General features: G+C 37.6%; 2 protein-coding genes and 1 long non-coding RNA gene across 7 annotated transcripts; 1 reads left to right on the top strand and 2 right to left on the bottom strand.

Moving 5' to 3' along the window:
• Positions 1-43997: 43997 nt before the first annotated feature.
• On the top strand, positions 43998-47432 carry LOC104216005 (homeobox-leucine zipper protein HAT3). Of its 2 annotated transcripts, XR_708365.2 has the most exons (5): positions 43998-44574; positions 45050-45360; positions 45634-45713; positions 46394-46850; positions 47339-47432. XR_708365.2 is itself a non-coding variant. In XM_009765962.2 (4 exons), the coding sequence occupies exons 1-4, from the start codon at positions 44427-44429 to the stop codon at positions 46734-46736; spliced, it is 882 nt and encodes a 293-aa protein (XP_009764264.1). In that variant the 5' UTR covers positions 43998-44426; the 3' UTR covers positions 46737-47137. The 2 variants fall into 2 exon arrangements, 1 of the variants encoding a protein (XP_009764264.1); XM_009765962.2 differs by lacking the exon at positions 47339-47432 and having other exon boundaries at positions 46394-47137.
• Positions 47433-49225: 1793 nt separating this feature from the next.
• Positions 49226-54272, bottom strand: LOC104216004 (actin-related protein 2/3 complex subunit 5A). Its single transcript, XM_009765961.2, has 4 exons — positions 54007-54272; positions 53826-53898; positions 53625-53725; positions 49226-49604 (listed from the first exon to the last, which is right to left on the bottom strand). Exons 1-4 carry the CDS (start codon positions 54093-54095, stop codon positions 49469-49471), a joined length of 399 nt encoding a protein of 132 aa, XP_009764263.1. The 5' UTR covers positions 54096-54272; the 3' UTR covers positions 49226-49468.
• Positions 54273-57361: 3089 nt separating this feature from the next.
• LOC104216003 (uncharacterized) lies at positions 57362-60679 on the bottom strand. Of its 4 annotated transcripts, none has more exons than XR_708362.2 (5): positions 60398-60605; positions 59939-60042; positions 59733-59842; positions 58149-58321; positions 57362-57754 (listed from the first exon to the last, which is right to left on the bottom strand). It is a non-coding gene; the product is annotated as an uncharacterized lncRNA (long non-coding RNA). The 4 variants fall into 4 exon arrangements; XR_708360.2 differs by having other exon boundaries at positions 59939-60003; positions 60398-60603; XR_011404914.1 differs by having other exon boundaries at positions 58145-58321; positions 59939-60679.
• Between the last annotated feature and the right edge of the window lie 5521 nt (positions 60680-66200).

Here is a 66200-nt window from a genome sequence, read left to right as displayed (position 1 = left end):
AAAAAAAGTAAAAAAAGATAAAAAATTTGCTGGGGGGCAGTGGGGTGGGGGTGAGGGTAGCAGCTGGGTGCGCTGCATTTTTAACCGGGAGAAAAGTTTTTGTGTTAAAGTGGAACAAAAGAAATGAGGTTGGAGGGCCAAAATGAAACAAAGTTGAGTTAAAGTACCAAAATGAAAAATTAGACCAAATTGAATGTTTTATATATGTATTTGGCTAAAAAAAATAGTATGGGGGTGAGGGGGAGGGGGAAGGGGCCTCCATCACATGGATATATATATAACCAAATAGAGCTTGTATTTAATAAAGTTATTTTTCAAAGATAAAAAGGAGCAATGATTTGATGGTTGATGAAACAATGACACCCCCCAATTATTTGATAGGAATCCATTGGCCCACCAAACCACATCATTGCTAGAAACTGTTTGCTTCTTCTCTTTTTCTTTTTGTTTAATTGACGTCTCACATTTAAATTTACCTAGTACATACGTAGTGTTTGTATAAATAAATAAAAAATCCAAGACATGCTCCTTTTTATTTGTAACTTGTAGAACTAAAATTGTTGATTTGAATCAATTAACAGCGAAAATAACGTTATATAGTCGCTCTTAAAATAATAGCCGAAAAATATATAAATATATATTTTTGCAGCTATCGATGATAAATAATTTGTACCGTAAGCTAAAGGTGATCTTTGTCCAATAAATAATATCTTCCTAATCATAACTTTTACTTTAATTTCTAAAACCGGATTACACGGTCGAATATGTGTTAGAAACCATACTTATTCAAAATTGAAGTGTCATGTTATAGGATTTTTAAAGAGGTTTATATATAATGATCTGAAACTACGTCACGCATTATTTTAATAAGATCACCTCTGATTATTTTTGTGAAAGCATCTGCAATAGAAATCGTGTAGCAATATCCAGTTGAATTGACAAATTTAAGTTTTGGTAGAAGGGCCACAAAATAAAAATGAAGATATGATAGCATAATCTTGTAGCTTGTGTCGGGGCTCCATTTGGAATAAATGTATTGGAGGTTAAAAAATGACATTATTGTGGCATGGAATCCCAGCTTATATATGTTATTAATTACTCTTCAATGTCGACATATTTATTTTGCTTTTGTGCAAATTGTTTGACCAAAAAGTATTAAGCTTTTTATTAAACTAATTAATGAGAAAATAGAGGGTGAATCGTAGTTAAACATAATAAATTTAAGATCTAAGATTGAAGGGGATCAATGGGATGGGATCGTGTTCAAGAGCAATAAATACCAAGCATATGCTTAATGATTGTCAATGAATATAGTAATAAAAGCATGCAATAAATGTAGATAATGACAATAGATGTAATACGAAGGAATTTATCATCCAAATATTAGATGACTTGGGTGATTCTTCTTCCTGACAACAACGAGGAATAATGAAAGGTATTGATGGATAAGGAATCTATGGATCTTGTAAACAAAGAGGGAACAACGTATGTTTGAACAAGGTAGTCAGTGAACAAGACAAACTTTTGTATATTCTTTATAGTCAACCCTTTATAATGTGCTCTTATCCAAAAGGTGAAGATCCCCTTTTTGTTCTTTATCTCTCCCTATTTATAAGGGATATCCCTAAGAAACCCTAAAAAGTACAACACAAGGAATATCCAATGGAATATTCCTTATGTCTATTGCTAAACATATCCTGTCGTTGCTTCCTTGATCCATCTACTTGACCTCAGCAATAATCCTTCTTAAGACGACTCCTCGTCGTTGTGCCGTGGTCGACTCTGTCCACGACCCTGTTTATTTGCAGTTATCAAGCCGCCCAAATTTAGACCAATACAGTTAGTCCCTCCGCTTGTTGAGGTCGTGATCTTACACGTCCTCGATAAATGAATCCGGTTTGCATTCGTTTAGAAGAAATTTGATCGTGTGATTGAGTCGAATCGGTAGAGGTTGAAAAAACAGCATGGCCAGCGGAGCTACGATTGGCATGGCTAACATGGGGTGACGTCATGGCCATGCGCGTCATCATTACGCGGCTTCCCAATGCAGTGTCTATGACTTTGTCGCTTCGATTTTGGTGCCATTGACGGTCCTTTGCATCTATTCTGGTGTCACCCAACCCTATAAATAGATTGGGGGGTTTTATTTTCGAATATTTTCATCATTTCTCATTTCACATGTGCATTTTTCTTCTTTGATCTTCTTCTCCGATCTCCGCTTTCAATTCCTTGCAGCCTCTTCCATTTCAGTCCCCGACTTCTTACCCAATTAATATCTTCTTCTTCAGATTTTGTTGCATACGTTTCGCTACGGAAATATGTCAAAATCCCCCCATATTCTTGATGAAGTCTCCGATGCCACTCCTTTATCGGTGGCCCTTCCTCCCAGCGGTGAGGAATTCATGATTGAATAGGAGGAAAGCTTCCCCACCGTGGAGGAGGTAGTCCCTAAGAACCCTTTGGCCATATATGACTTCCTAAAGGAACCTGCTCCTGCTCCTACGCAGAAGCTTTCTGAGATAGGACCGCCTCAAATAGCCGACCTCCGGTCTAAATATCACATTCTTCCTCACGTCAAAATTTTTTCGGCCGGGGATGATATCATAGAGGTTCACCGACCCGTACATTGTGCTTTCTACGTATACCCATTCTTAATTGGTTATTCCATTCATCTCCCCCCATTAGTTGAGGAGTTTTGCCGATTTTACAATGTTTGTCCGGCGTAGCTCTCCCCTTATTTGTACAAAGTTTTTCTGATGCTGGCGAAATACGCGGAGTTGGCCGGCTGTAAGGTCAACGTTCGCCACCTGTTACATCTATTTTTGCCCAGTTTTTATAGAGGTATATTGATACACCTGCGGCATCGTGGGATCAAAAGGTTGGTGGCCGGGATGGATGATAAGACGAACTGGTGGTTCTGGCATAAGTACTTATTCATCAAGACCGAGCACCTGGTGGCGAATCTGTCTGGGTTTTCCGAGCAATGGAACTATAATCGTAAGTATCTTGTCGTATGCTCGTTATTTTCTTTCATTTTTTCACTTTCGACTCACTCGCGACTTTCTTTTTTTCAGCTGAGAGGCGTTCACCTTCTCCCGTCTTCGATATTGAAGATTGGGTGGCTCGCGTGTTAACCCACACCGTGGGAATTCGCGATTGGGCATCCTTTCACAAGTGTTTTGGACCCAAGGCCTCATCCAGTAAGTGTTATTTCTACCTCAATTTATTGCTGTTAACTATCGCTTTTTTATGCGGCCTCCCTTTGGTGCCAAGTCAACGAGTTTCCAAAAAAGGCGAAGGCTCCAGTACCTGTATTTCGCCAAGCTATTGCGTCGGCTGGAATGCAATTTGCCTTAGCTGAGTCTGCTCGGGGAGGTTGGACTTATGTTCCGCCAATGAGGGACTCTGCCCCTCAAACTATTGTCGTGCGGGATGAGATCTCTTTTCAGCCTATCTTTCACCTTGTAGATGAGCCATCTAATGGCGATGAGACATCATCGAGGAAAATGCAAAGTGTGGAAATCGGGAAGGCCATTGTCGCTAACGTTGAGCTAGAAAAATTCATTGCTTTGGAAGCGGAATCTGCGCTTACACCAGACGTTGAGGCCGTTTCTACGGCATGTGTTGTCATAGAGAAGAGACCCTTTGGGGTTGAGGGGGTTCGTAGTAGCGGAGAGCTTACACGGGCTATAGAAGACGGCTCATCATCGACGGTCGGGGGAAGTAGAGTTATCCCTGCGGGGGACGATGACTCTGGCTTAGATATCGACCCTGAGGAGCTACGGACCTTCCTAGAGAGGACTACTCATGTGGAGATAAGGACGGAGGGTCCTAATTGACATATAGTCATTCCTTTGGACTACGACCTTTTGTCCAACTCAGAACAGACGGTGCCGGCCTTTGCTCCACTGTGGGCGGCTTCTGAGAACACGATGCTACAGGCGATGAACGATTTTTATGTTAGGATTTGTTTTGTATGTGTAATATGCTTGCACTGACTCTTCTCTTTTTTGTATGTCAGACTCTTATTATGGGGATTGAGCATGACCGGCGGGAGGAGCGAAGGACGGTCATTTTTAAGAAGGTGACCTCTAAGTACAAGGAGTACCGTACCAAGCACCGAACGTTGGCCGACTTTCTCAGTCAGGATGGCGAGTTTCAGTTGCTTCATGATGGGCTTAAATAGAAGGATGATAAGCTGACGAAGAAAGATGAAGAGTTGAGGGAGAGGGACGATGAGCTTATGAGGACCATTAGTAGGTGCAACAAAATTGAGGCAGCGTTAAAGGCCAAGGAGGAAGAGTTCGAGGTGATTAAGGGGTGATGGCTGAGAACGCCAACCTTCAGGCATAGGTGGCATCCTTAAAGGTTGAACTCGGCCAGAGGGAGGCAAGGGCTGTCGATCTGAAGGATGAGCTGGGTGCCAAGGTCAAAGAATTAGGTCGGGCCGAGAAAGGAAGGATGGCCGCTATGGCTGAGGCAGCGGCCCTAGATGACACTCTCCGTGTCTGCATGTCTGAGTGGACTAATGAGGCGGAGACGTCAGCGCTCATGGTGGTGAGGTTGGAAGAGCAGATTATATGTTTGTAGGCGGAGCTATCTGAATTGATTGAGCAAGTCATTGCCCTGAGGGCCGAGAAGATACAGCAACAGGCACAACCGTCTACATCTCGTACTCCTATCGATCCCGGCATGTCGTGGGAGTTGTATGAAATATGGGTCCATGCTGAGGCTCAACTTGATGTGTACAAATCTTTGCTGGTTGCCGGAAAGGTCTCCGAGGCGGAGCTTGAGGGCGTCTATATCAAGGTACGTACCGCTCGTGAAGCTTGTGGTTACGACCCTGGTAGACTCGGCGGGGATGATGATGACGATGCCGCGGATGGGCTTGCCTCCAATCCTTGGTATGATGACGAGTATGCTCGTAGGGAAGATGTGGTGTGAAGTTTTTGTACATAGTTTTTCCTTTTGGCTTCACTATTTTTGTGAGGGCATTCTCGAGCCCCTTTGTAAAAAGTTGTAATTTGACAATTTAAATGGAACGATTGCCTTTTTGCTATGTATTTCTGGATTCTCGCTCTTTTTTTTTGTGTGTTCTATGTGTGGGAGTCCCTGACTTTTCAGGTGTTTGCATTTAGTGTTTTGGCACAGTTGAACGTAAAGAAAAAGTAATTCGAGCGTGGTCGAATGTAAAGTATAAAATGACTTGGTGGAGTTGTGTAATGATGTTGCTTTGTTTATTTCATTCATTGGAGAATTCCAAATGTTTCTGCTTGTTTCATTCATACATTGGAGAAGTTTTAGTCTACCTAGTCCCTTCATCGTTCGGCCTGGTGAAGTAGTCGATATGCGGGGTGATGAATTATACTTGAACTTCGAGACGTCCCCTTCGTCGCCTTATTAAAAACCTCCCCGATAAAAACCAATTGGGACAAAACCTGGGTGAGGGAAAAAGAATACGACTTGGAAGTCGTCCATTCTTAGAAGTTGAAGTATTTGAGGTGGGAAACGTTCCAATTGTTTGGTAGTAGCTTTCCATCCATTGTTTCTAGTTGGAATGATCCTTTGTTTGTTGCTGCCGTGATTTTGTATGGCCCGTCCTAATTGGTTCCTAGTTTACCTTCTTTTGGGTATTTGCTCGCCTGTGTTTTGGCCTTGATTACATAGTCTTCGACTTTGAGTGGCCGTACTTTGGCCTTTTTGTTGTAGTTCCGTTCTGCTTGCTGTTTTTGAGCTATAACTCTTATGTAAGCCATGTCTCTTCGCTCCTCGACTATGTCGAGGTCTTGTTTCCTGTTCTCGTCATTTCTTGGTCCTCTTTCATTGGAGTATCTCAAACTAGGTTCCCCGACCTCGACTGGTATCATGGCGTCTGTGCCATATACTAGTGAATATAGCGTTTCTCCTGTGCTTGTTTTTGGCATGGTGCAGTATGCCCACAACACTTCTGGTAGCAATTCTGGCCAAAGTCCCTTGGCGTCCTCAAGCTTTTTCTTCAAGATTTTTAGTATTTTTTTATTGGAGGATTCGGCCTGGTCGTTACCGGTAAGGTGATATGGCATGGAGAGTATTCACTTGATGTACCCTTTTTCGAAGAATTCAGCGGTCTTCTTTCCGGTGAATTGGGGTCCGTTGTCATAGTTGATTTCTTTGGGGATGCTGAATTGGCATATGATGTTTCTCCATATGAATGTGATAACTTCTTGTTCGTTTACTTGGGTGAATGCACCTGCTTCTACCTACTTAGAAAAATAGTCAGTTAAAACCAAAAGAAATCGTATATTACCTCGTCCTGCTGGAAAGGGTCCAATAATGTCCATTCCCCATTTGATGAACGGCCATGGTGATGTGATCGAGTGAAGGTGCTCGCCCGCTTGGTGCATCATAGGAGCATATTTATGGCATTGCTCATATTTCTTGACGTAGTCGGCGACTTCCTTCTTCATGGTCAGCCAATAATAACCTGCTCGTATGAGGCATCTGATGAGGGCTCGATTGCCGGTACGAGCACTGCAATGGCCTTAGTGTTCTTCCTCAAAGACGTGTCTTGTTTGGTTTGGTTCTAGGCATTTTGCCAAGGGGCCTCCAAATGTTCTTTTGTATAGATTGTGGTTTACGATACTGTACTTGGCCGCCTGCATTTGAAGCTTTTTGGCTTCCTTTTTGTCTGATGGGAGTATTCCCTCCTGCAAATATGTTTTAATACGGTTGCGCCAGTCCCAAGTAAAATTTACACAGTGTACCTCAAGTTGGTCTATTGATGAGTGGATGAGGGTGACCATGTTTTCTTTTGTAATGTTCTTGGCGAGGCCATCTGCCTCGATGTTTTGTGCACGAGGTATCTGGTGGAGTCGACATTCGTCGAATTCTGGCAGTAGTTTGTGAATTTCTGCCCGGTACTTTTGTAGTCCTGCTCTTTAATTTGGAAAGTCTCTGTGACTTAGTTGACAACGAGTTGTGAGTCGCATATGAGGACGACTCGTCGTGCTCCTTATTTGAGAGAAAGTTTTAGTCCTGCAATTACGGCCTCGTACTCGGCCTCATTGTTAGTCATATCGGGGCACCGTATGGAATAGCGGATGACTTCGCCTTTTGGGACCTTGAGTATAAGTCCTAGTCTAGATCCTGATGCGTTGGAAGTGCCATCAGTGTATAGGACCCATAGGTCGGGTAGCCTGGGAGAGGTACGAGAAGTTTACTACTCGACCTCGGGCATTATTTTGGCACTGAAATCGGTGACAAAGTCGGCGAGTACCTGCGATTTTATCGTTGTTCGCAGCTGATATGTTATATCGTGCTCGCTCAATTATATGGCCTACTTGGACAATCTTCCCAACATTTCGGGTTTATGTAGGATGCTCCTTAGGGGGAAGGTCGTCACCACCATATAGGGTGGCATTGAAAATAGGGTCTAAGCTTTTGTGAAGCTATGACCAATGCTAAGGCCAATTTTTCGAGGTGGGGGTACCTTGTTTCGGCGTCGGCCGGGGTTTTGTTAATGTGATAGATTGGAGATTGCGTACCTTTGTTTTTACGGACCAATATTGCGCTTACTGCGACATCTAATACTGCCAAGTATATCAGGAGGCGCTCGTCGCGTTCTGCTTTGGTGAGTAGAGAGGGCGAGGACAAGTATGCCTTTAGTTCTCTTAAGGCCTCAATGCATTCTGAATTCCATTGGAGCCCGTCGTCCTTTTAAGCACGTTGAAGAATTTGTGGCATCTGTCGAAGGATCGTGAGAAGTACCTCGACAGGGTGGCTATACGACCTGTCACTTTTTGCACCTGTTTCTTGCTGGTCAATACTTCAGGTATTCCCTCGATGGCCTTAATTTGGTCAGGTTTGACCTTGTTGCCTCTTTATGATACTAGAAAACTGAGGAACTTGCCCGAAATTATATCGAAGGCACATTTTTCGAGGTGCAACTTCACATTGTATCGCTTTGGTATACCGAAGGCTTCTTTCAGGTGGTCGACGTTGTCTTCCTTCCTTTTTGATTTGACCAACATGTCATCTATGTAAACTTCCATGGTTTTGCCGAGTTGGTCCTTAAACATATTGGTGACCAGCCTTTGATAAGTCGCCCCTGCGTTCTTCAACCCAAATGGCGTGATACTATAACAGTACGTTCCCTGATGGGTGATGAAAGTAGTCTTTTCCTGGTCTTCCTCCTCCATGAGGATTTGGTTGTAACCTGAGTAGGCGTCCAAGAAGCTCAACAACTCGTGCCCTGCCGTTGCGTCAGTAAGTTGATCAATATGAGGCAACAGAAAGGAGTCCTTCGGGCTGGCCTTGTTTAGGTCTGTGAAATCCATGCACATCCGTCACTTTCTATTTTTATTTTTCACCATGACTACGTTGGCGACCCATTGGGGGTATTTCGATTCTCGGATGGAGCCGTTAGCTAGTAGTTTATCCACCTCATCACTGACGACATCGTTGATTGCGGTATTGAATTTTCTTTTTATTTGATCATACTGGGGGGTAGAATTGATCGACATTCAACTTGTGCATAGCAACGTCTTTCAGGATACCTGGCATATCTGCGTGGGAGAAAGCAAATAATTAGCGTTGTCAATTAAAAATTTATGAAATCTACCTAGTTCTAAAAGTTTATGGCCGATGTAAGCTTTTTTGCTATTGTCGTTATTGTCTAGTTGGACGGGATCGGGGTCTTCTACCGTTGACCCTATGGATTCCACCACGTCGGGGTCTTTGATGACGTCTTTTTGTTCGTCGAGTTCGGCCCCCGACTTTGTTAATTGCTACGCTTCTGAGTCTGTTCCCTTTAACTGTTAAGTGTATGTACAATCTTGGGCGATGAAGTAGTATTCTTGGGTTGTGCACTATTCGCCTCAGATGTTGAATATACCCCATGGGGTAGGGAACTTGATTGCTTGACATAGGCTGGACGGGATGGCTCTTATGACATGTATCCATGGTCGCCATATGATGGTGTTGTAAGCTGTGTCCTAGTTCATGACATGAAATGTTGTTTCTAGGTTGACGCCCCCGGCCAGAACGTGTAGAGTTATCTCCCCTGAGGTTTTTTTAACTGCATTGTTAAAATCTGTTAGTGTTATGCAGCGTGGTACTATTTTGTCCTCGAGTCTCATTTGTGTGAGAACTCAAGGGTGAATAATACATGCGCCACTTCCGTCGTCTACCATTATTCTTTTTACATCAGTATCTGAAATACGTAAAGTAATGACAAGAGCATCAAATTGAGGAAAATTCAAACAGTGGGTATCTGACTTATCGAAGATGTTACTGTCTTAGAGGTCATCATATCGTTTGTGGGTGAACGACCGCTTCAGTTTATGTGTGATGGTAAACTTCACATGGTTGATTGCTGTTTCATCACCCCCGCTGATGATTATTTGGATAGTGCGGGCAGGGGAGGGTGGCTTTGGAGGGCCTTGGTGTTGTTCTCATCTGCGACCGAAGTTGGCTCTCCCTCGGTCACTCATTAACTCCCTTAGGTGTCCCTGGTGAAGCATGTTCACCACTTCTTGCCATAGGGCTATGCAGTTTTCGGTTTTGTGGCCCCGTTCCTAATGAAACTCATAGAGGATGTTAGATTTTATGGTACTTGGGTCGGATTTCATCTTTTGTGGCCATTTTACCTTCGAACCGAGCTTCTCCCATGCATACACTATTTCTGAAGGGGAAGCACAAAAATTGTGAGCGGATAAGAGTAGGGGCATACCTCTTTTGTTTCGCTAAGTCCCTGTATGTGGCCTAGATGGCCTTTCTGCATGGCGAGGAGAGAGCGGGATAACTGTTCTGATGTATGGTTGGTGCATGTCCCAATTGGGGCGTGGGCCTGAATGGTCTCTTCGACCATCATTACAACGATCTTTCCTCGTCTCCGCTTGGACTGACGTTAGCCATTTGGTTGGACCGTTGAGGTCATACTCGTCTGCTCTCACCTCGGCGCAGTAAGCGTTGTGAATTTCTTCCCAAGTGGTGGGAGGGTATTTCATGAGTCTGTTCAACAACTTTCTGGTCGCCCTTGACCCATTCCTATTCAACCCATTTTGGAAAGCTGCCACCGCCATCCCTTTTGATATATTCGGCAAGCTCATTCTCACTCCATTGAACCGAGCGAGGAAGTCCCCGAGTCCCTCGCTTGGTGATTGCCTGACAGCAAATATATCATTCACCCTTGCTTCCGCTTTCGTAGCCCCGGCGTGGGCGGTGACAAACTTGTCGGTTATTTCTTCGAACGTTGTTATTGAACGTGCCAGTAGTTATGAGTACCACGTCAAGACTCCCCATGTCAGGGTTTTGCCGAACTTTTTTAGCAACACTGATGCTACCTGCTCTTTCGAGAGGTTGTTGCCTTTTACTGCTGTGAAGTAATGAATGATATGATCTTCGGGGTCTGTTGTGCCGTCGTATATCTTCAAATACGGTAGCATTTTAAAAGTCTTTGGTATGGCATGTGGGTCTGCCTTCTCGCTTTAGGGTTGTTCGACCAACCGACCGACGTCTTGTTTTGGTAGCAGTTTTGGGGCGCCAGGTATCTCATTAACCCTTTCTTGATGTTCCCTCATCGGGTTGCAGAGTGCTTTATTCTCGTTCTCCATTTATTCCTTTTTTTAGAATGGCCGCAAATGCATCATTACCTACATGAATAGCGGTGTGAGTGTTACCTGTTGGGGGAGCGGGTTATTCGCCGATGGTCGCTGTGGTATCCGCTTGCGTGACGTTTCTATTCGCCCTTTGAACGGGTTTGTCGAGTATGTTATTTAGAGTACTTGTCAGTCACTCCTCCAATAATTTTTTCACTGCTGGTGGCGCTTCCTTAGCTGTGGACGTGGAGGCACCCCTTTCGCGTGAAGCGGTTACACTTCCATAAGGGGGAGATGTATCACTCTGCATGGGTGTAGCACTCGACGTCACATTCTCCTCGTCTTCTCTGTTATCCTCGTTGATAGTGTTCAAGAGGTTAGTTGTGACACCCACTAATGCTTTCTGTCTTTTGTCTCCTTTTCCTGCCATTGTTAGTTCGTGCAAACGAGAAAAAGATGGCTATCTTTTTTTATGATCTAGAAGAAACTAAATTTAACTAAAAACTCCACACAAATGGTGCTAAATTGTTTGACCAAAAAGTGTTAAGCTTTTTGTTAAACTAATTAATGAGGAAATAGAGGGTGGATCCTAGTTAAACATAATAAATTCTAGATCTAAGATTGAAGGGGATCAGTGAGATGAGACCGTGTTCAAGAGCAATAAATACCAAGCATATGTTCAATGATTGTTAATGAATATAGTAATAGAAGCATGCAATAAATGTAGATAATGACAATAAATGTAATAAGGAAGAATTTATCACCCAAATATTAGATGACTTGGGTGATTCTTCTTCCTGACAGCAACGTGGAATAATGGAAGGTATTGATGGATAAGGAATCTTTGGATCCTGTAAACAAAGAGTGAACAACATATGTTTGAACTAGGTAGTCAGTGAACAAGACAAACTTTTGTATATTCTTTATAGTCAACCCTTTATAATGTGCTCTTATCCAAAGTGAAGATCCCCTTTTTGTTCTTTATCTCTTCTTATTTATAAGGGATATCCCTAAAAAAACCCTAAAAATTACAGCACAAGGAATATCCAATGGAATAGTCCTTATGTCTATTGCTAAACTTATCCTACCGTTGCTTCCTTGATCCATCTACTTGACCTCGGTAATAATCCTTCTTAAGACGACTCCTCGTCATTGTGTCGTGGTCGACTCTGTCCACGACCCTATTTATTTGCAGTTATCAAGCCACCCAAATTTAGACCAATACACAAATAAGGCCGCGTTAGTCCATTGAAAAATCTTTTTTTTTTCAGAGAAAGATTTTAAAAATATAATTGTCAATAGAATCTTGCAAGTTTTTGGAGACTTTTTGAAAATGAGTTTTTCAAAAAGACCACTTTTTTCAGAAATTTCTGAAAAACATTTTCCTCGCTCACAAAACTATAATATTTTTTTCAAGTGAAATGTAAGTCCAAACATCATTTCAAATTTCAAATACCATTTATCAATTTAAGTCCAAATATTACTTTTTTAAAAAGTTACAATTTTTTTGTCCAAACGCCTACTAAAATTACTGAGAATGTGCACTCTCTATTCATGACGCCTATATTAGTCATTTGCAATGCCTTATCCATATAGTACATATATTTTTTATGTTATTAATGTAACTAGTTTTTAGAGTACAGGCATTGCCCGTGTACCTTGTGTTAATTAGTACAATTTTTTTAAAACTTACATAATTTTTAAATTGAAGATTGTGTTTGAGTTATTATAAAACAAAGTTAAAGAAAAAAGTATATTTTTTTAAAATAATGATAATTGTATCCTATTTATCTAATTACCAATAAAGGAAAAAACACTACCCTGCGTATTTTCCTATAAATATGCGGTATTATGAGTGTGATTTTACTTTTAGGACTCCTATATTATATATATATATATATATATATATATATATATATATATATATATGTATATATATTGCTATACGTTTTGTATATATTACTTATTTTAATCATATAAATATTAAGTGTCACTTAATAACTATTTGTCGTTTCAATATTATATGTTTATTCCAATTGAAGTATTTACGTTAGTGTCTAATTTTATATATTTATTCTAATGAAGTGGTAGAATCCAAATAGAATCTAAAGTTTTAAATATTAGGAATTCAAATAAGAAAGGCTTCAATAAACAAAATTTAGTTCATTTTTAAGTCATACGAATTAGGAAAATAATTAAATAATTATTTTGTCTAGAATAGAATTTGATGTTAAGTTAGTGGATATTGTAATTGTTAAGAGTTTATAGTGTTAATAGGTAACATTTCATCATTGTGAAAAAAATTTATTTGACTAACTGCTACACAACAGAATGTCTAACCAAAACATCAATGTTGATTTTCTAGAACCCTTTATACCCTCCTCTTTAGGAATATCCACCAAAATGCTCTTGTATACGGCGAATTCAGAGGGCTTAATTTTTTGCTACCAAGTCATTTCGGAAGAATACCTCGAGATCCTGAGGACGTGGAGTTGCGACCGAGTCCCCCCTCCCCTCGGGGCTTGTTGAGGCCCGGCTCAAAGAAGACGAAGATCGAGGCTAAAGCAAAGGGGGAATTCCCAAAGCACGCGACTAAGTCTGACAGAGCCGGCCTATCCAGAGCCTGTGTTGAGGCGCCACATCTATCCGTCCCATCTCCATGCTTTTATAATTAATGTATGTTGTGCCATAACCAGGTTCCCCTCCTATATAAAGGGATTCCACACCACTTTATAAGGGGCTGTTGTTGCTCCAACTATTCTCCACAAGATCAATAATATCTCAATCTTTCTTCTCTCTAACTTACTCGCTCGAGGCCATCCTTAGCATTTATTGTTTCATATTTGTTCTTCATTTATTGCTTGGTATTGGCCACAAAGAGCCTTCTTTAATTATATTCTAACTGTTATCCCATTCCCGACTACCCCCGATAGCTCGAACTCGTGCCGGATATTGACCCCGAGGCCCTTCATCGACCTGTCCGTCGCCCGAGTAGCAAGACCCTCGGTTTGATTTCAGGTCAAAATGTCTGGCTCGGTAAACAGAGTCGAGAACGACGACCTCGAAAACCACGGGGAAAACAGCGTGGATGTTCCGGCTGTCAATGCGCCATCATTGAATCTCGATAACGCGCCCGGACCGATTCTAGCAGATGCGGATTCACAGGACGCACAACAGGTTGACGAAACCTCGCACACCGATAGGAGCATACGACATGGCGACCGACAGGAAGCCGAAAAAACCCTAGCCCGGGAAGAACAGGAAGTCAGTCTTCATGTTATTTTTGAAATGTTGCAGGCACAACAGTTGGACATCGCTCAGTTACAAAGCCATCCAAAGACTCCCAGCATAGCAGCGCCGGAAACAGCTCCCCCGCCGAACAAGTGCCCGAGAGATCGAGCAAAAACGGATCAGTAGTCGATCCAGACATAGTGAAAATGCTGGAGGACCTCACCAAAAGGATCGAGTCAGGAGAGAAAATGATAGTGGCTAATGATAAGAAGGTCAAAACCTACAACTCTAGGGTCAACCAGATCCCGGGTGTGCCCCCGGTCCTCAAGGGCGTGGATTCGAAGAAATTCATACAAAGGCCGTTCCCCAAGGAAGCGGCCCCAAACCCCATTCCAAAGAAGTTCAGAATGTCGGGACTCCCTAAGTACAACGGGACCACCGACCCTAATGAACATGTTACTGCCTACACCTACGCGGTAAAAGACAACGATATAAAGAATGACGAGATCAAGTCCGTATTGCTGAAAAAATTCGGGGAAACACTCTCGAAGAGGGCCATGATGTGGTATCACAACTTGGCTCCTAATTCCATAGATTCATTTGCTATGCTAGTAGACTCCTTCATAAAGGCACACGCTGGAGCCATCAAAGTGGCGACAAGGAAGTCCGACGTTTTCAAAATCAAGTAAAGAGAAAATGAGATGATACGGGAATTCGTGTCTCACTTTCAGATGGAATGGATGGAGCTAGCACCGGTCTCCGACGACTGGGTAGTGCAAGCCTTCACCCAAGGCCTGAACGAACGGAGATTGGTGGCTTTGAAGCAGCTGAAACAGAACCTGATTGAGTATCCAGTCGTGACCTGATCGCACGTCCACAACCGGTACCAGTCAAAGATTAGAGCCGAGGATGACCAGTTGGGAGCCCATTCGGGCTCAGTATACCTAATCAGGCTCCTCGCAAAGGAGCCGAAACCAAACAAAGAAAGGTATCAGCTATTCCTCTAGGATAGGAGGAACACCCCGAGGCGCAAGCTACCTCGCAATGATCAGAGAATGGATCGAGGACAGGACCCTCTAGGGCTCATCAACAGAACCAGGTTCGATCGAAACGTGGTGCCGACAGGTGCACCTCACTTGTCGGAATACAACTTCAATGTCGATGTGTCAAACATCGTGTTCGCCATCAGTAAAATCAGAGACGCCAAGTGGCCTAAACTTATACAGTCATATGCTTCGCAAAGGAATTATAACTTAGTATGCGAGTTTCACAACACGCACGGCCATAGGACCGAGGATTGTCATCAGCTATGGGAAGAGGTAGCTTGACTGCTTAACAAAGGACATCTTTGGGAATTCCTCAGCGATCGAGCCAAAAATCAGTTTTGAGAAAGGGAGGCAACCAAGAAGAACGAGGCAAACGAGCTGCAACATATCATCCACATGATCATGGGGGGCACCGATGCCCCGCAGGAACCCGTAATGAAAAGAACAAAAAATCTATCACCAGAGAAAAGCGGACTCGGGGATATAACCCTGACGACGCCCTCACGTTCAGCGAAGAGGACACCGAGACCCTATCTCAACCCCATAACGACACACTGGTAATCTCCTTCCTTGTAAATTCTTTTTAAATAAAACATGTACTCGTGGGTCCAGGTAGCTCGGCTAATATTATCAGATCGAGGGTGATAGAGCAGCTCAGATTTCTCAACCAAATCGTGCCTGCCACTCGGGTCCTCAACGGATTCAACATGGCAAGCGAAACAAAGAAAGGAGAAATCATCCTCCCGGTTACCGTGGCCGGCACAAGCCAAGACACCAAATTCCATGTCATCGAAGGAGACATGAGGTATGATGCCTTATTTGGGTGACCGTGGATACACTGCATGAGAGCAGTACCATCCACCCTTTACCAGATGATAAAATTTCCAACAAAGGACGGGATTAAAACCGTCTACGGGGAACAACACGCGGCAAGGGAAATGTTCGCAATACACGATGTGGTACCAACGTTCATGCCTCTGCCCCCGAATAAATCAAAGGGCGAGTCGGGCCTCACCCTCGGTCGAACCTGAAAAAACGAAGTAAAGAACCATACATTCATCTTCGCTCAGGCAATTGATACAGATCGTCCCTCACGATTGTAACAAATCAAATCCGAGGCATCGCCAGCATATCTCACTTCAAGGTACGACCATCTCCCTTTTTGTTTCGAATTTAGAAATAACCCTTATGTAGGCACTGTGAGCACGTGATTTTTGCCCTAAAATATGATTACTCCCAAAATCCCAAACAAAATAATTTTCCTTTATTTTTTACAATTTTGTGCAATTTTGGCGTCATTTTCTAATAATTGTTGCATGCTATTTGCGCATGTTAATTCTATAAAGTACAAAAATATGCATTTTTTGCATTTAGGTTTTAGTATCAATTAAAGGTTAATTGTTGTTAAAAAAAAAAAGAAAAAAGCAAAGCATGAAAATCACAAAAATTAGTCGTTTTCACATTTTAATGATTTTTACTATGAACTTGTCATGAAATAGCTTTTAAAAATTTTTAGTAATTAATTAGTCTTTGTTTTGAAATAGCTAGGACTTCATGTTAGTTTTACATTTCCATAAAAATCAGAAAATTATAAAAAATTGTAAAAGTGGGAAAAGAAAAGAAAAAAGAAATAAGAATAAAATTGGGTCTTAATAAAAGACCCAATTTTGGGCCAAATCAGAAGATTTGTTCAGGCCCAAACGTTTCAACCCATTATAAATCAGCCCCAGCCCAAGCCCCAACCCGGCCCGTCCCCCTTTCTAATCGAAACAACGTCGTTTCGTGACCTCCAAATCAGGACCGCTGGATCTCATCAATCCAACGGTCCGGAACTAACGAGGTTCTTAATATAAAAGGGTCCGAAACTCTCCCCTACCCCCATTTGCTTCATCGTCCTTATCCCGCCCCTCCGCATCAAACCCTAACCCGCGCCGCCGTTAAACCCCTCGCCGGCGGTGAACACAACCTACGCCACTCACTCCGAGGTTAACACCACAGACCCCCCTCACTCTCCTCTTTCTATTGCACCCACTGGTTTACCTCGAACAAGGCCGGAACTCGTCGAATCTTAGTTTGAAGTTTTCCGGCCAAGTGACGAGTTCATCCAAATCAGTCCAAAATCATACCCCACAACCCCCAGCCCTTCCTCAACACTAATCCATGGTTATTTTCCTTCAAATCACTGTGAAACGGCCCGAATCTTAGATCTAAGAATTTCTGGCCAAACCCTAAAACCAAATCCTTTTGATTTCGAACCGTAGTATCCTTAACCATGTGTTCTCTTGTAAGAACACATGGTTAAGGATGTTACGCATCAAAAATCTAAAAGGATTGAGACGTTTCTGACTGGACGGAGTCCCTTGTGCCTCTGTGAGTTTTTACTGCTTCCTTTTATTCGCATGTTTGAAGTGTTATTTACAGTTTTTGTTTCATTAATTTTTCTGTTGATTTTATGATTTAATTGTATTAGTTTAAGTTCTGTCAATTACTATTGATTCTGAGTTTGATATTTGTTTGAATGTAAGCTCGTGGTTTAAGAATTAGTTTAAGTTCACTTAATATTGATCATGTTAGCTTAAGCTCAGTTTAATTTCATTTAGCTTGATTGAGTTGGTATAATTGAACAAATTGGTTTTGGTCAGTCTGATTAGTTAGTTTCTGAATGCTAATTAATTAATTTCAGTTAGTTTTAGATTTAAATTAGGATATTGGTTATAGCTGTTAAGGATGAGGGTAGTTTCAGTAACTTTGAGGGGTTTTTAGGGGTAATCTGGGTATGGAAAAGGGTAGTTCTGATAGGAATAGTAATATCAAGGTATATGGAAGGGCAGTATAGGTATTGTATGGGTAGAGGAATACTCTAGGGCCTTCTAGAATGGGGTACAAGTGTAGATTTTAATAATTGTAAGACATTTACTTGTTTAGCAAGTTAAGAATAGAGGGAACAAACCAAAATAGGGAGGGACTGATTGGAAAATCAGAATCTGATCTATTCTCTTTGGGGTTGCCTATAAAAGGGCATGAAATGCCTTGGGAAGGGGGGTCTTCTCTCTTTTTCTGCCTTCAGCCCTGAGTTTCAATTTGAGTTGTCATTCTTGCTTTTGATTTCAGTTAGCATTTTAATTCCAAGATTATTCAGAAAACAAAAACATCAAAAATGGAGAAATCCGAAACAACTTCATAGTTTCATCACTAGTTTTGGATTTCAGTTTTGGGTTTTGGGTTTGGCATTATTACAGAGGTGCTTAGGTGCAGCTGTGAGGGTTAGGAGTATACTTGAAGTATGTGCTGAATCAATCTGTGGAGACTGCCTGTATTTTTGATTTCAAAGCAGTCTGTCTGTATTTCTGTGGTGTATACTGCTGAGTTTGTTGCTGTTGCTGTTCAAAGTATCTGACTCCTCTCCTTTTCTCTATTTACATTCCAATTTCCAGGTACATTTCCCTGAATCTCACTGATGTATGCTCGTTGAAGTTGAAATGAAATGTTCAAGGGCCTGTTATTCAACTGAAAGCAGTCTGTAGTGTAGTTTCCTGTTATATAATTAGCAATTATGTGTGTAATTAAACTTGTTCAGTAGGGTTGATTACATGTTGAATGTTGCATAATCTTGAATTGTTGAATTGGGCATTTAAAATAGCTTTGAGCACGAGCCTGGTCTAATTTGAAGGTTTGTGTGAATTCAATAGTCATTAGTAGCAATTGGGTCTGTGTACATGACATGAGAATTCATGAGCAAGTCTGATGACATTTAGCTTAATTATTGGTACTTTCGTCGTTGGTCATAATAGTGTAGTAGAAGGTCTGCTTTTGTTTTAAGATTTGAAATCGTTTGGAAGGCAAACCATAATTATGGTAGGCATATTGGTATTGAAATCAGTTAGAAATCATGAGACAAACTCACTCATAACTAGTTTAGTTCAGTAAAAGCAGCAGGTCTTGATAGGCAATTGGTAGGATAGATCGTTTAGGAATTTTGGAGTTCACGGCTTTTGTTAAAATGAAGGTATGCATGGTCAGTGTAGTGACTCGTCAATATTAAATCAATTGTTGCAATGGGAACATACCCATCGTCGTTGGGCCGTTCGGACCGCATCGAGGCCATGAGGCAGGCCCAATCTTCCTTTGAATTTGGTTCTTAGTCTATTTCAGTGTAATCCATTTCTAAATTAACTAGTCTTTTAGAGACACATAAATAAATAGGAAATCATAGTTACTTCAGGATTGCTATTAGCCTCGCCCGAATAAAATCACATACGTGGGCTGTCAACAATTGGTTATTAGAATGATTAGAAAATGGGATGGCCATTTAGCAAATTCCATGGTCTTCCTTAAAATCATATTACATTAGAATCTTTAAGCTCGATTTTAATTAAAGTACCTTCTTAAACTCGGGTGCGCATTGATGCGACCCAAAATCTAAATCTCGATGAAGTCGAAATGTGTTGACCATCACGGGCGCATTGATTGCGACGGGGTTCGAAACGCGTTTTCACGACATCGTAATTCTTATAAAATAAATAATGATAGAAAAGAGGTTCACAAATTGAGACGATCCTCACCGCACAAAAATAAATAAATGTGGGGCCCTCAGTAAATAATTATCAAAATAATTAGAATTTGGGATGGCCGTTTAGCGAACTTCATGGCTTTTCCCCAAAATAACACTACGTTAGCATCTTTAGGCACGATTTAATCAAATTACTTTCTTAAACTCGGGTGCGCATTGATGCGACCCAAATCCAAATCTCGATGAAGTTGAAATGTGTCAACAACCACGGGTGTATCGATTGCGACGTGGTTCGAAATACATTTTCACGACGTCGCAAGTCTTTTAAAATAAGTAATGATAAAAGCGGTTTACGAATAAAAATCACATAAGTTAGCATGTATTAAAATCAAATAAAATCAAATACAACAGTTAAGCGACCGTGCTAGAACCACGGAGCCCGGGAATGCCTAACACCTTCTCCCGGGTTAACAGAATTCCTTACTCGGATTTCTGGTTCGCGGAGTGTTAACAGAGTCATAAATTTCCTCGGTTCGGGATTCAACCGGTGACTTGGGACACCATTAATCTCAAGTGGCGACTCTGAATAATTAATAACTAAATCCCGTTCCGATTGTTCTTTAATTGGAAAAACTCCTTTACACCCCTTGCGGGGTGTAGGTAAAAAAGGAGGTGTGACAGGCACTCGACCGGAGCTGTCATAACGCTAACACTACCCAAAGACCTTGAGGCTCAAAAAACGCACCTGTTGCACTCTTTTCCTTCAACCGAGTTTTTGTCACAAAAGAAGGGTTTTACCGGCAAGGTTTTTAACGAGGCAATGTCTGCGAGCTGCCTAAGAAAAACTCCGCAAATCTCAAAACTTCTTTTGCAGACAAATTTGAACGGTGAGAGGCATTCCCCCGGAAAGCTACCCACTCGAAAAGGTCTTGAAATGTCAAATGGGGTTCCTATAGGAAAATAATGTACCGAACCAAACGGTCGAATGAACCGTGTCCATATAGCCAGGCTCCTGTCGGCAAATATGTGTACTATTGTACCGAGCAATCAAAGAATACCTTTTGTCAAATACACCTTCGCAAAGTAACGTAGCAATTCCTTCGCCGAAAACGTCCCAAACACTCGGGGACTGACGCCAGCAATTCAACGCTCAGACGGCCTCCGGGTCGAAACTCTGAAATCACAAAACCTTCAGGTAAGGCAACGCGGGAATGACCAAGTGTCACCAACATCAAGAGTACCTTGAGTACTCGGAGACTGTAGCTAGTCGCCACGCACTTAAAAACCCGAGGCCGTAAGATCCCAAGCGAGCAAACTCGGTCTAGCAAAGATCTATTCAATACAACAACATGTATTTACGTCAAGCAATCAAAGGGTATCCTTCACCAAAAGCATCTCGTACTCCAAAAGAAAGTTCAGCATGCTCACGGTAGGGATCCCTAGGACTCGAGCTTCACGATCATATCCACTTGAACTGAAGCATTGTCACGAGCCAAGCGAAGTTGGGCCTCGAAGGCGTGAATTTTAGCCAAGGCATCCTTCTCCTCTAAAGCTTGAGCCTGCACCTGAGCCCTCAGTTCACCGAAAGCATTCCTAACACGGTTGGATTTGCCCCTAAGGTACTCCAGAGCCTCCGTCTTTTTCTACAACTAAGATAGGCAAAAGGATTAACCTTAAGGGTCAAAAAGGCGAAACGCATACTACGAGAGGTTACTCGCTCCATCAAATAGCTCTCGTAATTCAAGCTCTGGTGCGCCTCATATCGCCAGTGCATTAACCCAACCTCCTTCTCCTCACTGAGGAGCCTAGGGGACTCACTCTCATCCAAGGCTTTTCGAAGCCTAGCCCCATGACAAAGCAGCTCAGACCTAAGCCTATCAAAGTCCTGTAGAAGAAAAACTCAATAAGAAAAGGAAGACGCAAAATGCATAAGGACTATGCCAAAACTCACCGCGGAGTGAAGCCGGCGGACTTCCTCGAAGGCGAAGCACACTCCTGTTGGTCCATCCCCTCCGGACCTAGAAGAACCAACCTTGGTCGAGGTATAATCACTTGGAGGAACCACCACTCCGTAACCAAAGGCTTCGGGAACAGCAGGCTCGGGCGATGTTCTCTCCTAGAAGACTCGGGCCCATTTAGCCTCGCTAAAAGCTCCATCGCACTGCGAGTGCAAATCCTATTTATCGCCGTCGTCCCTTAGCTCGGAAGCCGACGACTCCTCCCTCTCTCCGGAGGTACACAACCTTGCCTCAAGGGACCGCCCGATACCTACAACGGCAAAGCTAGTGCAAAAGAAAGGGGAAAATGTCATCTCAAATATACGAAGACCAAGGTAAAAGTAGTGTACGCGCATACCCTGGTATTTCGCTTCCCATCTGCCATGGGACACAGCTCGCCACCTACGCTCGTCGCAAGTCAAATGGATCGCCAATCTCCGGACCCAGCCAGGCAGACCGGGAACTTTGCCCGACGTCCATGAAGCTGCAGCAGAAAAGGAGGAAATGCAGTTACTCAACTAGTTTTCACTATAAGCAAATCTAAGAAAGCACGAGACACATCACTCACACGCGTAATTCTATCCCTCGGGAAATGCCATAAGCCCCATGGGAATAATGTCATCCGTCCGAACCCAGACGAATCGACTGACCCACTAGTGATCCTCATCTTCCTCATCATCTACAACAAAGGGCGTGGACCAACGGCACCGCAAGGTTAGCAGGCCTCGATGATGAAAGGGTAGGTACAGCCTGACGAGGTGGCTAAGCGTGAATTCAAGCCCAGCCTTCTCCGCAAAGAATCTCATCATCAGCACTATTCACTGAAACGACGGGTGTATCTGCGCCAAAGTAACCCGATACTTCAGGCAGAAATCAAGCACGACCCTATCAGAGGGGCTTAGTGTGAAAGGGTATAAGTATACGTTCAGGAATCCATCAGCGGAGTCTGTAATACTCTCAATCGGGGAAAGCGCCTGCAACGCTACCCCCTCGCCCAATCCGCAGTATCTCTGCGCCATCTCTAGATGTTCCTCTCTTATCAAAGACATAGTCTTCAGAGTAAACTCCTGTGGATCCTGAGCATTGGGAGTAGAACTCTCCCCTCCCTGCCGGGCCAGCCCTGAAATAGCTGTCGTGGCTATGGTAGAATTGGCATACTGAAGCAGGGGATTACACCAAAACGTTTGCGCTTAAGATAACGAAGGACCAGATGCCAAGGCAGAAGGATAGCTATCTAAAATAATGAGATCTCCCAAAAAAGCAAGAGCCGCCCCACATATATATGGGAAAAAATAATGATTCGCCTATCCAGGGTAAGCCCCGGGAGGCCAACGGCCTCGGTACAGATCCCGGGGTGGTACCGACCCCAGAGACCTCCATCAACAAGAAGTTAGGCTTCAAGGAGACAACTGCATCATCTCCAGTCCCGAGGTGGTGCCCGACCTCGAGGACCTCCATCAAAAAGAAGTCAGGATTCGGAAAGCCTTCAGCGCCATCATAGAGCTCGAGGTGGTATCCGATCTCGTGGTTTTCCTTTCTAAAAAGAAGAATAAGCACTTGAAGCTCCGCCCGCGAGGGCTCGACCGCAAAAAATCGCCTAAACACGAATAGCCCCTTCCTCAGAAGACTGCCTACAACACCTCAAAAGGCTATCTATGCCAAGCTCAAAATAAAAGCTCCGAGCGCCCAAAATCAACTTTCGCTTCGGTGCTCTATCTCCATGGGGATCAGGGCCCCCGATGATCCAAGTTTATCGGACCACTTAGGGCTTGATTCTGAGAATAGCGATGAGCTCGTAAAGGAGCCATTTTTGTCGACCAAAGGCCAAAAAAATATCGGCAATCGCCAACAAAGGCAAACATTCGAAATCTCCGCAAACGCACAAGAATATACGAGAACACGAAAAAAATCAAAAGAAGAAGTAAAGGAAACATCTTCATATTTGGTAAATATCGGCTACAACGGCCCTTGAAGGGTCCTTACATACAATTACAAAAGCCTGCAAGGGGTTCTTACGCAGAAAGGAAAAACAAAAGGGTTCACACGCGTGATAAAAGCCTAGAAATTGGTTTACTCTCGAGGGTCCATCTCCAGTAACAAGCGCCTCCGGGCACTCATCCTCAGAAGCCTCATCCCGGCCTTCCACACTGATATCCCCAAAGGATAGGGCGAGAAGCAAGGAGGGATTAAAAAATGCCATAGCTCACCGAATGTCAAGGACCCTCGCTGGCCAAGAGAACCTCAGAGAGACAGCGGACCGGGTGAGCCTCGGCCTCGCTTGCACGACTACTTAGAATCCAATTCTTGGAACACTTAGTCATGCAAGCTACCAGCTCGGGGCAGAGCGCCACGTCGAGCCGGGGTATAAAGGTGAGCAGCGGTGTATAATCCGAGCCCCCTTTTGAGCAGCGGTATATGATCCGAAGAGCTTTTCACGAGCAAGGAAAGTTGACCCCCGTACGTTATCATCTCGAGCAAACAAGAGCAGTGACAACAAACGTAACAGCAACCACAGCAGCGATAGGATGGCATGATCGTGCTCGATAAGGGGAAGCTCCGACAAGAGGCCGCAACACAGCCTACGAGGAGCTCTGCCAAACGGCCTTGAGGTCACAAACCCCAAACATGATGTTCAATGATAAAGGAAGATGATAAGAAGAAATGGGCGAATGAGCAGGTGAAGGTACTTGGGTAAGATAAACAACACCAGAGCACCCCCATTTATAGGGGGAAACAACAATCGGCGGACGCAATTACTGCGTTCTTGAAGAGCCGATCGACGGCGGTATTTTCACCTTGGGGAACGAAAATCAACAGTGCCTTGAATGATGTCAAATATGCAAGTTCGTGGGATATCCCGGTTGTCGCAAAAGCTCGCACCACAGGTTGCATCATTGGTATGACGTCACCGCGAGAAGCTCGTTGAGTCAGGTGTTAGAATCATTTCTCATCGCTTCGTTCTGGGAAACACAGAGACTATCTGTATGCGGCAAAATCAGAGGGCTTAATTTCTTAGCATTTATTGCTTTCATATTTGTTCTTCTTTTATTGTTTGGTATTGGCCACAAAGAGCCTTCTTTAATTATATTCTAATTGTTATCCCATTCCCGCTACCCCCGATAGCTCGAACTTGAGCCGGATATCGACCCCGAGGCCCTTCATCGACCTGTCCGGAGCCCGGGTAGCAAGCCCCTCTGTTTGATCGCTGTCTCGTTTTAGCTTGTATTTCATCCTTAAACTTCACACCCCTAGCATCAACTGCTCTAACAATTAGCATAAAAATAGATCACGTATTTTTAGAATCTCATTTACAAATTTAATTGTTGTTACCATTTGCACGGTAAACAGTCCCAACTCCCATCTTTAGCTTAATCTGTTAAGAGATAAAATTACTACGATAAAGTTGCCGTGAGATTTAAATAAAATCAAGAGTTTATAGTTAATTTTATTGGATACTACCACATGCAACTATTTTCGGCTGGTGGTCGTGGATCACACGTGACAACCCAGGAATAATAAGAGCTTGATAAAACGCACGATGATCCCAATGTCCCTTTTTAAGTTGAATTCAATACATTTAATATTGCATAATAAAAATTATCAAATTTATTAGCTAAAATAAAATCAAAGCATCAGAGTGACAAACACAATCCACTAATCTACACAAATACAAGTATATACTTAAAAAAGTACATTCAAGCAATCCAATACTTCAAAGTAAATAAGTACCAAACTACCAATACATCAATCTACACCCCATGGAGAATAAGTTAAGATTAAAAAGATCAGAGAGGGAAAAAAGCTCAAACAATGCAAATAGTCAAAGCATTATTATATGTTTACACAAAATAACCGTGAAGTTCTTTTATAGATGAGCAAAGAGGTTTTGAGAATTCATTCAAACTGGAACCTATTTTGCGGGATAATGATTAGCCCTGGGAGTATTTTTAGTTAATTTAGGTAAGCTTTTTTACATAAATAAAGTTTTACTCGATTTAAATATCTAAATATTAGGAGTTCTTACCTAGTTACCTAATTTAATAAGAAAAGATTAACTTTAATTAATTTTAAATAAATAATAGAAAAATAACTAAATTACATTTTTATCCAATATGAAATCTATTTTTAAAGATAAAGAAGACGAACGATATTTCGCTAAGGAATTTTGTGCTTTTAATATAAATATAAATAGATATAGATGAAGTTAAATTTTATGATTATTAATAATTCCCCTCGCTAATATGAGAGTTAAGGAGGAGACAAGATGACCACAATTAGCCTAAAATGTGTGATATGTCATGTCATTCATCGTAGCTATTTGTCTGCACTCACGTGATATCTCAGACGTTTCGCTGGAATTCAAAAGTCACCCCACTTCCCACGTGCTGTCCACGCAAAAAGTGTGAAACCCTTTTTAATTACTACTTTTATTACCACTAATTCTTGAACTTTCCCTTACCTTAATTGTTATTGTTAAAAGGCCAAATTACCTAGATGCCCTTTAAACTTAGCACGAATTGTCACTGAATTTTTAACTAATATTGCCCATTATCTTTGAGGGTAGGTCTATTTTGGTCCCTCAAATATAACCCTAAGTATATTTAGTCCCTTAAGTATGCTAAAATGAAACACATTTAATCTCACTGACACAATGTGTTAAAAAACTAACGATGTTACCCAACTCTGATTCATGAAATAAATCTTCTGCTCTGAAACAAAACGTTTCCTCTTCTTTTATTGGATAACGCAAATTATCACTTTAATTCCTCATTTTTAGATAATATTTTCTAAACTTTTGACCTTCAAAGTGTCCTCTTATGTGTCAGTTTTCAATGAGAAAATAACACTGTATAGCCGCTGTAAAAATCATAGCCAAAAAATTATATAAAATTTGTATATATATACATTTAAAAATTTCGGTTGATTTTTCCAAAAAGAAAAATTAAAATTTGAAAAAATAGAGCTGCCAGTATCACTTCTAGGCATATTATTGAAGCAAATGAATAACCAGGTTGTATTATCATTTTAACCCGTGTCAGAAACTATTTATATCTGGTAGCCGAAATAATATATAAAATTTGTATAATTTTTGTATATTAACATATATATATATATATATATATATATATATATATATAAATTTTATATATTTTTTGGTTATTATTTTTACAGCAGTTATACAGTGTCACTCATTGCAAACTGGCACAGAAGGGAATATTTTCAGGGCAAAATTTTAGATGACATTATCTAAAAATGAGGAATTAAAGTGATAATTTGCGTTATCCAGTAAAAGGAGAGGAAACGGTTTGTTCCAAAGCAGAAGATTTGCTTCATGAATCAGAGTTGGGTAACATCGTTAGTTTTTTAACACATTGTGTCGGTGAGACTAAAGGTGCTCCACTTTAGTATACTTAAAGGACTAAATATGCCTTAGGTTATATTTGAGGGACCAAAATAGACCTATCCTCAAAGATAAGAGACACTATTGGCCAAAAACTCAATTGTGACTTGGATGTCTCAACTTTTTAAATGATTACTCCCTCTGTCTCATCATTAACAGTCGTGGTTACTAAAGACAATTGTCTCAAATTATTTGTCATTTTAGAAGTTCAAGATTAAACTGATTATTTTTTTCCTTTTTTATACTTAGTAATAATTGTTCCTGAAAATGGAGATAACACATAAATAGAATAAATATTCAATAAAGAGAGATTATATCTTAAGACATAAATACGGGTACTTGGCACGTTTTGACTTTTCACTCCCCTTAAGAAATAATAATTAAAGTGCATAATTTACCATGATGCCCATTTTAATTGATGCATATTTTATTGGATTTGAAAAAATAATTTGAAATGAGTAATAAATAATGTGGGTTTAATAGAATTTTTTCTTGTCTTCCCTTGATATGCATCAAGTGACAAGTAAAAATAAAAATCTATTTTTAGTATACATGTCAAGTAAAAGTGAAACGGAGGGAGTAATATTTCTTAAGGGGCATGTAATTGAAAAACACGACATGTAATATGAGACGGAGAGAGTAATCTATACTATATTAAAGCACAAAGACCTTTAGCAAAATGTCATTCGCCTTTTTTATCCTTCATAAATATCATATATATTGGATAAAATTGTAATTGCAACTAAATTTAGATATTTTATTTTCTTTAATTTCATTCCAAACTTGGAGACTTGAATAAATTTGTATATATTAATTTTTGTCAAGCCCCAGTTAGAATTAAACATTAATCTATATATACTATATTAAAAGCATGAAGGCCCTTAGTGAAATATCGTTTGCTTTTTTTACCCCTCTTGAAATAGAGTTCGCACTAAACTAAATAGTCATTTGATTATTCTCATAGCTAATGTTTAGGACTTTGAAATTAAATCAAATTTATTACTTATTATATCTTACCTTATTTGATTTAATTAAGAATCTATTATATTTAGAACTCCAAATTCATTCAAATTTTACCATATATAAATTTTATAATTAAAGTATCATTAAATAAACACCGAATCTTATGGGTATGAATTGTCTCTAATTGAACGTTTTTAGCTCAAACGAGATTCTTTAATTGTGCTAAATTTTAGGTGAACAATTGTGATGTAAACAAAATTTTAAAAAAAAAAAATGAAGAAAGACGAAGCATTTTGCTTTGTCCGTTATCCCAATTCCGTAATTAACATGTACATGCTATGAGTAGTCTATGTGAGATTGGTCCACTCGCTATTAATTTTATTATTTGACAAATAATATGCTTATATAATATTAATATAGATTTTAAAATAAGTAGAATACATAATTATGAAAAGGCTCAATAATCGCAAAGAGAAAGAGAGAAAGAAAAGTGATTGACAAAAGGTCATTTACTAATGTATCGACAAACACAAAGTGCAAATTTTTTATTTTCTATCATTTGAAAATAAGACTTTTCTGGATAAAAAAATAGTTATAATTAAATATTTAAAATATAGTATGAGCTAATATAAGAATTTGAATCCTCAAAGAATAAATTATTTCTTTTAACGTTTTAAAAAGATAATTAACTATTTGCATTAACTCTTTTTTCGGATTTGAATTAACTAATTAGCAAAATAATTCAATTTTATTCTTTTTCAAGTTCATCATATAGGTAAAATCATTTTTCAAGTTACATAAATTATTTTTCGTAAAAAGACAATTGAGGATAAAAGAAATCAGAAAATAAAATAAAATTAGTTATAGTATTAAGAATTAAATTTGTTAAAACGCAAACTTGAAGAAATGAGAATGAAATGCTAGAAGCCAAAATATATTTAATAAAGAGTTTTCAAGTGAGACACGATGTACTATTTGTATCTCATATTATAAGGTATATAATTATAAAATAATATGTAACTAATTTAACTAAATTCATCATCTTTTCATTTTTAGAAAATATTGAATTTAACTACTATGTCAATGAGATAATATCTAATTTATTATTTAAATAAATACTATATTTTATTTTAATGTTAATATTTTTTAATAATTTATAGACTGTTATAAAACAATAAAAAAAGAAAAAGAGTATTGCAGAGAAAATTAGAGAGAGAGAATTCTTATTGCTTTGGGATGAATTACAATGGAATATGACCCTTCTATTTATAGGGAAAGAGTGACTTAACCACCAAATAAAATCCCTACAATCTCTCTAAAATGTAGACATTCACCTTAAATAAAACTTTATTTATAACACTCCTCATTGAATGTCTATTCAAGAGATAATGTGTCTTATCAAAACCTTAACTAAAATAAAACCCAGTGGAAAAAAAATTCTAGAAAAGAAAAAAGAGTAAACATTTTTAGAAATACGTCTTTTGGTTGCATCGTTAAAAGGCTTGCAAGGAAAAACCCACTGAGAAAAAATCTTATAAGGGAAAAAGAGTACAACACGTATTAACTCCCCCTGATGAGAGCATCAATTCACATCCTGGAGCCTTCACATTTCAATCTTGTGTACCATCTTTAAAAGATCGTTGGTAGAGATTTGAAAAACAAATCAGCCATATTAACTTGAATGAATATGTTGCACCTTGAAATCATCATTCTTGATAGAGATGTAATGTCTTCTTGAACTGCCGTGGAATGGACTTTTCAATATTTTCATAGAGGTAAAAAATTCGTGTTATCACATTATCATGCTTATAGTTATAACAAGATACATTTGTGCATGAATTTCACTGAGGATTTGGTACTTAAAGATCAAGAATTGTATATGCTTCAAGCAATTTAAATCCTTCAGGGATTATCATATAAGTATAGTCAAATAAGTCATATAAATAGACTTTAATTAGATGCATATCAAGTTTTCATGTCATGCTAGACAAATAAGATATCGAAATCTAATTGCACATATTGGCTTTATACTTTAAAGTGTTTGAACTACATGTCCAAAATTACATGTCTTTCATATGAAACCAATTCTATTCGAATTGTTTCTCCAGATTTAAGATCCTCAAATATATTTAGCATTGTTATAGATGTCGTCTGCAAACACTTTATATCGGTTCCAGTTTTTTTTTCCATAAAGACATGACATAGAGATCTCTTCATTCATATTTTCAGGTACCTGAATCTCTCCTGAGTTGTTATGAAGTTTTATGTCATGTGATCTTCTAGATCACTTGCCTCCTTTATTATGATCATTTGCTCAGCTTCTTTAAGAAGTTTATTTGAAACCGATCTGTCTATACGCTTTAAGCATACCATAGACTTTGTCCTTCTAGGACTTATTCTAATAGGAGCATTTGCAGTGAGAATATAATTACTTTCTTTAGGTCAGCAAATGCGTATGGCATGCTTTGCAATATATTGCAGATGAATTATCTTGTTATGAACTTCAAGTTCATATTATCTTATTCGAGGATCTAGATATACAAATGATAATTCATTTCAAGTAACTTTTTTCTCAATTGTTTATCATATCTCCCCTTCTATTAGAAAAACTAACTTGCTTTCTAAACTTTGAAAATCCACCTTTGTGTGTTATGGTGTTAATCAAAATATACATTGCACATCAATAATAATAAGATGGAATTATTTGGTTCTTGACCCCGAACCACTTGTGAGGGACGAATATAATATACTTTCGTATACAAGGTATATCAAACTGATATAGATAACTTTGTTCTCATAAGCAATAGTTTAACTATTGAGTGGAGGCACTCAATAAATCATTTTGCTAAAGTGAAGTAAATCAACTTATCAAGATAAATTATCTTGAATAGAAAATCTAGAAATTATGCTCTAAATTAAATTATTGAGCAAGTTACCTCGCAAACACCAGGTTGCGGGTTAATAATAATCGCACATGTAACCATCTCATAGATACATCTTATGTGGTATGCATGGCAGGCGAATGAGCACATATTCACCTTTGATATTTCAAACATTAATGGGATTCAATTCCAATTTTAGTTGGTCTATTAATTAATGAGAACAAACAACGTAAGAGAATTCGTAAAGAACTTTGTAGTTCTTTAATATTTACACATATAAATTCTTTTTAATTTTTGCACATCATACTTAAATTAACATGGCTAAACTAATTATGCCAACTGAATAAATTATCAATATTGATAAATTTCAGATTTATATCATGACGTGTTCAATTATCAATAAACTCCAAGTTTATTATAATATGGGTTTTTATATCAATAAACATCCGCTTTATTGTGACATTCTTTTATTTGTGTAGTACAAACTGGAGAATAAAGCGGGTAGCTTTTCACATACATATTATTTCGCTACAAGTTGTAGTAATAGAAGATATTAAATCTTTCCTTTATTTATAGTCTCAATATAATCAACCGCTTTCGAGTATACTTTGGAAACTGAATAAGTTTCTTTGAGACTTACTACGACACAATAAATTGACATGATAATCAATTATATTTCTTCAAGATAGTAATAATTGGCTCTTCCAGGGCTCTCAATTAATCTGGTACTACTACATATTCATCAACATCCATATGGTGAATATCTCTTTTAAAGAGAAAGTTATACCATTATGGTTATGGTCAAAATTATATGCAAGATCTGTTTCTTGCATTACCCTTGTCTTTTAATAATCACATTGCCAAAATATTTTGTTATACAATAAGTACGTGACCAATGACTATTTATACCATAATAATGATATTATTTTATTATTTTCTCTCAAACCTCCTTCTGGAGGTGACTGTGGTATATTCACTACCACTAGCACGCTCATATTCTTTCAAGAATGTATATGTATTCGTAAATCACATGTTGTCACATTCACATCATGAATGTACCATAATCATCTATACGTGTTTTACAAAATCTAATGTCAAATCGATGACAAATATTACTTTCACAGAGTGAAGGATTATTTTGAGAATCCTTATTATTCTCATTACCATAATGATGACGATTATAATTTCGTCTATTGCCACGTCCACATCCATTGATACCTTCATGACAATAATTTTGTTTTCTTTCAGACGTATTACATCCTGCTATCACATTCTCTTAAGCGAACAAGAATGGAGCAAATTCAATGGGACGAGTTTTCAATTCTTGTGCTCACAATCATACATAAATTTGATCATGGCAAGACATAGAAATTTTACCACTTCGATGGTTATAATTTCTTGCAAACTCTATTAGAATTATAATCAAAGTTTATTATCTTTGCTTGTATTTAAAATCAGATTATAGAATTTCAAGAATTTAAAAGAGAAAAATAAAGTAAAATACTTACCGTAAATTCAGAATTTAATCATGAAGGAAGTTCATGGAATAATTGACAATCATTATGCTCAATCCTAAAGCTTTTACTCAATTGATTAGAGTCTCGTGCTGAAAATGTGTTATAAAACAATAAAAAAAGAAAAAGAATATTGCAGAAAAAAGTAGTGAGAGAGAATTCTTATTGCTTTGGGATGAATTACAATGGAATAGTACCCCTCTATTTATAGGGAAAGAGTGACTTATCCACCAAGTAAAATCCCTACAATCTCTCTAAAATATAGACATTCATCTTAAATAAAACTTTATTTATAACATAGATGTTATACACACGTGCAACACACATATACTAAAACTAGTGTAAGTAAAAAAAAATTATTCCATCCCATAACAATTATATTTTACTTCGACCAGAACAATCATTAATGTATCATCACAATTAATACTTATACGAAAAATGAGCAATTACACGTGTATGTTGTTTGACCAAAAGATATTGATAACTTTTTGATTAAATCAATTAAGAAGGTTGAAGAGGCAAATCTTAGTCAAACATAGTAAATTCCAAATTTATAAACAAACCAGAACATGATATATAAAATGAAATAGAAGCGGTAAATTATCGAAGCCTTTCATTTCTTCTTTCACCAATCAGTGAAGATGATTGTTGTAGATATATATTGGAAGATTGTTTCTCTTCCTTTTTTCTAAGGAGATTACAGAGAAGAAGGAGAGAAAAGTCTCCATTTCTAGGAAGGTCTCATTCCTATATATAGTCATGGAGTACTTGCCATGTATTTGGGCCATATCCCCCTCACACCGCGTCCATTTTCGTCGCTCGGTGAATGCGTGGTTTGGAGTAAATGATGTAGTCTTTCCTTGTCCCATTTGTTTGGGCGTCCCAATTGGGTCGACCACAACGGTCAAATTTTGACCAATATAGTTTGTCCCTCCGTCTGTCGGGGTTGTCCCTTGTCTGGCCTGGCAGTCGGATGATGATTTTCGCTTATCTAGGAGAAATCTGACTGTGTACCCCTTGTGTATAATTTTCGGAATCATGCAACATATTGGCACCCTTTCGATATTTTTGAACTGTTGCGGCTGTTTCGGAATTGAAACGTCGTTTGTATTGAAACAATGTTCGTGGTTACCGCCGTTATGATGCACGTTCCCAGAAAATTGAAACGTTTCGTGCCCTATCATATTCGATTGGCGACTCTTGGGTTTCGTGCTTGGGGGATTTATGTCTCCTATAAATAGAAGGATCACATCATTCGATTGATACACTTCACTGTCCTTTACTTGAAAGAACTTCGGGAATATACTTTCTTCCTAATATTTTGAATTTCTATTTGTCCCCAGTTAACCGAGAACTTTTCATCCTCCCTTTTCTTTGTTTTTTTTGCTTCGCCAAATTGGCATAATGGCTGGTGATTCTTCCCGCGCTAACCTCCCTATCGCAATTCCGGCACCGGAAAGTGATGTTCTGGCCATCGGAGGAGCAGAAGTGGTTGAATATGAGGAGGTCCCATCGGTAGCTGAGATCTTGCCCCGCCCCGGGAAAGCATGGACCGACTTTTGCTGTCCCGTCGGGGAGAAGCCGGAACCTGTTCACTCTGTTATAAGAGAAGAGGAGATCGCAGAGTTGAAGGCTAGGTGGGGAATTCCTCGCTACATCGAAATACTGCCGGCAATAGGGGACGACATAGTCCATTTTGACCGCCCAGGGTACTGCCTGTTCTACGCTTACCCCTTTCTTATTGGATACACACTCCCTCTCCCTCTCCTGGTGGTGGATTTCTGTCGTTTTTATGAGGTATGCACTGCTCTACTGTCGTCGTACCTGTATAAGCTGTTCCTTATATTGCTCAAGTTTGCGAAGCTCGCCGGTCGTGAGATCACTTTGGGGCATATGCTCAATATCTTTGCCCCTCAGCTCATTCGCGGCACAATAATTAACATGCGCCATCGAGGGTCGAAGAGTCTGGTGGTGAAGATAGATGATAGGGCTAACCGTCGATTCTACGAGAATTATTTCTATATGCGGACTGAACACCTTGTGGCGGATCCTACGGGGTTCCCTGAGAAGTGGAACTTTGCGCGTAAGTTTCTGTACTTTTAGTCGAAGAGATGTCCGACTGCTTTCAATTGTGCTAAAACCCTGTTATATTTGTGCAACTGCGAAAATATCCCCTCCATATGTTGAAGGCATCCCCGAGTGGGTAAGTGCCATCCTTCCTTATAAGGTAGGGGTCCGCACCTAGTCGACCTTCTATGAAAAGTGATGTAAGCCCCTTACAGGTGAGATGTTTCCTTTCGCTACTTCTCCCTTTTATCTTTTTTTACTTGGTTTTTTATGTATTATTCGTCGATGTCAGGGAGAGTGTGGAGGGCGAGGGCTCCTCCATTGGTTTTTCGTCAACCTACATCATCTGCTCGCCCTGCTACAATATCTATTGCTCGACCTTCGTCGAGGGCTGCTTCAGTCGAGTCTAAGGTTGCGGTCGTACCTACGGAGGCCACCCCTCAAATTGAGGCTCCGACCCATCCCGCTCGTTATTCGGGTGAATCTCCCCGTGTTGAGAAAGGAGAAGGGTCGTCCAAGAGGCGGCGAGTAGAGCCTAGGACAATACCTCCGGCTGTGATACATCTGGATGAAGACTCTCCCTTGACGGGGTCTGGGGCGGGGGTTGATATCATTCCGCCTGTGGAGATAGATCCAGCCGTTACGCCTGCCCTACCGGCGAAGATTCCGGCCGCTATGATTGACCTGCAACCTGCTGCGACGAGGGGTCAAACTCCTGCGACCATATTTGCCACTTTGGACGGGCCTTCATCTTTGGTGTCGGGTCGCGCTTCCTCATCGGCCGCAGAATGGGGGAAGGGTATCATGGTTGACGGCTATGAATCTTAGTCCGATATTGATCTTGACGATGTTAGGATGTTTGAAGAGGGCTTACCTGTTCGGTGGTTCATGCGGAAGGTCCGTCCCGTATTCTTGAGATCTCGTCGGATATCAATCTCCTGGGGGATATAGAGGACCTGGTGCCGCACTTTGACATATTGTGTTCTGCTGCTGAGAATGCGGCTCTTCGGGATGTTCCCGATATTGATTTGATGCAGTTTTTCTCTCGTATTTCTCTCGTTCTTCTTGGTGATATGGTTTTAACCCATCTTTTTATTTTTCAGACGTACATGGTGGAAATAGAGAGTGCTCGTAGGGCTGACATTCGGGCCAAGATTTTCTTGAAGATGTTGTAGAAGTACCGGCGCTATCGCAATAAGTGTCGTGAGATGCACAAGCGGCTGAAGGCGAACCCTGGCGATCAATCTCTCGGTGAGGAATTGGATAAGAGGGATCAGGAGTTGATGCAAGCTATTCCAGTAAGAGTGTACTCGAGGAGAAATTTTGTGCAAAGGACGAAGAGCTTGAGTTGGGCAAAGGGGTTGCTGCAGAATGCGAATATCTTCAGGGGAAGCTGAGGTCGATGCAATGATGGATCAGAATCTTATCAGGGTCGAGGCAATGAGCACGAAGTGGATGGGAAAATTAGCCGAGTTGGAGAGAAAAGTCGCTGGGTTGGAGAACATTGAGAGCGCCTGGTCGTCGGCTTTGGCGAGGGCGGCGGCTTTAGAGAATACTATCCGCATCCTCCGGTCCGAGCAAGAGTCGGAGAGGGCGACAACCACGCTAATGGAAGCAAGGCTTGAGGAGCCTATTGGCAAAATCGACCGTGAGGCATCGTCCTAAGGAGACTGGGTCTCTGCCTTTGAGGCCAAAAAGGAGCAACTGTTGGCTCAAATTAAATCTACCTCCGCCGTTGTTCCCCGTCATTTGCACGAGCTTTGGGTTCATGCTAAAGCCCAGTGAGATATATATCAGAATTTGTGGGAGGCGGGCAACATTACCGAGGTCACATACGAAGGAGCCCGGGCAAAGGCACGAGAGGTTCATGTCAACTGTGGATATGATTCTACGACGCCGAAGGCCGATGAGGGTGCGGATGATGAGGGAAGACTTCCTAGATATGGTGGTGATGATGGTGGCAGTGATGACATCGAGTGAAAGAATGTTGTCTTTGTCTGTTTTCTGTCTTTTTTTTATTCGTTGTTGGTTGTCATTGTTTCTCCCCCCCCCCTTTTTAGATTGTTAGCTCGAGTCGTATGTAATCTGCGACTGTTTGTGCAGTGACTTTTTATAAAGAGGAATTTTTCATTGTTATATGCCATTTGTATTTTTTTTCTTGCTCTTCATACTTTGGTGCAAAGTAGATACCCGCATGATGAGTTCCTTACTCTTTGTGAATTTAGTGTCACGCGGGTAGAATGAGACCTTGATGACGGCTTTAGCTATCGAGATGGTGTTTTCGAACTTGTGTCGAGGTGCTGTCTTATCATAGTCTGAACGGTATCGAACTATTTTTCTAATAACGACCTTAGTCGTAAGGATATTACTTTCGGGATTATATCAAGTATTATCCTGTCGTGAGTCTCAGTCTTACTTTCCCTTTCTTTTTTCTGATAAAGTATTGCCCTGTCGTCATTCGATCGAGGTCAAACTTTTCTTTTTGGCGAAGGCCCTTGGCCTTAAGGGTTTTATTTCAAACTTTCGTCGAAATATTAACCCGTTGTTTGTTCGATCAAGGTCAAATTTTTTTCTTTGGCGGAGGCCATTAGCCTTAAGGGTGTTATTTCGGACTTTCGTCAAAATTAACCCATCGTTGTTCGATCGAGGTCAAACTCATCTCTTTTAGCAAAGGCCCTTGAGGTTAAGGGTGTTATTTCGAACTTTTGTCGAAATATTAACCCGTTGTTTGTTGATCGAGGTCAAAAAATTTTCTTTGGCGGAGTCCCTTGACCTTAAGGGTGTTATTTCAAACTTTTGTCGAAATATTAACCCGTCGTTGTTCGATCGAGGTCGAACTCTTTTCTTTGGTGAAGGACCTTCGCCTTAAGGGTGTTATTTCGAACTTTCATCGAAATATTAACCCGTCGTGGTTCGATCGCGGTCGAACTCTTTTCTTTGGCGAAGGCCCTTTGCCTTAAGGGTGTTATTTCGGACTTTCGTCAAAATATTAACCCGTCGTGGTTCGATCGCGGTCAAACTCTTTTCTTTGGCAAAGGCCCTTGGCCTTAAGGGTGTTATTTCGAACTTTTATCGAAATATTAACCCGTCATGGTTCGATCGCGATCGAACTCATATATTTTAGCGAAGGCCCTTGACCTTAAGGGTCTTATTTCGAACTTTTGTCAAAATATTAACCCGTCATTATTCGATCGAGGTCGAACTCTTTTATTTGGCGAAGACCCTTGGCCTTAAGGGTATTATTTCGAACTTTCGTCGAAATATTAACCCGTCGTGTTTCGATCGCGGTCGAACGTTTTTCTTTGGCGAAGGCCCTTGGCCTTAAGGGTGTTATTTCGAACTTTCGTCGAAATATTAACCCGTTGTGGTTCGATTACAGTCGAATTCTTTTCTTTGGCGAAAGCTCTTGGCCTTAAGGTATTTATTTCTAACTTTCGTCGAAATATTAACCTGTAGTGGTTCGATTGCGGTCGAACTCATCTCTTTTAGCGAAGGCCATTGACCTTAAGGGTGTTATTTCGAACTTTTGTAGAAATATTAACCCGTTGTTTGTTCGATAAAGGTCGAACTCTTTTCTTTGGCGAATGCCCTTGGCCTTAAGGATGTTATTTCGAACTTTCATCGAAATATTAACCCGTCGTGGTTCAATCGTGGTCGAACTCTTTTCTTTGGCGAAGGCCCTTAGCCTTAAGGGCATTATTTTGAACTTTCATCGAAATATTAACCCGTCGTGGTTCTATCGCGGTCGAACTCTTTTATTTGGCGAAGGCCCTTGGCCTTAAGGGTGTTATTTCAGACTTTCATCGAAATATTAACCCGTCATTATTCGATCGCGGTCGAACTCTTTACTTTGGCGAAGGCCCTTGGCTTTAAGGGTGTTATTTCGGACTTTCATTGAAATATTAACCTGTCGTCAGCCCCAATGTTCTGGAGAACCGGGTCTCCTCTGGGGGAGTCCCAGTTTTGCTCGGCCTCTACATTTCTTGGGTGAGTCCCAGTTTGCTTGATTTTGTCTGCATCGGAGAGGGTAATGTCGGAGGGTACGAAACATAGTTGTTTTGCTCGTGTTCGTTTTGTGCATACATTGGAGTTTCCTTGTCTAATCTTTTTGCTTTCCGGTCTGGAAATGTCATTGTTGGGTGAGGCGATGAATTACACTTTGACTTAGGGAATCCCCCCTCCCCCCGTCGGCCCAGCTTTTAGGTCCCCGGGAGGGCTCTTTTGGGACGCTTTCTTAGCGAGGGCGAGAGAGTACCACTCAAGGGGTATCATTTCCTAGGAGTTGGGTTTGTTTGGTGGATGTTGTTTTGGTTATTTTGTAGTAATTTCCCCTTCTTCAATTAAGTTGTCTCCTTGCTCGCTCGCCCATGTGGCGCCCACGTTATTGTTCGAGCAATCGGCAGAAGGTGGGCAAGGATGACCTTCTCCTTATTCTGGTTCAATGAGTTGGAGAATGAAGGTGGATCTGCAGCGTTGCTCGTTTTTGCTTGACGATTTAGTGGTCGATGGGGGTGATGTTTTCTGAATTCGGTAACCGAATTCAGCTCTCTCTCCCCTCATTTGGTCACGGGGTGTTTAATTCTCATTTTCCGTCTCCTCTATTTTCTTTGAAACAATTGCAGGCGTATCCTTACCGTTCTCTTTTGTGGGCGACCATGTTTCCAGTTTTTGATCTGGAGAAGATTAGGAAGTTTTCACTAAGAAATCCCCACAGACGGCGCCAAATTGTTTGACTAAAAGATATTGACACTTTTTTGATTAAATCAATTAAGAAAGTTGAAAAGGCAAATCTTAGTCAAAGATAGTAAATTCCATATCTATAAACAATCCAGAACATGATATAAAAAATGAAGTAGAAGCGGTAAATTATCGAAGCCTTTCATTTCTTCTTTCACCAATCGGTGAAGATGACTGTTGTAGATATATATTGGAAGATTGTTTCTCTTCCTTTTTTCTAAGGAGATTACAGAGGAGAAGGAGAGAAAAAAGCCCCCCTTTCTAGGAAGGTCTCATTCCTATATATAGTCATAGAGTCATTGCCATGTATTTGGGCCATAGCCCCCTCACACCGCGTCCATTTTCATCGCTCGGTGAACGCGTGATTTGGAGTAAATGATGTCGTCTTTCCTTGTCCCATTATTTGGGCGTGGTCCCAATTGAGTCGACCACAACGGTCAGATTTTAACCAATACATATGTAACAAAATTCTGTTCCATCCCGAATTTCTTCACCACTAGAGTCGTACACGTATATTTGTTTTTGATACCAAGTCTTTGTAGAGTCCAAGTTAAAATCAAACATTAAATTATCATCACAACTAATAATTCAGTATTTTGGTTATTCTTATCTTTCTTTTAAAAATTAAACCCAACTAAGTTAGATTTATTAAATTTCAAAATAGCGTAAAGGAAAGAAAGGAAACCAAATTCCAATAATCTTACATATGTATAATTCAATATTTTGTTATTCTGATTTTTTTTAAAAAAGAAAAAATTGAAACCAGCTAAATAGCGGTATATTTCAAAATTACAAAATCGAGGAGAAGAAACTGATTTTTCTTAAAGTAAAATATGCAAAGAATTTTTTAGGAGATACTCCTAGGATAGAGGTTTCTTCTTTGAAGATTATGTTAGTGTTAAATTGAGTGTTTGCGCTCCTTTGAGCATGTAATTCGATTAACCAATTCTTGTGCTCAGACTAGTCATTAAAAAAAGTTGAGACATCCAAGTGGCAATTCGTGCTAAGTTTAAAGGGCATCTAGGTAAGACATGTTGTTCGCCTCACTTGACATACTCAAATAGCGTGTGTTTGCTCTTATATATGAGCTGTAAAAAGCTTAAAATATATTTTTCTCTTTTTCTTTCAAAAATAAAATTCGCCTTCTTCCTCCGACGAACAACATATCTTCACCATCATTCACGCACATACATATAGATCCTTAGTCATAAATCACCGATTTCTCTATGTTCTTAGCGCTACCTTAAACTATAACTGCACCAATCAATAAAATGTAGTTCCCTAACACGTATGAGTTTTTCTTTACTTGCTTATTGCTTGACCCCAATGAATTTTTTTTTCATTGCTCGCTGAAACTAATTTATTGGTTGAAATTAACTAGATTTAAGAACCTCATAGAATCTCCCCAATTAGGACTCCTACATTATGTAAAAGAAAAAAAAAAGAATTAAAATTATTTAGATATTTTAAAAGATTAGAATTTTTTTATTATTTTTTTTATGTTTGAAATGCACTCCCACTTCTGCGATCTTGACCACCGCACCTGCAGTTTCACTTAAATGCCCAAAGTTACATCTGCGATAAGATATCCGCAGCTGCGATAGCACAAGTGCGTTCACCTAGCCGCTTCTACGATTCTAGCTCCCCATAGACCATTCCGCTTCTATGACTTGCTTCCGCATCTGCGGGGGTCGCACTTACGGCCTCCCAACCGCAAATGCGGTTATGACAGCAGACTTAGCTTCAGCTACAACATCCAAATTCCAAACTTTTCGCCAACCATCCGAAATCACCCCGAGGCCCCCGGAACCTTAACCAAAAGCACCAACAAGTAATATACCACTATCCAAGCTTATACCAATCTTTAAAATACCTCAAACAACATCGAATCAACCAAATCACATCGAATTCAAGCCTAAGGTTCCAAAATCTTCCGAATTCTACTTTTAATCAAAAAGTCTATCAAACCACGTCCGAATGACCTGAAATTTTGCACACACATCCCAAATGAAACAACAGACATACTATAACTCCCAGAATTCTATTCCGACTCCTATATCAAAATCTCACCTATCAACCGAAAAATGCCATAATTCCATTTTCACCAATTCAAGCCTAAGTCTACTATGAATCTCCAAAACATATCCCGATCGCACTCCTAATTTTATAAAAATATAAATAAAAAAAAATCTACTAGTTGATGTACCTTTTCCCGGCATTTGCAAAGTGGAGAGACAAAACAATAACAAGCGCGTGTATGAGCTTTGTAATGTAGAGAGTGGCTACTAAAATCTCAAGAGAAAACTCGAGGCCAATGATGCATAGAGAGAGTATCCAATGATTGTACATATGCGCGTGTCGGATGCAGTGTGACACGCACGAGTGCTATAAGTGGGTCCCATGTTACTGCCACGTGAGCAAGCACCCCATGCTTCGTCACGTGAACTACCACGTGATCCTCCATCTTTCTTGTCTTTTTCCCTCTTTTCAAAATCTTTTAAACTTTTTTGTTTTTGTTCTTTTTCTCTCCCTTTCATGGAGCTCATGCTTGGCTTTGGATTCTTCCAATTTGCTTGGCCCTAACTTTTTAGCCCAAAGGTTGAAACTTTCTATCCTTTCGTTTTTTGCTTTTTTGCGTTTCTTTGTTTTACTTTTTCATTATTTTTATCATCCTTTTCTTATTTTGGAAGTCAATGAGCGCAGAAAAAAAGTGTGGTGGGTCAAGATTAAGTCCACCTTATTTTCTACATAATTGTATGTGATATTGGAATAGCTAGGTAATGACTTAGATTACAAGTTTACTGGTTGTGCAATGATCATGTGTAAAATTAGTTTCGTACAATATTTATTAGAACACAGTTGTATTTTTTTTTCAATTCCATAATAGATTGTAAACAAATTCTCAATTTATAAATTATATTATTTCATTCAAAAAAAAATTGAGAATACTTAACTTTGTAAGTACTATATCGGTTCCTCTAAGTATCATTATGCATAGGACCTGCTAGATTATGTAACTTAATAATACTTATAACACTTTTATTAATCATAATTTGTCAGATCATTGTTTCAATTATACAAATTAAATATTGAAATTGCAGTTAGATTCGAGATTCAGATAGAGTCTTTTGCCCTCAGAAGAATGAGATCAATTAATAGAACAATTCCATGCACACTACAATCAAGAGGCACAGATTGTAACATCTTAAAAAGTAACATACGTAAAATGAATCTTTTTTCACATATCGCTTATTCGATCACCCTATCCAGGCAGATAAGGTATTCCAAAACTATTTCATGGTTATTTTTCTACAACCTACTAGAGTACGTGAAAAGCTTATATACAGGAAAGAATATTGTACAAGTTGTTTCTTTAAAATTCTTTTGTGGAGTTTCGGGTGAAATTCATTCGTATTCCTTGACCTATATATTCGTTGACAAACTTTTTTTTGTTGTTGTCTTCACTTAAGTTAGCACATAAATGCATGACTATAGGTGAAAAGATATAATAACTTTAAAGGTGAAACGTTAATGTTTTGAATTTAATTTGGAACAAGTTAGCCAAGGGAATTAATCAAACAATGTCAACTTCTAGCTAGGGAGATTCAACATTAATGACAATTATTTGATGCCTCGTTAGCGAGAGGTCTCAAATTTATGTCCCTCAGGATTCCTACACTAGTGTAGCCTTATCTCAATGTGGTTCACTAGTTGCCAATTCATGCATGAGGTAAGTATACCTATGTTATGTGGAAAAAAGATAATAATTCAACGATTAAACTAATTGGTTCGGAGCTAATAATTATTTAGGAATTAGGCGCAGGGGCGAAGGTACGTTAGATTAAGAGTGGTCAATTAACCACCCTTTATCGAAAAATTACATTATGTATATAGATAAAATATTAGGTTTTAGTGGTGTATAATATATATTAAAAATTCATTGGTAGGGAACTTTTTTCTCTTTTTTCCAGTTTGACTATCTAGGTGTACTTATTTTCGCTGTATATAGTGGTAATTGCATTCCCATAACAGTCTGTTGATGATTTGTGTGGTACAAAATAATCCAAAAATTATCATACTAAGATTAAGTTTTATATTGCTATAATAGAATTTTTACGTATATCCTTCTATTTGACACACAGCTAAAGTGGTACTCCAGAAACTGTTAGTTGAAGTTGTAACTTACCATTTAAATGCAAACTCAATTATCAAGACTGCAGTAATTAGTCATTACAAACATTATTTCTGTAACATACTATCATTTAAAACAAGGGAAACTTGCGTTTCTTCCTCCCCCATATTATTCAAACCAAAACACTCTGTAACCTATTATTCAAGCATATAATTATGAAAACTTATGACAATTCTTAATCAAATCAATAAGTACATATAACTATTAATTACTTGCACTGTTTCGTAACATTGTAACAGTTTTGTTTCGGATAGTCAAACTAGGTCAATTTGACTTACAATTTAAACATATCCTTATGTAGTTTTGATACGATAAAGATTGCATATACTTTAAAATTTTTGTAAAAGTAATATAAATATAAATCCGTTTAATTTAATATTATGTGTGATTACAATGAGTTCAAATCGTTACAAATCGAGAACTCGAACGTAGCAAAAGTGTAGTTCATCAAAATTATAAATGTAGTTAACACTCTGTAAGCAAAAAGTAACCAAAAAACAAAAATATGTGACGGAAAAATAAATATTAAATGTCCAGCAGTTGGCATTGCCTTCGATTTTAGCACAAAATTCAGCGCGTGAGTAAAAAAGATGTTCAGAAAAAATCTTTCACGAGAGAGCACGCACGTTGGTCAACAGTCAACGGTGGGAAAAAGAGTAAAAAAGCCGCTTTTCAATGAGAAGTTACAATTCAGGAAAGAAAAAGCAAACATTATTACTCCCTTCAGTCAGTAACTCTACCTTCAGTTACTTTTACACTCACAAGTCATTCACCGTGGTTAAATTTCACCAAACCATGGTCTAAAAAAGCCCCATGCAAAATTTGCCAAATATAAATAGACAGAAAAACATCCAAAGAAACAACAATGGAAAAGCCAAGCTAAAATCAAAGCCAATCTCTATCATCATCATTGAGCCAATAGCCACTGACATAAGTCATCATTGAACATCTATTTTCCTTCTTCTCTGTCTATTCACACATCTCTTTCTTTCTCTCTCTAAATCAGTTTTTTTTTTGTTTACAAAAAATAAAAGGACAACTATAAATATTTTTCTTGTTTGTATATATATTGTTCATAGGTTCTGAATCTTCTGACCTATTGCACTAGCCAAAGGAAAAAAGCTGTAACTCCTCTGCTACAAAAGAGAACCACCCCATTTTTCTTCGTTCTGTCCCCCACCTCCTACCCAACACATTCAAAATCCCAGAGAAAGAAAAACCCCCCATTTACCTTTCTTTTGGATTCTGAAGGGAAAGAAAAAGGGAACTTTATAGGTTCTTTAGAGGAAAAGAAAGGAAGAGTAAAAAGATGGGTGGTGAGAAAGAAGATGGTTTAGGTTTGAGCCTCAGCTTAGGAATGAGTTGCCCTCAAAATAATCTCAAGAATAATGACTTCATTTCACCATCAACTCCTCCATTCCTCTTGCCCTTCATGCATAATCATCAAATATCTGCAGGTAAAAGTTGCACAAGTTTACAACCTTTTGCTTTTTTCTTTCTTTTCTTGAGTCTTGGACGCAACGACAAAAGTTATTTGAGTCGTGAAATCAGCTACTTATGTTTGCATCAAGGTAGATTAATTATGTTATACTTTTGGGATGCGACCTATTTCGAACCTTGCGTGAATGAACGCCTGAAGCTTCGTGCACTGGGTGGCTGTCTTTTTTTCTTTCATTTGATCTTGAATGCATGCTCCGAGTCAGACACGAATACTCTCTTAAACTTGATTGGTTCAAATTTTTAAAGTTTTAAGCACTATACATTATACTACAATTGTTGAAATTTTAGATAATTGTCACACATATTCATACGCATCAAAATATTATATTCAGTTGAACTCAATAAATATAGGCTTCATCGGGCCAACCAAATGGGGTTTTTTTTAGCATGTTTGATTTATGTAGATGTTTAATTTATTTATTTTTTGTGCAGAGAGAAATGAAGAAGCAAGAGAATTTATAAGAGGGGAAATAGATATGAATCGACCAGTGAGGATGATAGAGGCGTGTGATGAAGAATTAGAAGATGAAGCTGTGATTATGGTTTCATCACCTAATAACAGCACAGTTTCGAGTGTGAGCGGGAAGAGGAGTCATGACAGAGAAGATAACGAAGGGGAGAGGCCCACCAGCTCCCTGGAGGATGACGGCGGCGACGCGGCGGCGAGGAAGAAACTCCGGCTGTCCAAGGAGCAAGCAGCCGTTCTTGAAGAGACATTCAAGGAGCATAACACTCTTAATCCAGTGAGTGGCAGTTTTGGTAAATTTTTTTGTGGGTAAAGGGTAATTTCTGTAATAAAATAAATATGAATAATTTATTGGAAAAAAAAAAGTTTGTTTAAGTTGTAATGGCTTTGGGTGAAAATGTGTCAATTTACTTCTCCCCCACAAACTTTCCGATAAAGTATATAATTTTTTTTTTTTTTTGGGAAAAAAACGTAAGCATCTTTTTTTTTCCTTTCCAAAAATCTGATTTTTTAAATGCAAAGGTGTGATTAATTATTTTTCTTTCTTCAGAAGCAAAAATTGGCTTTGTCGAAACAGCTGAATCTCAGGCCAAGACAAGTGGAGGTGTGGTTTCAGAACAGGAGGGCAAGGTATGTTATTTGCTTACTGATTCAAGGGTATTTTTGGCATTGAAATAATATTTCACGTTTGTAGCATGAATCTTCGATATTTCTTAGAGACACACGTGTAGTTTTCCATTATAAAATTTGATTATGATAATCTAAGTAAAGCCCTGTCGGGTTACACACGTGTGCATGGATTATACTTCTTATACTTAGAATTTAAAATGATCTAACAACTTATTCTACTCTAACTACAACAAAAGATTTGTCCTATTTTACGTTAATTTTAAGGGGTTATTTTTTGTACTGGACTTATTGTACTTTGAAATTATGAGGTAAGAATTTAATAGTGGTTGATAAAATTTGGTTTTGTTTTACATATGTATATATGTTCCAAGTTGAAATTACGGTTCATGACTGTGATTGTGCTTTGCTTGAGCCAAGAGTTTCAAGCATCTATCGGAAATAACCTTTTTACTTTGGTAAGGTAGGGGTAAGGCTGCATACACTTTATTCTCCCAAGACTTCCACTTGTCGGATTATACTGGGGTTATTGTTGTTGAAATAGCGGTTCATTTGCTTTTGAATTTGGTTCATCGGACTCCACTTGTCGGATTACATTGGCGTCAATTCTTGGAACACAATTTTCAATGATGAGTAAGTAATACTTAATTTAGAAGGTCTAAGTAATGGCTTGAATAATGCAGGACCAAGTTGAAGCAAACAGAGGTTGATTGTGAGTACTTGAGGCGTTGTTGTGAGAATCTGACTGAGGAAAACAGACGATTGCAGAAAGAAGTAACTGAGCTTAGAGCATTGAAGCTTTCTCCACAAATGTACATGAACATGACTCCTCCCACCACCCTTACCATGTGCCCTCAGTGCGAGCGTGTGGCCGTATCGTCTTCTTCCTCCTCTGTCACCAGTGCAGGTGTCTCTCGCTCGAACCACCCTGTAGGCGCCCTTCACCAACCGCCAGTGCCCCTCAACAAACCATGGGCTGCAATTTTCTCCCCTAAAACACTCGACGATCAACGAACACAACTGTAGTTTACTCTTGTTGTGAGGGTGAAAAAGGTCATTTGACACAATGGGGAAGAGTCTAAACTCTACTTGGAGCCAAAGAGAGAGAGAAAAGAGTAGTGAAAAGTGGTCCAGATAAAGGTAGGGAGAAATCAGAAAGTGTTTATAGAGTAGGAGATGAATGAGATGATTACAAGAGAATCTTAAGTTCTTTTATTTTTGTTGGGGTTCTCTTTAGTAGATGAATGATTAATGTTTCAAAAGCGGGATGCAATTTTGGGTCAAGAGCAACAATTGTTGAATTTGTTCATTTTTACTTAAATGGGACGAAATAATTGTGCTCACTAACCACTTTTATACATCCCTGTTGTGGACATGCTATAGTATCTATCTATATAAATATATAAAGCAGGGACGTTAGGGAGTTTATTTTGCAATTTTCTCAGATTTTTGCCTTTTGTCATTCCTTTATCTATGTGTTGTTTCAAAAGAAACGCCTATTTCTCACTCTACCTCCAAACGTCACGTCTTTTTATATTCATCTTATTTCTTCCACGCTGAGGAAGAAAAGACTGCGTGAACAGTCCTCATGGAAAGCTAACATTCTCAAACCACCGGTTATTGTACAGGCTTGCCGCCGAACTCGACAATATGAATACCGCCATTGGTGACACTACTGGCTCATCCACAACCTTTTCGATGGAAATTTTCTCGGCAAAAAATGTAAAAAACTAAACTTCAATCTTGCACTAACTTTCTTTATCATTATCCTATTCTCTGCAATTTGTTCTGCTAATCTCGGCTAGAAGATAACATCTTTGATTTTTCCTGAGAGTTTATTTCAAACATCAATGCCACCCGAGGAAATCATTTATTTACACACACGCATATGCATACTTCTGGTATGTAGAGACCAAATGATTTTGCGTATGTTTGGTCTAACGTTGTAAAGGAAATAGTCGAAGGATATGGGTATTTGCCCTTTTGGAGAATACAGAGTTCGCGATAAAGATTGTGAAAATTTCGATGGATCCTCGATGTTGTACTCTTTTTTTTCTTTCTTCGCAAGGGTTAAAACTTAGTGCCTCCAGCAAGACTGGACTGTAAGTTATGATTTTTATTGTAGTTTTAGTTTTATTTTTCATCATTTTCCCTATCCAGTATTATTTTCCATCAATTTCTAGCGGCTTATTTTCTTTTTATTTTGATTTATTTCTTTAATTATCAGTTTATTTATCTTATTGTTTGATCTTTTTTTCTATTTTCCTATTTGCTTATGTATGGCTTGGTTCTATTCATAAACCTAACAATTTTATTTGTATTCTTTATTTAAATATGCAGTATATATAGAGTTGAAGCAAATATTGTGCCTTGCTTTTTGTTGTAGGCTTGGAGAAGCGGGAGAAACAAGTGATTGAGGAATCTAACATGAGGCTTGTGCTGGTGGTTTCTCCTCATCGGAATTTAATCACACAGGTAAAAGACATTAAGAGGAAAGCTACTGTATTCCATTTTCTTTAGATTACATGGCTAACTGGAGCTTATAAGTTGAAGCACCTTGCTCGCTATTCTACTTTTGTGGAGGTTGTTAGGCAGTATGTCTCTCTCCTTTATGTATTTTTATTTTTAACTTTAACATACTAAGGGATCATATCGTAGCCCTCCAACAATGTGACTTTTCTAATAATGAACAAAAGATTTGATTAATGATTGGATTTGAAAGATACTATGAAGCTGATTTTTTGTTAAGACATGTTTATTTATGTTCAATATAAATCTACAAAAGAATATGTGATAGTCTTTCTTTGATAAGTTTTATGTTTTATTTTTATATGTATTTTTTCTCATGTATGTATCATTTAATTTTTTTTTTCCACATTTATGTCTTACATTATATAACTATATCTGATTTTTTATTTTATAAAATTTTAATAGCTTTTCTATATCAATTAAATATACAAAAAGATTATGTTCTATCGCGCGAATAAATTAACTAGTTATCCATAAACCTGGTGCCTCTAAAAGTATTTGACTAGCTAGGATTCCCCATAAGGTCACAAAGTCGATTAAATTAACTCTCGGTGTCTGTTTATTTTACTTTTTTACTTTTGATAATGATGATATTCGGATCAGATTGTGCACACCTCACTAGCATGAGTACTAAATAACTCTATCTATTAATGGTTGAGCAAATATGAAAAAAAAATTCCATCTCTCATTATTTTCACTCCTAGGTAACTAGGCCACACCTTTAGATGCAAGCGACCCCGAGGTACTTGTGGTGCAAGAGTCACAAAATGCACCGCATGCCCTAGAATGTAATACGTTGCCATCTTTTGGTTTGGGTTGGGGGATGGGGGCTTGAGATGATCTCAAACAACAACAAAGTTCTACAGTAAAACTTTAGATATAAATTATAAATTTTAGGAATAGAAGAACTCTTGGGAGCAACATCTCCTTGACTCGATACTGTCACATAAACTACATCCACCAACAGAAATATGAAAGAAAAGGAATGGCAGAAAGCTCAAATAGCCTTGGGACAGATCTTATGTTATATATCGAGAAGAATACAGATTTAAAGAGAGGAAGCAACCCTTTGAAAACAAGCTGAACTCAATCTTAGCTTCAATTAAACATGTAAAGACATACAAGTGAATTTCAAAGTAAACATTCATCTGTACCAATGGCATTCCTTCTTTTTTTTTTCCCATCAAGTTCAATACTGTGTTCATCCGGCTTTAGCAAACAGGTATTAGTTACACAGTATTCACAGTGTCAGCAAGACAACGCAGTATGCAACCTAAACCAGCTTTTTCTGTTAGTTTTTCATGGATCCTTAGGCATTGGTCACATGTTGGGCGGTCTCCAGTAGACAAACCTCTGTACAAGTACCTGCACATCGGATAAGAATGTTCTGTGAAGCTTGTAACCCAACTTCAGAAATGTGCCACATTACTTGCACAACAGGCAGATCTATGGATTTATTTTCCTTTTTAACTATTGGAATAATTACAAGGCAAATTTACATTCATTTCTTCTTAGTGTATCAAGTATGCATACAACAAACGAGTTCATTTTCAACTATAGTGTGTGTGAAGCAGAGTCTAGATGGTCCAATATCAGAAAAAGAATGAATGTCTCCTTCCATTTTTCTCATCCTATCATGTTGCGCGGACTCTCCAAAATGTGGCATATTTTGACCTTTTCTTCTATTCCTAAAGTTCGAAGTAGTGATGCTGGAGTCGCTGCTGTGGTCCACTAAAGCAAATGAAAGCTGTCAAAAAGAGTTCGTTCAACAAGGAAATGTCATCTTGCATCACATAATTCCTTCATCTTCTTTACAGTAATGAAGATATAAACAGATTTAGGACTAAACTTTAACAAGAACCATAAGAAATCAAATCAGCAGCGAATTATTTAAAGTTGGAATCTTGTTGACAAAAATATTGGTATATCCCCTCAAGGAAATGCATTTGCAAACCAATTAGCCAAGATACAATACTTTATATTTTGCTAAGATTTCTGAATACCACCTAAGTGGTAATGCCTTATTACGATTTATGGTTATGGAATCATTTTTTTATGTAATCAATTTATGTTTCTTTTTGTGTCTTTTTTAATTCTTACGATTTATCAATAATTTATGTTTTATATAATATAGTATACTTCAAAATTATAAGATCCTTCCAACTTGTCTCATGATTTTCAAAATTTGTGCCTTCATGTAAGACACGACTCTCATGTCTGTTGTTTCTGTGCTACGTATGGCGGACCAGTGGGGAGCATATATGCAAGTCTTCACATTTGGAAGGCGACTCCATCGTGGCCTTATATTTCAAGAGAAAATTAAAAGATACTCTTAGGTATTGCAATGTGACTAGCCTTTGTCGTTTTCAAAAGTCAACTATATCCCCTTCTAGAAATGGATGATAACCGAATGAAGTAACTGAGTAAACTGTGAAAAGGGATTATGAAGGGGAAAGACGAGTTCACAAGGTTCACTGGCTTTATTTATTGGGAATTGTAACTGGAAACAATTTGGTTGGATATATGATGTGAAACTGAAACTAATCTTAGAAGCTTGCTTATCAAGAGTCTATGTGATTACTCATGATAGGATCGCAGTTACCGCTGAGATCACCACAAGAAGAACTAAGGGTTCATCTTGGAAAATTAGCTTGAGAAGACCTGTTCAGATAGGGAATGGAAAGAAGTAGAGGAGTTCATACAAATCTACAGTTTCTCTGTGGCAGAAAGTGGTGAGGATAAAATGGTGTATTGGTGTTGAAAGGAGCAGTGCTAGTACATTTTTAATGAGCTTCTATTATATGGGTCTTACAAAGAAGGAGCAAAGAAGACATGGTGAAAGGAGATATGGAATACATAAACGCCAAAGAAGGTCATCACCTTCTTCACATGCTGCATAGAGTGGGATGCAATTCTTTCTGACGGAAGATCACATAAAGAGATTGTTGAAAGTTGGTGTTTGAAGTGCAAGGAGTATGAGAAGGACAATGATATGTTATTGTTATACTGCAGAATGGCCTCACAGCTTTGGGTGGAGGTGTTCTTTTTACACCAGAAGACAGTTATAAAGGCATGGCAAGTTGGAGGGAAAGGAAACCTCGGAAGAGTTAAAAACAACATGGAATATTTATCCACTTTCCCTTTTCAAGACTACTTGGAATGAAAGAAGTAGGAGCCCTTTCCAAAGCAATGAGAAGAGCTTCTTTTGTTTCATGTATATATTTGGCGTAAAGAAAGAATATACTCTGGTATAGTAAATTAGGTAGCTAGATAATTGACCAAAAGTAGCACATATAACCACATTGAACATATATTTTGAGCACCATCTTGATGAATTAATGAAGGTGATATCTGACTATAAGAAAAATTCAAATTTGTAACCTGAGCATCTCAACTTCAAGATCATAATAACCAAACCTGATAGCCGTATTAATTCAAGTCACTTAAACCCGTATAAAACCGATTAAAAGTATAAACATGATCGCCACCTAGGTCAAACCTATCTTGACTGCAGATCATGTAAAATTTCTCCAACTCATTCCAGTAACAAGTTAAAGATTTATATCTCTCAATTCTCAATCTCCTTGGTGAATATGTTACACTAATGTATGAGAGTAGTAAATACACCGGCGCCTTTACGAGTAGGACCAACTTTGCACCAAGTTATCATATGGTTACTTTCAGATGTTTCCAGAAAATAGGCACTTCAAGCCCATCGATTACCCTTTCCAACCCCCTGTTAGCCCTTTATTAGATATTGAAGGTAGAGCTTTGCAAAGCAACAACATATAGATGGAGTAAGTCTATTGATTCTTAAGCAGCAATATCTTCTTACTCCCAAATAAGCATACCAACCCAAGTTATTCCCAATGTACTTTCAGAATCTTCTTGCCAGATGATTCCTTCAACTTTATCTTAGTGTTTTAAATATATAGTGTCATCAGATTCCAGGACTGAAATTGCACCCAATCAAGAAACTAGCAAGTATTACTATTACACCAGTTCCCTGGTTGCTGGTAGTAGAAAACCAAATGAAAAGGCAATTTCACCTACCTACATGGTGAATTCATTAAACAACATTTCTTTTAACCTGTAGTATATTGTATTCATGGAGATATAAGACCAACACCAAGCTTAAACTAGCTGTTGCATGTTAGAAACCTAAACTAAGGTCATAAAAAGCTTGCATATTGTTGATCAATATTTGATGAGACATATTGTAGGCAATTACCAAAATGTCCAACTAGCGTTCCTTGGAAATCTTTAACAAAGTTTCTCAAGTTCAATAGATTTCATGACACATCTCAAATTCATCGTAACCTAAAGTAAAATAAACATAAAATATTTAGTGCAGTGTATAAGAAGGTACAATTTCAAACTACGCCATTTTCAGGTGTTGATACTCGAGGTAAGAGCTGTAAAAGACTGTTCCACCATTTATGCCACCTAATGTTTGTCTTTTCTTGAACATGGTAAATCCTCCCCCCACCCCACCCCACCACCACCAAACGGCCGCCACATTGGAGTCCAACAGTGGCTATTGGTGACTCAAACCCCGACCTCAAAACTGGAGGTGGAAGAATCTTATTACTAGGATATTCCGCCCAGGTCTATTTCGACTTGAACATAATTATAACTGTAGACTGGTCCTTAATAGCAACATAAGGTAGAGAAATATATGTCTTATTCAACCAAATAGCAGACACATTGTGTTTTTCACTTTCTTCTCTACCTTTATTACTAGTTGCATATGCATGTAACTGCACAAATCTATTTAAAATGCTTTGCATCACCAATAGTTCAATGAGTTTGTCCGCCACTTCTTGAAAAGACAAGCGTTGGAACTTCAATAGTACCATCTAAGATTTCCATTGGTTGGCTTAGTTTCAATAGCTTATTTCCAGATTAAGATTTCTTTACTTTCGACTTCCTTTCATAAATTATTTCTTAACTCGGCTAATATCTAAGTGCAATCTCTGTGAAAAGGGGATTACAAGGCTTGTATCATATCCCCAATTTCTGTGCGCATAACAGAACCAGAGGTTCAACAATAATATTTTGAGGATTGCGAAACAAGTATCAGTAATTTTAGTTACCCAGTTAAGTGGAATCCTTTCGTCTCAATCAATAAAAAATGCCCAAGGTCCTCAATTGGATAAAATCACTGATTTCACACAATTCCTATGATCTAACCTTTTTCTCTTTACTTTCTACTGATATACCAATATGCCATAACGGGGAACCAGAGATAGAGTACTCATAGCATTACAATTTTCGGTAGACATGATTCACATCCATTATTACAGATTGGAAAACATAACCCTCAACCTCAAGTCCTACCTAGGCCAAATACACAGAACAAGTAGGAATAAGAAATGAACTTACTTCATGAGAATATCATAGTACTCAGGATCCAAAGCAGAGAACAAGCTATCCACATCTTTGATAGCCATTATAGCCCTATGGACCACTATCCAATTGGCAGACTGCAAATTCCCCAAAACAAAAAATTAAATGTCAACCTCAGAAGTTGCATCATGGACCAACATTCTAATAAAAAGGATAATTTAACAAAAAAGATTGAACCTTGCATCTTTCATCTTTGGTCTTGGGAGGTGATCCTTCTAGAGCTGTTTTCAAAGCTTCCACTGGTTTATACCTAACAAATAATCAAAATCACAAGTGGGTCTTCAGTATTATATATACAATTATAGATGTGGGAATTTGTTTTTATGCAGGTATAAAAGAGGAAATATTATAGATGTACTGTTTGAGTAAGCTTTCGATCTTGCGGGACTTGTGCTCGATTCTGGTGATTATGGCTTCGAAATTATCTGCTTCAACAAACTCCGCCATTTCCTCTACCTTGAGCCAATTGCGCAAGCAGCTTTTGGGATCTTTATTGAGTGTCTGATGCTCTGAATTCCGGTATTGATTACCAACAGGAGTTGACAACGCTTTTGCCAAATAAGATTATTAAATGAGAATAAGTCGCATCGGATAAATAAATGCGCGTTATAATTCGCATTTGTAAATGCAATTTAAAAGTCGTATTTGGTGAATACCTCTAATACGTCGTATTCGATAAATGCTTTGATGCGATTTATATATTCCTCAAATGCGATTTTTAATTTTCCAACTATGATTTATGTATCAACTGGATTTTGTAAATTGTGTTATAAATATATTATATTATGGATATACATTTAGTACTCTGTTGTAAATAAGTTTCTTGAACAAGCTTATCCATAGGGGACTCCGTCGTAAATATATTTATCTATTTGGAAATAAGCCTCTTGAAGAAGTTTATCACTTCGGTACTCGGTTATGGATAAATATTACCCCGGTAGAAGATTATCCATACCGGGTATAACAAGTTTATCCTTTCTATACTCCGTTATGGATATATATATTACCCTGTAGAAGATTATCCATACCGGGTATAATAAGCTTATTCTTTCGATACTCCATTATGGATAAATATTACCCCGGTAGAAGATTATCCAGACCAGGTACAATGAGCTTATTCTTTCAGTACTCCATTATGGATAAACATTACCCCCAGTAGAATATTATCTATACCCGGTACAATGAGCTTATCCTTTCAGTACTCCGTTATGGATAAACATCACTCTCAATAGAAGATTATCCATGTCTGGTATAGTAGTAGCTTACACAGCAGCTTGCAGTAGCAGCTTATACAACAGCTTCCTTTCTTCTATAAATAGAAGAGATTTCAGTTCATTATGTACATCAGTTTGAATTCGAATAATATATCAGTTTCTCTTTATACTTGTCTTTACTTTGCAGTCTTTATTTTATAACACGTTATCAGCACGAGACTCTGCCATCTTGAGCAAATACTTTGAAAGTATCTGAGGTACGAACTTTCTTTTTTTATATAATGTCAAATCTTTCTAAACTTGAATTTGTAGCCATGCATATATCGGGCAAAAGCTACATATCTTGGGTGCTTGATGCTGAAATTCATCTTGATGCGATGGGTCTGGCAGACACCATCAAGGATAAAAATCAGGCATCAAACCAAGACCGTGCCAAAGCAATGATATTCATACGCCATCACCTTGATGATGACCTGAAAATGGAATATCTCACTATTAAAGATCCAGTCATACTATGGAATAATTTGAAAGATAGATATGACCACCTGAAGATGGTCGTTCTTCCACAGGCACGTTATGATTGGACTCATCTAAGGCTACAAGGTTTTAAATCTATAAGTGAATATAATTCTGCTATGTTCAGAATTATTTCCTAATTGAAATTATGTGGTAATAATATTACTGATCATGATATGTTGGAGAAAACTTTCACCACTTTTCATGCCTCGAATATGCTCCTGCAGCAGCAACATCGAGAGATGAGATTTAAAAAGTATTCTGAACTTATCTCACATCTTCTTATAGCCGAGCAACATAATGGGCTATTAATGAAAAACCATGAAAGCCGACCTACTGATTCTTGTCCATTCCTTGAAGTGAATGAGACGAACTTCCACCAAGCTAAATGTGGAAGAGGTCGTGGCCCCAGTCGTGGTCATGGCCGTGGTCGGGGAAGAAATTTTAATCATGGAAATAATAATGCACCAAAGAACCCTTCTCACCACCAGCAGTGGAAAAGGAAGGAACAAAAGCATGAAGCGGTGCAAGCACCAAATGCAGAAAATGCATGCTATAGATGTGGAAGAAAATGACACTGGTCACGTACCTGCCGTACGCCAAAGCACCTGGTTGAGCTTTATCAAGCCTCCCTAAAGAAGACAGAGAAAAATGCTGAAGCAAATTTTATTTCTGAAGATAATCTAGACTTCATGCATTTGGATGTAGTTGATTACCCTGCACTCCCAGAAGGAGAAACAAGTCATGTTATCGGTGGTGAATCTGTAGAAATATAAATATTTTAATTTTTGTTATTTATAATAGATAGTATGACTATGTAATTGTTGTACATAAAGAAAAATTATGATTTGATAATGATGTTTACTATAATATATCTTATTTATGTCATTTTGAAGAATATGAATAACATTATTAGATCAACTTAAACTCTAGCAGAGTTTGCAAGAAATATACAACCACCAGAAGTGGTTATATTTCGCATATCTCATTGTAATTATATTTTGTTAGCCACCAGAAGTGGTATATGCCTATGATCACCAGAAGTGATAATTTAGGTTTTCTATGGTTACAATTGAAGATAAGCTACATAAATATTCTCTATATTAAATGCACGCCTTGATTTTCTCCTAAAGTAGTGAATATTTTAAAAGAGGCTGAGACATTACAATTTGATGTGATTAATGCGCATTCAGATAATTATGTTCGATTTCCTGAAGGATAGAAACTTTTGATAATATTAATCCATTCCATGTGAATGTGACAATATTAATAAATCTGGTAAATATGAATGTGCTCTTGATGTGAATATATTACAATTCACCTCCGTAATAATTGAGAGAATATATACTCAATATTTCATATTTTAAATTTGCCCCTAAAGAAGTAACACAATTGAAATTGCCTCCTGAAGTAGGAAAAATATTATGAAGAAGAGTTTTTTTGTGCTTAAACAATTATTTTACATTGTTTATTTGATTGTGATTTTCTCTCATGATATCAGAAGTGTATGAGCAATATTTGATAGTACAAAATATATCAACAACTCCTAAAGAGCTAACTGTCGCTACAACATTTTAGATTTTTAGTCACCCTTGGTAAGTATGGCCTAAACTATCAAAAAGTGTGGTATTTGATAAAATGCCACACTTTTCAACTTTAAGCAACACTTTTCTAGGGGTGGCCTAAACTAGTGTAATACTCTTTTTAAGTGTTGCTTTAAAGGCCACGCTTCGAAAGTGTGGCCTATAAGGTACAAATACTACGCGTGTAATACCTCACGTGGCAACATTTTTCATGTCCAAAAGCTACATGTTTAAATCGTTGCCTTTTCTACCTCGAGGCCACCCTTATAAAATGTTGCCTTTGCTAATAATTTGATATATCTAGTATTCACATTTATCATCATAAATTTTTAGATTATTGCAAACGTATGAAGAACTCAAATACTACATTAATCAATATATAAATAAAAAAAAAAAAAGATTCAAGCGCATACACTTACAATGAACTTTGAAAAAGAAATATGTATCAAGTACTACATTAACTAATAAAGCAATCTCTTATAGGTCGACTACTGGAAATGAATTATACAATATCTGATGTACTCTATCATGAATAACACTTTAAAACATATTATAGTGCTAAAGGTAGTATACGTTAGAAACCCAATTTGTTATCCCCTTGGTCCTTAGCACCTTTCACATCAATCTCCTAATTTTGCAACTGATCCGTTTTCGGTAGCTTGACCACCCTATTAATCTAAGCAACATGTGAGATTTCCTTGTTCAGATCATCAAAAACTTCTGAAGGTTTTTGAGTCTTGAGTTCCCTAATTGTAATCTCATTATTCTTTTCAGTGGTTTTGCCTTTCCATACCTGCAATTGAGACAAACAAAGATGCATTATTTGTTATAGTCTGCTACTAATTTAAAAAAAAAAACTATTTATGCCAGCTGCAGTTAGATAATATTAGATGAGTACTATAAAGTTGAAGGGGTTTAAATATGTGAAAGGGGGATATTGAAAGGGAGAAATCTAATTTTCTCAAGGATCATGCTCTCCCTTCAGAATGATGACTTATTCACCTAGCAATCTTGAAAAAATTAGCACTCGTAGCGGATAAAAATCATTGAAGTACTTGACAAACAAACTTTTAAAATAAATAGAAACATGGCTACTAGAGAAATACTTATAAATTAATTCTACAATTTCATTTATTAGAATGGAATTCAGAAGTATGAGTAAAAAGTTTTCACATGAACTAACTTACTACTGTTGCCGTATATGAGATAAGGTGCAGATCCAGATGAAAATATTCAGGTGCTCCGGTAGATTTTAGATCATACTAACTAGTTTAACTACCAGTTTTTTTTTTCCACCTTCACTCATCGCTACTGTTTACTTTACTCATCATGCTCATATAGAAAACTAACCAGCAGCAACCTGCAAGCACCATATTAAAATTATTTCGATATGTATATATGAGAGACAATAAGCAGAATCTTCCCAAAAAAAATACCGGAAGAGATTTATATTATTAAAAAGTATGAGAGGAGTTTTCTTGAATATCACCCTTCACTCTGCATTGATATTAAGAACAAATAAGAATAACCTGCAAGATCACTAATTAGAATGGATTCTAAATACATTGTCATCTACCTACTATTTTCCTTTTCATCCTATTTCATATTTTATCTACTTTATTTTATATTTGTGGGGTCTAAATTTTCAAATAATTTTAATAAGCTTGAGTAGCCTTCAATCTACTAAGGAAAAGAGCAACTCTTTCTACCTCTTGATCCTGCACATTCATGCTGAAGGTCAAATGCTTATTATTGCTTTCTCTACACTCAGCAACTGAAGCATCCTTGAGTGTGGTAAGATCATCGATATCTTGGAATAAATCTTACAAAACTACAATCTACCATCAATGGATCTTTCTGCTTCTAGATTCTGTTAATAGACTATAATATGAGTCAACTGATTCTCTTAAAAACACATGAAATACGTTATGATAAGCATAACTTCTTACCATAATAAAGACCAACTATCATAAACTAAGAGAACTAAGAAATAGAGAAGGTAGGACTTCGAAGAACGGATCATTTTTGCCCAACAACCAATACAATAAAAAACTGATTAATATAGAGAAAATGAGAGAGAAAACTCGGAGAAGATGCAAGTTGTATAAGTAAAGCAACCTATCAATCACCGGTGAAGCATTCACAAATAGAATATATATGACAAGCAAAATATCAAGCACTAGTTAAGTTGAGCATCATTTTTTTTTTCATGAAGTAAAAGGAGTTCATTAAAAGAAGTCAAGCGGATGCAAACAAAATTACAATTGAGAATAGAATATGTTTGCTCATGGACAAAAGCTAATCTAAAACTAAGGAGCAGTAATGCATTTGATGTTAAATTTTGCTCCTTTTATTGTTTCAATTAAGCGGTACATTTTTATCCATTGCTTTCATAGAAGAGTATTAGCTCGTTGCACAACTCCACTAGCTGGACACTGCATATTAACAAGTTATTTTACATCTTATACTTGATTTTTTTTTCATTCTTAACTAGATGGCTTGTATAGGATGGCAACTTTTCTAGAAGAAACTAGGTCCAAACAACCAAATGCTAAGAAGTGATAGTGTCAAATAGTACAGAATGACTGAAAATTTAAACCCAAAACCAGTGTGTGTATCATAGGTATTGTACAAGTCATACACACGTCATTATGATAAGCTACAATCTGACATCTTAAGGATTGCTAAAGAAACAAAATAAATAACAAGAGCTACTATAAACAACTAGCATATTAATAGGAAGTATTGTGCTATTCTTTATTCCCACTTACAAGGAAAACAAGGAAGTAAAGAATGTAGAGATGACCAGTTGAATCAACGCCCACATGAAGTCTTCTTCATTATTCACTACTGTCAATACCAAAGCCAGCTCTGCAGCTACCTGTGTATGATGGATTATCCAAAACAAACCCTTGTGAATGGGCAAATTAAAAAGTAGTAAATAAATATTGAGTTGACGTTAATTAAAGGGTCTTACAATGGCTTAAAATGTTCCAACCTGAATAGTCAGTGAAGGTTTTGAAGAAGCCAGAGCTCGATAGCCTTCAAATGGAATGAGAATTACTTGTAAAAATGAACAAGCTGAAAGATGGATAGTGTAGTTGAGATTTTTTCGGACTATCAATAGATCTTAATTAGCTCCTTTATATAGAGTTGTTGAGTCGGTTATAGTTTCTGGTCCAAATTGAGTTCACCAAAGACTAGGTTTACCAATTCTACTAGGCTAATTGGAAATAGCGAATTGACAACAAGAATATGATAGAATAGAGCGAAATCAGAAAGAGAATGCTAGAATGAGCGAGGCGACAACATAAATTCCACACAATAGAGCAAAATGAGAAGCATACAATGCAATAACTAAAGGTACAATACAGAGAACATAGATTACTAGAGAGAGAAGTAGAAAACCGAAGAGTGAAGAGAAGAAAGTACTCACAGAGATTAAACTACCGTAGCCCTAAAATTTGGCTAGGGTTTTCGAGGATTAGAAGCAGCAAGTGAAGTTGAACGTTTCTGTCTCTGAGACTGAGATGCCTCTGTAATTAGGAAGAGAATGAATTTGGGGAAAGAATATAAATGAATTGGGGGGCAGGAGGAATGGGTAATGGAAAATCAAAATAGGTAAAAGTACTTAATGAGCGTGGTTTTTAGTTTCTAAAAGTACCCTTTTAAAGTGTAGCCTAAACTTCGTAGCCAAAAGTCAGAGACAAAGGCCACCTCTAAAAAAGCGTGGTCTAGATGCTTTTGTTGCCTAAAATTAGTGTTGCCTTAGGCCAAATTTGTTGTAATGTGTTTGTCTATAAGACACATGATATCAGTAATGTCCAATAAATATTAGATTATGGATAATAAATGAAGGCTCTCGAAGATCTTATATATAAATATGTCATTCATATTATATGATTATGGTCAAAACATATGTTGTATTAAACCTGAAGTTTACTAATGCAAAAGCAGTCACGGTAAACCAGAAGTTTACTAATGCAAAAGTTTATGCCATAGTAGACCAGAAGTTTATTAAGAGATAGCACATGCCATGATAAACTTGAAGTTTTCATTTGTCATTTTTGAATGAGCTATTTAAGAATTCAGATAAGCACATACTGAAGAACTAGAAGATTCTTCAAGAATTCTCATGTGTTGCTTGTTCTCATAATAAATTGATTATACCAACTAAAGTTGGGACTAAGACCCCTGATTCTGAAATATATAAAAGGTGAATATGGGCTCATTCACCTGTCATGTGAACCACTTATAGATGCATATATATATATATATATATATATATATATATATAAGATGATTACATGTGTGTTTATTGTAACCTGCAGTTTGGCATTTGAGATTGCTTTTCTCAATTAAGAGCATAACTTTCAGATTATGAAATCAAGACAGTTCATCTTGATAATGCTGGTTTATATCCAAGCTGGGGTTTAGCATTGAATACCTCCTACTAATGGCTAAACTATTGCTTATGAGAACAAAGCTTCATGTGTTGGTCTAAGATATTCTAAATAGCATACAACAACACTTGTATGCATCAGACCAACAATATATGATAAAGTCCTCCCCTCATAATTGGTTTAGGATCAGAAATCAAATATTTTTACTATCTTTTGATGTGTGGTATATGATTAATTTCTCTACCACAATACACAAAGATATGTTTTCCAAAAAAGATTGGGGATACATGTTAATTTTTCTAACATTTAAGGGATGAAATAAACAACTGAAAATATGCTATATGAATCGAATTATCATCAATATGATCCTCACTTAGAAGATAATTCAAGTCAAATGCCAGAAGCATTTGCTGATCCAAAATTTAATATCATATTTCAGCTACAAATGCTCCTATTAAAATTAAAGTCCCTGAAGGATAAAGTTTACTGTACACATAAAGCGTGGTAGACCAACCGGTTCCAAAGTTAACAATCCTTGAAAAATGGTAGGAGCTAATGATCAAAATGATCATAATGAGGAGGAAATAAGCTCTAGAAGAGCCCACGACATAACATTTCATGAAACTCCGTTGTAAATAAGTTTCTTGAACAAGCTTATCCATAGGGGACTCCGCCGTAAATATATTTATCTATTTGGAAATAAGCCTCCTGAAGAAGTTTATCACTTCGGTACCCGGTTATGGATAAATATTACCCCCGGTAGAAGATTATCCATACCGGGTATAACAAGTTTATCCTTTCGATACTCCGTTATGGATATATATTACCCCTGTAGAAGATTATCCATACCGGGTATAATAAGCTTATCCTTTCGATACTCCGTTATGGATAAATATTACCCCGTAGAAGATTATCCATACCAGGTACAATAAGCTTATTCTTTCAGTACTCCATTATGGATAAACATTACCCCCAGTAGAATATTATCTATACCCGGTACAATGAGCTTATCCTTTCAGTACTCTGTTATGGATAAACATCACTCTCAGTAGAAGATTATCCATGTCTGGTATAGTAGTAGCTTACACAACAACTTGTAGTAGCAGCTTACACAACAACTTCCTTTCTTCTATAAATAAAAGGGATTCCAGTTCATTATGTACATCAATTTGAATTCGAATAATATATCAGTTTCTCTCTATACTTGTCTGTACTTTACGGTCTTTATTTTATAACAAATTGCATTTTAAATGCTTTTTATCATTCTCGATATTAATAAATATAACTGGAATTTGTAAATAATGATTTGTATATAAATTAAATCTCACAAAAATAACGTACCATTGTATTTTTTCTTAAAAGCTGAAAGGGCATATTTTGAAGAAAGAAATGCGATTAGGTTCCTTGTAATTTCTTAAAGTTACAAACACAGCCCTTATTTATTTTACTGTTTTGTGTGATGAGTGTCTCAGATGAAATAATTTCATTCACAATTAATTTTTTTCAAGTAAAATTTATGTCTAAGCACAATTAAAATTTTAATTAAGGGAAATTTTCGTTCCTATACCATATAGGAAACTATATTACCAAATATATTCATAGTTTGCATATTACTCTTCATGCTAATAGTATTTCTACAAAATATAGACAATTCATTAAATAAGGAATCATTGTAGTTGTAGGCTTCCTTATTTAGCCGCGCTAAAATTGGGGGATTAAAAATTCTTCCAGATCTTCTACAACGCAAATCACGCTCATTAATCTTCTTCGTCAGTTTCGTTTCAAATTTAGCGTCTCTGCTTTTTCGATACACTGTGTTTCAAATTTTTTTCTGATTTCACAAATCAAAAACGATCTAATCTTCTACAATTCTTCTACATCAAAAGCAATTGTGTCCAAATTTCAGTAATACAAAGCAAAGGAAAAGAGAGCAGCAATTCCACCATTGACAGCCATTAAAAAACTTTGAAGCTTTGAATTCAAATTTGGGTTTTCAAAAATCATTATTTGTTTGGATTGGGTGTTGTTGCAAATAATTGGAAATATAATTTGGAGTTTATATCTCAATTTTGAGGGGTTTTGGTGAAGATTAAACTTGGTTTTGGCTGAATTTCGGATTGAAACTCGAAGAAGAAGAAGAAGAAGAAGAAGAAGAAGAAGAAGAAGAAGAAGAAGAAGAAGAAGACATAACATACATTATATTGCAGAAATTGTAGAAATACTGTAGAAAAATTGTATTCTGTTGTTTATTTATTTTTCTTTTATTCATTTAACTATTGTATGAAAGTTGAATAACATTGTATAAAAATTATATTTAAGTGGTATTATATTGTAGTTATATATAACTTAGTAGAAATAATATACGAAAATTGTAGATAATTTGTAGATAAGTTGTACAATATATAATTAGTTGTATGAAAATTATTTTTACTATGTATAAATCAGATACAAAATATACAAAAGACATATTGTATAAATTTTGTATAAAATTTGTATGTAAGTTTTATGTTATTGTAGTTGTATTTCACTGGGTGGAAATAATGTGTGAAAGTTGTAGAAAATTATAGATAATTTGTATTCCTCTATAACAAGAGATGTGCATATCAAGTAACTTTAGTGTTCCAGACGAACATGCATGAAAATAAAGATAAATTCTGTTATGAACAGTTTATAGAAAATTTGTAGATAATTTGTAGAAACATTGAAATTCTATATTTTGATATGCAGTTTTATTGTAGAATAAATATAGAAAACAAGCCATTGTGAGTCTTATTTGACTCATTCCTCACATTCAACCTATTCTACAAATGCACGCCTCTTTAAATACAATACAACCATACTTTCTTGAATTTAAAGGTATAGCAATATATATAACTTAAAAAACATCTTCTCCTCTGCACAAGTTAGTTCCAAAACAGACGAAGTGGAATAACAAGCTCCCATCAAAAATTTTAACACAAAAACACAAAGCTCAAATTTTATGTTATTGTAGTTATATTTAACTGGGTGAAAATAATGTGTGAAAGTTGTAAAAAATTGTAGATAAGTTGTATTCCTCTATAACGAGAGATGTTGACATATCAAGTAACTTTAGTGTTCTAGACGAACATGCATGAAAATAAAGATAAATTCTGTTATGAACAGTTTGTAGAAAATTTGTAGATAATTTGTAGAAACATTGAAATTCTGTATTTTCATATTAATTTTTCAAATGATATGTAGTTTGTTGTAGATTAAATGTAGAAAACAAGCCACTGTGAGTCTTATTTGACTCATTCCTCACATTCAACCTATCCTACAAATTCACGCCTCTTTAAATTCAATACAATCATACTTTCTTGAATTTAAAGGTATAACAATATATATAACTTAAAAAACATCTTCTCCTCTGCACAAGTTAGCTCCAAAACAGACGAAGTGGAATAACATGCTCCCATCAAAACTTTTAACACAAAAACACAAAAGCTTAAAAATAAATAAACAACAATCTACAATTTTTTTATAATTTATCTACACTTGGTGCAATATAATGTATGTCATGTCTTCTTCTTCTTCTTCTTCTTCTTCTTCTTCTTCTTCTTCTTCTTCTTCTTCTTCTTCTTCTTCTTCTTCTTCTTCTTCGTGTTTCAATCTGAAATTCAGCCAAAACCAAGTCTAATCTTCAACAAAACCCCTCAAAATTGAGATATAAACTCCAAACCATATTCCTAATTATTTACAACAACACCCAATCCAAATAAATAATGATTTTTGAAAACCCAAATTTGAATTCAAAGCTTCAAAGTTTTTAATGAGATGGTGGAATTGCTGCTCTCTTTTCCTTTCCTCTTATATTACTGAAGGAACCTGGAATCATAACCATCAAATCGACCAGGCTTGTGTTCATCTTCCCCGGGCACAAAAACATTGGGACAAGATTGCAGAGGTGCCGACAGTGCCTTGGCTATGGAAGAAATAATGGGATTTTGATACAGAAATCATGGGTGTGGGAAGGAAACGTGGGGGAAGGTATGGGAATTGGAGAGAGAAACGTGGGGGGAGTGGTATTAAAAGGAATATACGGTCCCATTAAATTAGGAGTGTAATTAATACCCTTAAAAACTACTAATGATATATAATTGGTAATTAGGTATACTAAATGTAATTATATCAAACCTTAAACATTGAGGGTAATATAGTTTCCTATATGGCATAGGAATGTAAAAATTCCTTTAATTAATTTTTTTTCAATATCAACCAAATATTATCCAAAAGCTTATTTTGTTGCATTAATATCTTGTATCATATATTCGGATGATTGAAATAATTAAGTTTTTAGAAGATAATATTTCTTAAACACAAGTAAATAATAAAGTACATTATTTCTTAAGAAAAAGATAGATAACATGAATTTTTATTTGAGATTTTCATAATTATGCACAGAACGTAGAGATGAGATACATTAACTTGCATAATGTACATTTTTTCCCTGGTGCACAATGTACAATTAGCTAATTCATAGATGACAATTAAAATAAAAAATATAGTTAACTAAATAAATTATTCTCTTTTGCATTTTGAAAAAAATTATGATAAAACATCACTTTTTCGTCTCATTTTCTGTGACATTTTTTTTCTTTATAGTACTTCATCCGGTCCACAATAGGTGATCAATTTGCTTTGGGCACACCCATTAAGGAAATACTAAATTCTAGACGAAAGTAGTTAGTGTGACTAAACTATCCCTCATTAAATATTGCACCGTAATTATAGTAGCACTTACTTCTCTTCTCAAATGGGAGGAGTAAATGACTTTTTAGGAATATGTATATAAGAGTAATTTTGGAAAAACAAATT

This window comes from Nicotiana sylvestris, chromosome 1, assembly GCF_000393655.2.
Source record: "Nicotiana sylvestris chromosome 1, ASM39365v2, whole genome shotgun sequence".
Lineage (NCBI taxonomy): Eukaryota > Viridiplantae > Streptophyta > Magnoliopsida > Solanales > Solanaceae > Nicotiana > Nicotiana sylvestris.
This window is presented reverse-complemented; position numbering and strand designations above follow the sequence as displayed.

Bases quoted from the DNA above. Each gene is read 5' to 3' on its own strand.
- LOC104216005 (XM_009765962.2), top strand. From the start codon at position 44,427: ATGGGTGGTGAGAAAGAAGATGGTTTAGGTTTGAGCCTCAGCTTAGGA. The intron at 45,361-45,633 runs GTGAGTGGCAGT...TTCTTTCTTCAG, and splicing joins AGCATAACACTCTTAATCCA to AAGCAAAAATTGGCTTTGTC. The intron at 45,714-46,393 runs GTATGTTATTTG...TGAATAATGCAG, and splicing joins TTTCAGAACAGGAGGGCAAG to GACCAAGTTGAAGCAAACAG.
- LOC104216004 (XM_009765961.2), bottom strand. From the start codon at position 54,095: ATGGCGGAGTTTGTTGAAGCAGATAATTTCGAAGCCATAATCACCAGA. The intron at 53,899-54,006 runs GTACATCTATAA...ATTATTTGTTAG, and splicing joins ATCGAAAGCTTACTCAAACA to GTATAAACCAGTGGAAGCTT. The intron at 49,605-53,624 runs GTAAGTTCATTT...TCCGATGTGCAG, and splicing joins TACTATGATATTCTCATGAA to GTACTTGTACAGAGGTTTGT.